Source organism: Peromyscus californicus, unplaced genomic scaffold (assembly GCF_007827085.1).
Source record: "Peromyscus californicus insignis strain IS unplaced genomic scaffold, ASM782708v3 Scaffold_4__1_contigs__length_199733344, whole genome shotgun sequence".
NCBI lineage: Eukaryota > Metazoa > Chordata > Mammalia > Rodentia > Cricetidae > Peromyscus > Peromyscus californicus.
The window spans coordinates 1,081,854-1,153,942 of record NW_026294562.1 but is presented as its reverse complement, the minus strand read 5'-3'; the positions used below and the strand labels follow the sequence as shown (position 1 = coordinate 1,153,942).

At 41.9% G+C, this 72,089-nt stretch overlaps 1 long non-coding RNA gene across 1 annotated transcript; it reads right to left on the bottom strand.

Moving 5' to 3' along the window:
• Positions 1-29,021: 29,021 nt before the first annotated feature.
• On the bottom strand, positions 29,022-62,405 carry LOC128095179 (uncharacterized). The gene is made up of 3 exons (XR_008213177.1): positions 62,024-62,405; positions 37,140-37,192; positions 29,022-29,825 (listed from the first exon to the last, which is right to left on the bottom strand). It is a non-coding gene; the product is annotated as an uncharacterized LOC128095179 (long non-coding RNA).
• Positions 62,406-72,089: the final 9,684 nt, after the last annotated feature.

Below are 72,089 nucleotides of genomic sequence, written 5' to 3'. Positions count from 1 at the left end.
AAAAAAAGCTCATGTTGAGAAAATGGGCTTGGAATGGGGAAAGTGGGCTCAGCATGGGAAAAAATGGGTTCAGCATGGGGAAAATGGGTGTAGTATAGAAAGAACAGAATCACATGGGGGAAATAAGCTCAGCACAGGGAATATGGGCTGTCATGGGAAAAGAGCTCTGTTTATATCTTACATAGAAGTTCTTTGTATAGTCTGCTGCAGTTTTAAGTTCAGAGCAAAACAGAAAATGTAGAGTTCCCATCACTACTGCCCACGTGTATGACCTGCTCTGTGGACAGCCCCACTACACAAGCCTACGTTCTCCTATCATTGCCACCCAAGGCCCCATGTGTACATTGAGTTTCATTCTTAGTGTTGACCTTGTATATGCTTGGGAAAACACATAATAACATATATTTACCAGTGTAGCATCACACAGAACAGCTCATTGCCCTAAAATACCCCTGTGCTTTGCCCATCCATGGCTCCCAAACTATTAGCAACCATTGATGTGTTTTGCTTCACCTTGTCTACAATATCATATAGATAGAATTACACAGTGTACAGTATCTGAAGAATGGCTTTTTTGTTTGGTTGGTTTTGTCTTTTTTTGAGACAGGGTTTCTCTGTGTAGCCCTGACTATACCATAACTCACTCTGTAGACCAGACTGGCCTCAAACTCAGAGCTCTGCCTGCCACTGCCTCCTGAGTACTAGGATTAAAGGTATACACCAACACACCCAGATTGAGAATGGCTTCTTTTATGTGGTGATATACACTTATTGTTCCTACTGGTCTTTCATGGCTTTCTTTGTATTGATGATGATTATCATGTTATCTAGATGTGCCATGGCTTATTTATTCACCTGAGGTGTCCAAATAATAAGTATATAGCTATTATTTGAAATAATATAGATTCATATGAAGGAGTCTCATTTCAAACACTACACATATCAGATTATCCTGTGGCCATGTCTATTAGGGGTTGTCTTGATTAATGGTTGATGTGGGAGGAGCTAACCCATTGTGGATAGCATCATCCCTATGTAGGTGATCATGGGATAATAAGAAAGCTAAACATAAGCCTTCAAATAAGTCAGTAAGCAGCACTTCTCCACAGTGTCTTCCTTGATTCCCTGACCTGACTTCCCTCAGTCTGTGTTTTGGAAATGTCAGTTGATAAACCCCCAAGTTGCTTTTGGCCGGCGTGTTTTATCACACAACAGAATGGAACTGGAACACCAGGCCATGAGAGTTGTTTCCATACTTTGGCAGCCATGAATTCAGTTGCAGCTCATGTGGATAAATATCAAGGAGCAGTGTTGCCATATTACAGGGTGAGGGGACACCTGCTGAGATGAAGCCATATATACACAGCCAAGAAGAATGGACAGCTGAATTAAAAAACCATCAACAATTTCCAGAATTTAAAATCCTGAATCATGACATGACACTAGTGGAATTCAGGTGTTTCTGGTACATGGACTATTCTCACTCAATGTGAGGTTGAACTGTTGACCTTGTGTACATCCTACTTCACAAATGAGTCTGTCAGATATGCTAAGCCTATAGGCTGAAGATGATGCCCCAGCACTTCGGAGAAACCTCAGGTGACTGTCCAGACAGCTGTCTGTTTCTGTCAACTCACAAATTTTTTGGAAGTTGCTTGCATGCACTTCCTGTTTTTATTTTTGTTAGCTAATATTATTTCCTTCTTGGGTCTCTGAGGGAGTTGAAGATTAGTTAGTTATAGTTGAAGGTTAGTTAGTTATAGTTGAAGATTAATTAGGATACATTTTGGACTTACCAAAATAGGATAGATAATGAAGTTATTTTCTCTGAATTTGTCAAATACAAATGGACTAGACATTGTTTAGGTATTTATTACTTGTATATATTGTATATAGTTATTGTACTTTTGTATATAGTTTTTCTTATATTAGTTATAAGCTTTTTCTTTTTTTTCCTTTTTATTAAAATAGAAAAGGGGAAATATGGTGATATTTTATTTGTATTAAAATGTTATTTGTATGTTAATAAATAAAGTTGCCCGGGGGTCAGAGCTATTAGCAAGCCATAGGAAAGCAGGGCAGTGGTAGCGTACGCTTGTAATTCCAGCACTTGTTAGGCAGAGCTGGGTAAGTCTCTGTGTGTTCAGGGATACAGCCATTATTGGATACACATGCCTTTAATCTTAATACCAATCATGGAAAACCTGGAGGCCTATACAGACAGGCCGTGAGGAGGCGGTCATGTGGTTGGGTTTACAACCAATGAGAAGGCAGGACAGGAACTCTATATAAAGACTTTAACACAGGGGTAGCTCTGATTCGGAGAGGTAGGACCACCGCAGGAGGAAGGGTAAGGTTTTAGCTCTTAGCTCTGACCTCTTGGCTTTCTTCTTTGCATTGGTTCTGTGTTTCTTATTTAATAAGAAGGTTGGATACATCTACAGACACCAAACTCCCTTTCCCACCAGGACCATCCTCATCAACTATGACTGACTGTAGCTAGAGTTTTCCTGCCTGGCCCACAGTCAGAACAAATCTCTCTCACCTGCCAGTCCCACAGCTGCTCAAACCCGACCAAGTAAACACAGAGACTTATATTGCTTACAAACTGTATGGCCGTGGCAGGCTTCTTGCTAACTGTTCTTACAGCTTAAATTAATCCATTTCCATTAATCTATACCTTGCCACATGGCTCATGGCTTACCGACATCTTCACATGCTGTTTGTCATGGCGGCGGCTGGCAGTGACTCCTTCTGCCTTCCTGTTCTTTCTTTTCTCCTCTCTGTTAGTCCTGCCTATACTTCCTGCCTAGCCAATGGCCAATCAGTGTTTTATTTATTGACCAATCAGCAACACATTTGCCATACAGAACATCCCACAGCAACTGACAGTTTTTGTGGCTCCATACTCTTGCCAGCGCACATGATATTGTCAGCATCTTGGTGACAATGCCTCACAGTGACATCTCTAGGCATGCATATTTTTACAGTAACCTTTCAAGTTGCAGTTTACCATCCCCATTGCATGAGTAGCAAAACATCAGGCCTTATATACACATTTTCCCATTGCACACAACAGAAAATTTTAATATAGGCTCATATAAATAGGAATATTCTAGCTCATGAGGCTTTATAGACAAATGATCAAATACTACACAGAGGGACTGGAGAGATGACAGTGAGTAAAAGCATTTTTTGTAGAAAAGTGAGGACCTGAGTTTAAATACTTTGCACCCATGTGAAAAACTGGTCATAACTGTATGCAAGCCTATAACCATAGTACTGTGAGGGGAAGACAAGGATCATTGGGGCTGGCTGGCTGTCAGCCTAGCTCCATGTTCAATGGAAGACTCTGTCTAAAGGGAATAAATGAGCATGATAAAAACAGGACATCATCATCATCATCATCACCATCATATCACACACACACACACACACACACACACACACACACACATACATATGCTACATAGAATAAGTGACATTTGGGGCATGAATAATATATCCACAACACAATTGTTTTCCTTTGGCTTCTCAATGTTGGCTTTGCTATGGGGCTCTGCAGGGTGCCAAGATACCTGTATCAGCTCCAGGTTCCTTGTATAGTCAATTTATTATCTTCTACTGGAAAGGCCTCCTCCCCATTGCTCAAACTAAAGACTGAAGGTATGGTCTGACCAGGGGAAATGATGTAGCTTGAGTCACTGTTGCATTAGGATGCTCAGTGTCCCTGATGGGTGCTGCAAAGCAGGTTTGATCTCTGTCATCATAGAAAAGAAGTCTAAGGAACAAAGAATCATCCAGATAGACTGACTAGTAACACATTATTATAAAAATTACTAAATGAAAAGACAGAATGCTCCAAGGCATAAGACTGGCAAAATATGGTTCACAGATTCAGTATGGTCCAGTATCTTTTACCCATAAATCACATTCCATGCTCTTCAATTACATATTCTATGGTTGCCTTCTGCTGCAGCTGTGGGGTTGCTACAAAGATCTCATAGCCAGGAAAGTCAATAGCACTCTTTTTCTGACCCTTTATAGAAAAATGTTACTATTTGAATGCTGAGAACATCTAACCAAAGGAATCTCATCTCAGGGGTTAAGGGTGGGACTGAGGATTAAATTGGGGTCTCCCAGGTAAGTCTGTGGAAGGCTGAGGCAAACGGACTGTCTATGTGGTCCTGGAATGAAGTATGTGTTCTGCTTAGTGGGATCTCAGCACATTTGAGAGGCAAGAAGAAATAAAAAGAGCAATTGGAGGCTTTGCACAGTGCAGGTGGAAGATGACAGAGCCCAGACTAAGGAGTGAGGAAGAAACAGACCAGATTAAATGAGGTCTGGGGTTTGACTAGGTGCAAGTTGAATTAGAGGTGGATGTAATGGGGTGAAGTCAAGGCATGAGCTGGGAACACTAGAAGATGAACAGATTCTAGAATGACAAAGAGCAAAGCATGGGGGGGGGGCATCACCTGTAATCCTCAAACTCAGAAGGAGGATTGAGTTTGGGACTAGCCTGAGATAATGAAACAATATTTCAAAAAATAAAATGAAACAAAAGAGTGACAGAGATTAAGTACAGGAGACAGGGTGGGGCAGTCCCTCTATCACCCAACCTGACTTTATAATTGGGCCAGTAAGTAAGGTGAGTGCTCTCTCAAGACTGCTTTATACTTTAGACCAGTGTAAGGTGGAGGATCACAAGCCCACGCTAAGCCTGAGCTTCTGTAGGGAGTTGGGCTCCACAGTCAAGTGTCTGAGTATCTTCATGTTGTCTCACGTTCTTCCCCACAGGACAGAAAGAGTGCATGAGTATGCTGCTCTTCGCCACACAGGCTTTCTTTGGCCCTAAACACAGACAGAAAACTAGTCCCACACTGAGATGCCCTTGAAAGGAAATGAGGTTTGCAATTTTTCATAAAGGCATCTGCCCATGAAAATAGTGTCTGACACATATAAGAATTTTTAGGTTTCCTTCCAAATATGGTATTCTGTGACAGACAAGGCACAGTGCAGAAGAGGAGAGGAGACCTAGTGAGGTGTTCAAAAGTCCTAGTGGCTTTCTAAGCTGTTCCTAAAGAAGTCAAACATTCTACTCCATGTTAGTAAAGTCATGACAACGCACTTCAGGAACTGGTATGAATAGAAAGATTATCAATAGCCTGAAAGTCCTTAAATCAGATGCTATGACTCCCTTCATTGGAACATGGTACACTTGGAAGATGCCACATGTATTAGGACATCCTGTAAGAATAGAGTTCAGAAGATGATGCACCTTTTGACCAATCAGTCTGCCACAGTAGCATTCAGACGGCAAACAGCAGAGGCCCTGTCTTAGTCTGCTCTGCTGAGACCCTTCTCTTCACCAGCTGCATAACACTGTTACCCTGAAGCACTCCTGTGTTCACACTGTCTCACCCTGCTCAGGTGGCAGATAGGGGTGGTGGGATCTGGGAGGCTCTGGGTCTTTTGCTGTTCTCTGGTGTGGAGTGCATTTAAAGACCACTCTGGGTTTGGCCACCACTAAAGAATGCATTTACTCAAGTAACTTTACATCAGAGGCCAAAAGCAAGGTATACCCTACTCAGCTTAAGGATCTCCCCTGCTACTATCATGCTTTAAACTACTTAGAAAGTTAAAGTAGTGAATGGGGAGATGGCTCAGCTGATAAATGCTGACTACACAATCATGAGAACCTAGGTTCAGATCCCCATAGTCTACATGAAAAGCCAGAGACAGTGGCACATACCTGGAGCCCAGCACTGGAGAGGCAAAGACAGGCATATCCCTTGAGTTTGCTGAATTGTTGGACTGTGAATTCACTGGGAGATCATGTCAAAAAAAGGTGAAGAGCAATAGAGGAGAACATATGATACTGGCCTCTAACTTCCACATATGCATACACACATGTACACATACATGCATACACACACACACGCATACATGCATAGGTGCATACACAAAGCATAGCCAGCTGTGGTGGTACACACCCATAACTGCAGAACTTAGGAACCTGAGGCAGGAAGACAATGAGTTTAGATCACCCTGGGCTTATAGAGTGAGTTCAAGGTCAGTCTGGGTTCTATATCAAACTCCTACCTCAGAGAAATAGTTCAAGCAGATGAATGTACTGCCACTTGGGTACATTGAAAGCTCTCTAAATCTTTCAACCTCCAGAAAATATTCTACTGTCTTCCCAGTAAAGAAGAGATGACAAAACGATCACACATGCATGGTTAGCCAAGAGGCAGAGGGCATAGTCTACACTAAGTGCTTGGCTACCTTATCAGTTCCTCCCTGGTGGGCCTCCCTGAAAACCTGCCATTTGGAAGACTGTACAGAGTTTACTGGGGCCCCAAGATTTCTAAAGATCTTGTTGCTACTCCCAAAGACTCAGACTCAGAGTCAGCACAGGCTGAGAGTGAACCCCAAGCACTGACCAGTTCACAGTGTAAGGGAGGACAGATCACAGGCCATGGGAAAGAAGAGGCAAGAACAAGGGTTGCGTTGGGACCAGAGTGGGAAGGTGAGGATTCTGGAGATTTTGGGGAGGGAAGAGGGTTTGCACAGGGTCTTAAATGTAAGTGGGATATGGCAGGGAGTTGTGGTGAAACAGGCCCAGACTGTAAACTGCTTGTTTGCTACATAAGCTTGAGGACCTGAATCTGGTCCCAGAACCCACACCAAAAAAGTCACAAGTGATGGCACACATTTATAATCCCAGAAGAGACAAGTGAACCCCTTGGGCTCATTGGCCAACCAGCCTAGATTAGTCCATGCTACTACCAGATCCTGTCTCAAAAACAAGGTATATGGCTCCTGAGGAATTACATGAGGTTGACAAACATGTGCATATACACACACATTCGTGATCCCAAATACAAACTAGCATGCACACACACACACAACCACACACAAAAGCAGAACAGTGGTGTCATAGAACAGTCTTTGGCAGTTAACCAGGACAATGGCTCATACTATGTAACAACCACTAAAGGGAACTTACTGGGAGGCTGCTGGGGGGAGGGAAGCCCTGTGACTTAGAGTCTGGATGACAGGCTGCCTCCCAGTACTATGGTCAGACTCAGGCGGTTGTGAGGACAGGGTTAAAACAAGCTCCAGCTGTATGTCTCTCTTCTAAAAGTTCAAATACCTAGGAACAAAGCTTAGAAGAAGCTAGTAGTCTATGTCTCAGGGAGAGCAGAGCTCTCCATGACCACTCCAATATCAGGCCTCATGAGAGGGGACAATATGGGGACACAGTATTTCTACTCCCATCTTATAAATCACTGGGTGATACCCTGGCCAGCTCTGCCCTCTGAATGGAAAAGTCACTCTTGGCTAATAGAAAATCTCCTGTGAGATGGCTCCATCCTGGATAGCGATGGGCCCACATGCCCTCTGTCATCATCCTCTAACGTGCCTATTCCCATTCCAGAACCCTGGGAGCTATGCCAGTTAGAGCTAAAGTCTCCAGAACCCATACACAGTAAAGCCTAGGCCATTAGCCCAGGGCAAGTCTCTATTGTATTGTTTGCTTTCTGAACTATACAAACCCCTTCAACAGCTTCAGAGCAAAACAGCAGAGCTGAAAGCATTTCTGTAGTGCCTTCACCATAATCCTATCTTTCCTGACTTAGAAAATAGACTAGCTTTTCCTGAAGAGGTGACAAGCTCAAGTGTGACATGTTAGCTGTTATCAAGAGCCTGGGGGACCCTCCAACTGGAGCAAGTCCCTTTTAAAACTACCCACAAAATCCCTCATCTAGAGGCCACAGCCTGGATGGCCACCCACACAGCCTCTCCTTCAGATTCACCTTTCAGTAGACACTGCCAACTGTGACACCCTATGACAGAGCTCACTTGAAAATCCACGAACACCATTTCAATCCATTTCTGCAGGTGAAAATGTGAATAAGTTGGCATTTCCCTCCTCGATGGAAACACACGTATCCACATGATCACCTCCCTCAAACCTAGTAGATATTAGATCATGAAAACCAACAGATAATTCCCAGCAAGATACTATTGAGACATCCTACGTCTCCACAGAAACTGTCATCACAAGTTGCTACTTGCCTACATGTGTCGAATAATTTTCTTTTTTATTGCACAAAGAGCCATTGGCACACAATCATATTTTACTAAGAGAGCTTCCAAATAAATGTGCCTTTCCAGGCTTCCTCAGAATGTATATTGTTGGTTTAAAGCTGAAGACACCTAACACACTTTTCCTGGGATAGTCTAGAGCAGTCCACTTCCTCTAGAGCTGTGGTTCTCAACCTTTCTAATGCTGCAAACCTTCAATATTGTAGTGACCCATAACCATAAGTTATTTTGTCACTACTCCATAACTGTAATTTTGCTGCTGTTATGAATCATGATGTAAATATCTGTGTTTTCCAATGATCTTAAGTAAAAGTGTCATTTGACCCCCAGGGGGTCATGACCCACAGTTTGAGAACTGCTGCTCTAGAGTCATCAATATTAAAAGGCCAGGATGGAGGAGCTAGGTGGATTCACAGACTTCATAAGCATGTGGCCTGAGAATAGCATTTACCTAGCAATGGTGCCCCGATGAAGGCAGATCTTGGGACCTCTTTGGGCCTGTCTATAAATTCTCCAGCCTTCAGAGTGAAAAAACTGGGTTATGGACACAGTGGAAGCATCTGCCACCACCTGTGGAAACCAGTCCTTCCTCTGTTCTTGGGGGTCTTCCCCCTCACCTAGGCCCACGTATCATTCTAGTGTCTAGGGAAACAGACATATCACTGGACTTTAAGAAATGTTAGACTTTACTTTAATATTACTTTTAATTTTTTCTTCTATACTTATTTGACCTTTGGTTTGGAAATTGATGAGGCCCTGGGTCACTTTTATTATTCAAAGTTCTGAGGATAGACCCCAGGTCCTGGGGCATGCCAGGCAATCAGGGTAATCTATTTTTATTTTAACATTACATTATCTTCTTCTCCCAGTTATACAAAATTTGAAAGCTTTGAAAACTGAATTTATATGACTATATATAATTTTTCCAGAAATTAATTATAGAATTCCTAATGATTTGGTTTTAGATTGTTCCTTACAGATTCATATTATAAATGTTATCATGGTGGCTATCTGTAAGTGAGGTAGGTTTGTATTTCTAGAATGTTCTTCCTCAGGATGTACCAGACCTGCAGGATCAAGGGACAAGGGATTGAGCTCAATAGCAGAGCACTTGCCTAGCATATGCAAAGCCTGGGTTCCATTCCTAAAGCAAAAAACAAAGCAGAAGATAACTAGAACAACAGAAAGTTGTTCTCAACTAATTTTTCTGGCCTGGGTTGTATATCTATAATCCATTCTAAATGTCATTCAAAGAATAGTATAAATTTACAAGGAATTGTAAGCAAAGTATACAAGAGGCCATCATCTTATTATATACCATCATCCTATACCTTGATAAGCATTGTTTCTTTTGTCCTTTAAAAACAAATTCTAAATTGTAAGAGAAAATGTGATACCTCTGGCTCAATGAGGTGGCACCAGCTACTCAAAAGGCTGAGACAAGAGGATCACTTGAGCCTAGAAGTTCAAGATCATCCTAGACAGCCCAAGTAACATGTGGGAGCCAGTCACCTGCCACAAAAATCAATAACTTTATTTTCATTTTCATTTCTTTACTTTTTTTGGTGAAATGGAACATTTTTCTCGTTTTAAAAAAATTGGTTCTTTGAGAATGTCTTACAATGTATTTTGATCATATTCACCTCCTCCAATTCCTCTCAGATCTACCCATTTTCTCATTTAAAATTTTGTCTAATTTTCTTATTTGAAATTTTCTTGTCTGTGACTGGAGCTATTTATCTATTAAACTATTAATGTTTTTCATATCAATTTAAATGGATGTCACATGATTACCATATAGTTATAATGTACAATGTTACAGATCATGTTATTATATTTGTCTTAATTAGGGTTTTTATTACTGTGAAGAGTCACCATGACCACAGCAACTCTTATAAAGGAAACATTTAATTGAGGTTCAGTCCATTACCATCATGATGGGGAACATGGCAGTATGGAAACAGATATGGTGCTGGAGCTGAGAGTGCTACATCTTGCAGGCAACAGGAAGTCAACTGAGATACTGGGCAGCATCCTGAGCATAGGAAACCTCAAAGCTGACCCCCCACAGAGACACACTTCCCAACAAGACCATACCCACTCCAACAAAGCCACACTTCCTACTAATGCCACTTGCTATGAGATTGCACGGGGGCAGCAATTACATTCAAACCACCATAGTATTTATTTTAAATTCCTCAGCTTTGGCTTCATTTTTCGAAAAAATATCCTGCATAGGCTCTATAGGTTCCCAGGTGGCAGCACTATTTGAGAAGGTTACGACTCTTTCAGGATGTGGTGCCCTGCCAGAGGAAGTTCATCCTTGAGGGTGGCCTTTCAGAGTTTATACCATTGCTCCACTTCTTCTTGGCTCTCTCCTTCCTGTGTGTGATTGAGGTGTGATCTCTCAGTTTCTAGCCCAGCCACCTGCTGCCATACCTTACCCCATTATCATGGACTCTCTTGCTGGAATCATAAGCCAAAATAAACTCTTTGATTTGTAAGTGGCTTTTGGCCAAGCTGTTTTATCAGAACAATAGGAAGGCAGATAGTATGTGGCATACAATACATTGTACTCATTCCAAGCTCACAAATAGATATATTTGATCTATAGGGTCAACACAATCAAAATAACACAATGATTCACCTCCCCAAAGTATCTCTCCAAGTTGTTCATATCTCATCTTCAAGGGGCCCAAGGATTGACACTCTAGGATACCACTTTGGAGAGTTTACTTTAGTGGAATCACAGTTCAGTACTTGGTTTTATTGTCTTTGTTGTAAGATGACACCCTCCATGCCAAAACTTCCACTATCTTCACTGGGTCATCAGTAACAGCTAGGTTATTTGACTGTTGACATTCCCTCCTAGCAGAGGGCAGAGTCGGTCCCTGGGTCCCTACCTGCAGTTCCAGCCACTATTCCCAGAAATTTGGATGCAATTCTGCCTCAGCATCTCAGGGAGGAACCAGATCATACAGGCTGGGGAGAGCAGGGGAAGGGGCTCCATCTATGGAGCTCTGAGGAAGCTATCATCCATGCTGGGTATAAACTTTCCATTGTGGCTCCTTGGGCACCCATACTCACCCTGCTCGGCAAGCAAGCCCAATAAACTCCTTGGTTCCCCAGGATTAACTCAGTGGAATTATTTTGGTTGGGACCTTAGGAGGAAGGGGTTAAATGCTATTTCCATCTCCCCAGGGGAAGGAATTTTACTGAACCCCAGCTTCTTCAATCTCCCAAGATTCTCAGCTCTATCCTGTCAATCTAGGGTCTTAAAGACTACATCAAAATACCTCCTCCACAAGAACAGAGGAGACTCTATCCTTTTAGCTGAAACCACTATGGGACTTACCTCTTCCCTCAGTTGAATTAACAAGAAAGCAAAGACCACTCTCTCCTGTCCTCTACATTACCTTCTTCAGAGTGACAAGCCCACAGATAGCATTTCAAAGATTTGTTGAATGAGTGAATGCTGTGGAATATTACTTTAAAATGTGATACATTTGTTTATGCTGTGGAACATTTGTTTAATGATGCAAAGATGTGTTGCATTCTCTTATGTTGCATTTGTTTGACTTTGTGAAGCTGTGTTACTTTGCCTGTCTAGAACACCTGACAGTCTAATAAAGAGCTGAACAGCTAATAGTGAGGCAGAAGAAAGAATAGGCAGAGCTGGCAGGCTGAGAGAATAAATAGGAGAAATCCAGGAAGAGGAAAGAACGAGCAAGAGAACAAGGAGAAGAGGATGCTAGAGGACAGCCACCCAGCCAGCCATGGAGTAAGAGTGAAAGTGAGATACACAGGAGTAAGAAAAGGAAAAAGCCCAAAGGCAAAAGGTAGATGGGATAATTTAAGAAAAAAATGGCAAGAAACAAGCTAAGCTAAGGCTGGCTTAATGTATAATTAAGAATAAGCCTCCATGTGTGGTTTATTTGGGAGCTAGGTGGCGGGTCCCCCAAAAGAGCCAAAAGAGCCCAAAGGGTAAAAACAACCAACAACAAATGAATGAAGCTGTAAGTGTAGTTTACTCGTAAGAGGATGAAATGAGGTTTTCTGAATTGATCAATCACTCAGATGCTCTCAAAACTTTATCTTCTTTGACAAATTAAAGTAAGAAAAGGTTGTGACTCCCAGGTCACAGGAAGAACAGTTTATCCAGAGAGAAAAATTCTGTAAGTCTACCATACCTATGGAACAAGAGCATTTCTCTAGAAGAAGAGACAGTGTCTACATGAGTCAGAATTAAGGAGAAAGTTCGGAAATCAGCATTTCACTCCTTTCTTTGACAGACCAAGATGGAATAAGGACAAGACCTACTGAGGTCACTTGACCCTTGACCGGTGGTAAATCCTCCTTCTCCAGCCTATGTTCTTTCCATCCACCCCTCATCCTCCAACCAGTTGGAAACATAGCAAGTGTCTATACAAAAGAGTGCTTCCCAAGAAACCCATGCAACTGGGACTCAGATGCACCCCAAATAATGTTAAACACTTGTAGCTAGAGTTTTCCTGCCTGGCCCACAGTCAGGACAAATCTCTCTCACCTGCCAGTCACACAGCCATCAGACCCAACCAAGTAAACACAGAGACTTAGCCAGGCGGTGGTGGTGCACACCTTTAATCCCAGCACTCGGGAGGCAGAGCCAGGCGGATCTCTGTGAGTTCGAGGCCAGCCTGGTCTACAAAGTGAGTTCCAGGAAAGGCGCAAAGCTACACAGAGAAACCCCGTCTCAAAAAACCAAAAAAAAAAAAAAAAAACCACAGAGACATATTGCTTACAAACTGTGTGGCCGTGGCAGGCTTCTTGCTAACTGTTCTTATAGCTTAAATTAATCCATTTCCATAAATCTGTACCTTGCCATGTGGCTCGTGGCTTACTGGCTTCTTCACATGCTGCTTGTCATGGCGGCGGCTGGCAGTGACTCCTTCCGCCTTCCTGTTCTTTCTTTTCTCCTCTCTGTTAGTCCTGCCTATACTTCCTGCCTAGCCACTTGCCAATCAGTGTTTTAATTTATTGACCAATCAGAGCAATTTGACATACAGACCATCCCACAGCACTTCCCCTTTTCTTTCTTTCTTTTTTTTTTTTTTCAAAAAGGAAGGTTTTAACTTTTACACATCTCCAAAGCCAGCTTGGTATATTTGGGAATTTGGGCGTAGCTTCTCTTACTACTTCCTGCTGGAGAGGGGTGCTGTATCTTATGGGGACACAAAGAAAATTTTAGGATTATGGAGTAGTCTGTGAGAGTGTATTGTCTGAGCCAGTTGCCTTGAAACGGTTCTGGATGTTGGATCATCTGGGCCTTGGTGTCATCAGAGACCTTTCAGGGGGTCTTGGCTGGACAAACCTGATGTATCTTAATCTGGAACAAATCCATAGCCTCTGGCTTTCTGTGGAAACAAAAGCAGAGTCTCCTTTCCAAAGCAACATATCCTTGCATCCAAATTTTGAAGTCAAGGTACCTTTAAAGTATACATTTTGGCATAACTGAACAGCTTTTACAATCAAATGTTTTTCTTCACTTACGAATATCAAAGAGAACATAATCCAGATTCTCTGTGTGATAGCCATCTTTATGTGGCTTATTTTTTATATTACCTTGAACCTATTGCTTTAAACTGCAGCATTCTAAGACTGAAATGGCGCTGGCGCTGTGGCTGCTGGCTCTGCCCACTTCAGTTTCCCAACATGGCGGTGGTACAGTTTTCTGCCAGCTCTGGGAGCCATCAACATTCAGAAATAGTGGGTCTATGCTTCTATCAAAGCAGCGTGTAGCCCAGAAACCTCTTTTTGTTTTGTACTAGCAAAGGCTAAATCCACCACGCAGCTTAATGTGCCACTTGCAGAGGCCTCATTCCCGCCATACTGCATGTCCAGCGCACACACCAAGAACCCGCCATAGTAGATAGTAGCTCAAACACGCAGGCTGCCGCTACTTGAAAGAGACAACTAGGAACCGTTTTTAGCTCCATTTTAGAATCTTTTTGCTCAAGTTTTAGGTGGAAACTCTTGCCAACATGTTGGGTGCCATTTGTAGCTAGAGTTTTCCTGCCTGGCCCACAGTCAGGACAAATCTTTGTCACTCGCCAGTCCCACAGTCGCTCAGACCCAACCAAGTAAACACAGAGACTTACATTGCTTACAAACTGTATGGCCATGGCAGGCTTCTTGCTAACTGTTCTTACAGCTTAAATTAATCCATTTCCATAAATCTATACCTTGCCATGTGGCTCGTGGCTTACCACATGCTGCTTGTCATGGCGGCGGCTGGCAGTGACTCCTTCCGCCTTCCTGGTCTCTCCATTCTCCTCTCTGTTAGTCCCACCTATACTTGCTGCCTAGCCACTTGCCAATCAGTGTTTTATTCATTGACCAATCAGAGCAATTTGACATACAGACCATCCCCACGTTGGGCACCATTTGTAGCTGGAGAGTTTTCTCTCCGGATCCCACCAAACCCTGGCAGTCCGACAGCCCACTTATAAAATAAACACACAGACACTTATATTATTTAAACTGTTTGGCCTAATGGCTCAGGCTTCTATCTATCTAGTTCTTACATCTTAAATTTTCTATAAATCTATACCTTGCCACGTGGCTTGTGGCTTACCAGCACCTTCACATGCTGCTTGTCATGGTGGTGGCTGGCAGTGCCTCTCTGCTCCTTCCTGTTCTCTCAATTCTCCTCTCTGTTAGTCCTGCCTATACTTCCTGCCTAGCCACTTGCCAATCAGTGTTTTATTTATTGACCAATCAGAGCAATATGACATACAGATCATCCCACAGCAAACACCAGTAATAGTGATGATCCTGATCAAGTCTCTATATACAACCATGTGCAGACAAAAACAAACTACTTTAAAAATGACAGTAGTACACACACACTATACATACATACACACAGTATGTGATATCTATATATGTTATAAATGTTAAATATATGTATATATGGTTTTAACCTCAGTGTGTCACACCATTTCCCTGACTCTGAATTCGATTTTCTAGATTGATTTCAAATGAGTATCCAAACTATCACCAATATGTTAAAAAAAAAAAGTTAACCCAATATGGTGTCTACCAACATAATTTCCAGTGTTGAACTCATTCATCCTGGGATTATTTCTGCTAGCCAACAATTCTGGCCAAAATGCTATTGTAAACAACTATTCAATTTTAGATGTAAAATCCTAGTGCTTAACAAGCTGATTACAATCCACCTATTTCTTCTTTCTGTGACTCTGCTTTCTAGGTATTCCTACTCCTCTAGTTACCCATGTATTATTCAGAACACTAGTCCACTAAAGACAAGAACAACAAAAATTCTCTATGCTGTCAATCTCTGAGTACAATTTAGACCTTTCTTGTTGCCTCCCCAACAAGGTTGTGTGGTGCAGACCACACACTGACCTTGAAGGTCTTGTTCCCAAAAGAAAACAAAAAAACAAAACAAAAAAAAAAACTGTGGTGCCAGGAATGGTCGTCTCTCTGAGCAGATATGTGCCTATCCACCATTTCATCAGTAAGGCTCTGCTCCCAAAGATGACACATGGCTAGGAACTGACAAGCTAAGGATCTGACATTAGTCAAGGCTGATCAGTCTCTAGTCTTCCCATATAAGCTTTAGGTTGGTTAAACCTCTCTCAAAGTGGCTTTGCCCATTATATTAATGTATGGAAGAACGGTTTTCATTTCCAGCATGTTCAGATTGCAGAGTGAAGTGCAGAGAGAAGGAAGGCAAGCCCAGCCTTCTTCCCAGGTTCCAACAGAGTCAGCCTGCAGAATCGGTGAGATGACAGATGCTGGAGACAGATGCCCACATATCCAGCCCAGAGTCAGGCTTAATGAACTAACACAGGAAGAGCAATTAGAGAATTCATTAATTATACTCTAGGTTCACTTTCATTGTTAACTCTAATCCTTTATTTGGCTAATGACTCCAGCTTTTCTTATAATTTGTGCCTATCAGTGAATGATAACATCTCCAAATTTCCATAATTGTGTAAAATTCACACTATATGTGCAACTCTTTCTAGTTCTAAAAAGGAATGTAAGGATGCCCAAGATACTTCAAGAGAACAAAAGATGGGTGGGAATAAGAAAATAACAGGAAACAAGGAATGATGTGAATGTAAAATTATAAACTACAAAGTCTTACAAACACCCTTTGGATTATTTATTTCATAAGCTAGAGTAGTGTAGACAGCTCAACCAAGATTTTCACTCACTAACATTGCACAGATCTTTGTTAAATCTTGCAGGTAACATTTGTCGTAAACCCTTTTTACCATTTGTCTTTGTTTTCTTACATAATAAAATCTTATATCCTGTCCTATATTCCTTAATAGTTTATTATAGAAACCAAGACAAATATGCTCCAGTAAATGGTGCACAAAGAAAATAACACATTTTAGGTGAAATTCTCTACCTTTTGGGTCGGTTTCTAAGAGAAGGATAATGAGATTCTGCTCCGCTAACCTTTAAGGTGGTCGGCATCACTCTTGAAATAATACATGTGTGTCATTTACGTACTCGCCTTCCCTCACTCTCAGGCAAGCCACATTCTGACACCAGAGCCTCCTTGCTAGGCACGGAAACTGTTTCAAGATGTCTGGAGAAACAGCCACCTGCATGTATTCCCTTGAAAACCCTGAGTTCTCACACCGCCCAAGTCTTCCTGGGGAAAGTTCAAAAGGTGTTTGTCTGAATCATTCATGCTTTTGTTATCCTTGACCTCCAGCAATCTGGTGGATTTCAGGAGAGAGAGAAATTCAAGTTTTTATCTAAAGTATTTTTTTAGTTTATATGCTATAATGTTTCAAAAATGTATAGTGTTTGGGCTTTGTTTTGTTTTTTAAACAATATTCTGTACCCCCTGTGTTACATATATACTAAATTCTAACAAATACTATGTATGAAAAACTTACTGTTCATAGTGACATGATTTCACATAAAATATATTTTTATCCCTCATGTGATGTATTTCCTTTTGTTTATACAAGCTAAAGTCATAAATAATGCTGCTGAATTCACTCTAACTTGCTTAAATTGTCTATTTTAGAAAGCAATAATGGTAGTAGAACTTTACTTTTTACTATTAGCAAATAAATGGTAAACTATTGACTGAGTGGGTTTATGACAAATGTTACCTGCAAGATTTAACAAAGATCTGTGCAATGTTAGTGAGTGAAAATCTTGGTTGAGCCGTCTACACTACTCTAGCTTATGAAATAAATAGTCCGAAGGATGTTTGTAAGACTTTATAGTTTATAATTTTACATTCACATTTACATTAGGAAACTTTGCTAATAAATTTCAGGACTAGAAAATACATGACATATGAGAAGAAATAACCTACAACTGTATGGTAAGAAATATGCGAAAGAACTTTAAACCTGAACAGAAGGGGGAAGGTGTGTGGTGTGTGTGTGTGTGTGTGTGTGTGTGTGTGTGTGTGTGTGTGTGTGTAGAGAGAGAGAGGAGAGAGAGAGAGAGAGAGAGAGAGAGAGAGAGAGAGAGAGAGAGAGAGAGAGAGAGAGAGGCATAGTCACATAGTGTGGGGGTTATTTCACCTTTGCAAGCTGGGAACCATTAAGTAATGGCTCTCTCCACTCCCCCAACCGCCCTTGGTCAAACACATCCTAAATGTTAGGTCTATATTTCTGAGAAGAATGTGCTCCACTGCCCCTGGGAAACCCCGTTTCATTCAGTTGGTTTAGTTAGTTAATGATGGTGCATTTTGACTCCAACATCCCATTCCCTCTCATCAATCATGTCTTTCTAGACTGTCAGTTTTTAGAGCTGTGATTACAAAGTTTCCTCACATGAGGAGACTTAAAGATCAGACTGATCACAGATCTACTCCAGCATTCTTATGAACTCCTGTCTCAACACTTTCAAATGAACAGAATGAGTTCTGTGAAAAGAGAAATCCCACAGAAAGTGGATGGTGGTGACTGAGGTGTTAATGAGGGAAGTCTTATTACTCAGTGCTGGAATGGGGCATTACAAGAAGACGGACAGTTCTTCATATAAAGCAAACCCGAGGAATACAAAACACTGCAACCATGAAAAATAAGATTTAATTTAGAGTCACAACACACAGGGTTCCCCCCCCCCGCTTTAAATTCTTCTTATTCAATCATATTTGTTATAAATATTCAATAGAAGCGCACTTTTCCAGGACTGAAATGGTCTTTAATAAAGCAAGCCATGTGTGGCTCTGCAGTCAAGCATTTTCATGCTTGGTTAGCTGTCAGGATGTTCGTGTTTCTTTCCCCAAAATTATTATTTGTGATTCTGCTTAGGTCTCTGAAAAGCATTATATTCTCTGGAGACTCCAGGAATCATCTACACATCCCAGTTCCATCCACATCTAATGCACAAAGCATTTCGGATGTGCTTTAAGAGGATGGCAGAGCTTACATTTGAAGGGAGCCAACCATCCACATGTCGTTATAATTAATTCATCCTGGGGTGAATGCTTGCCTGGACGCTAGAAGGGCCAGTTTCACCAGCAGATCCATCGACTGCATTTGAATTTGATACCTATCTAACCTTGGGCAAATAAGTGGTTTTCCTACAAGAGGCCTAAGGTGTCTGATCCTTAAAATATGGAATGTGGATTTCACAAGGGATCACTAGAATACTGTTACATTTTTGTACACAAAGTTTTGTGGGAACACAATCACATCCACTATGGCTAAAAGTTCTAAATTCAGTAGTTGTGACAGAGATCATTAGTACACATCATCTAAAATATGTACTCTCTGCCTACAGATAGAATAAGAATGGGAAGATAGTAAATATTTCTTTACTTGACAATTCTTAAGTTCCTTTGGTCATAGAATTATTTTCTGTATAAATTAATCTATCCAGTCCACCTATCTTTAGCATGTTTCTTCTCCAAGACAAAGTTCAAGAGATACAGAGAATACATGGACAGAACCTCATGATAGTTTCTTTTCTTTTCTTGGTAGGATTTAAACAATATTAACAGCCCTTAGAAATAACCAAGGTAAAATGTGGGGCAAATGTTTTATGATTTGATTATCATTGATAAATGGAGAGAATCTCTTTTTTTTCCTACTAATAATGTTTAAGAAGTTTAAAAACAGCATGAGAGACTTATTGCATTAAGACATCATTTTAACAGATTGTTTAGTTTTTGGTAATATAATTTGACATCTAAACATAAGCTGAGCAGGATCTCCCTCAAAACCTTTGATAATCTAGCTCATTGTCAAATGTTTGTTTTGCCTATCTGGCACTCATTAATTAATTCTTTTTAATATAGCTTGGATTTACTGATTTGGAAAAAGAGAATTATTCTTATTGATGTTGCTAAAATATCCAGGTGGCTTGAATTTCACCAACTAGATAGTTTAATCTAGCACATTTGTGTAGCCCTAATCAAATCTTTACTAACAGATGTGAGAAGCTCCGCACTGGAGCTAATGTTTGTGTCTCAATGATAATTAAATTAACTCAATAAGAAAAATAAATGGACAAATAATGACCAAAATTTCCCCCTAAACTTTTTTCCTTAAGGAATCTCCGGGTAATTAAGAACTTTTTGTTTAAAGGTATATTTATTTTTCCCAGGAACTGGGTATGTATAGAACTGTTTAGAATCTTAAACTATCAGAATTTCATTTACCAACAGGATAAAATGTGTAACTAAGCCAAAATTCAGATTTAATAAGTTTCTCTCAACATGGGCATGATAAAGCTTGGTTTACATTTCTTTTGACTAATAGTACAGGAAGCTTTTAAACATGTCATCTCTGTAAAATCTTCTAATTTGTAGAAACTTTTTTTGTGTGTGTGTTGGATAAATATGTCCACACTCCTGCTTAGGGTGGTATTGGGATGATGCCCTGGCTCCACACACTGACCTTACTGGACTCATTAATCATCACTCTCAATGAGCCTTTGGTTCCAGGCAACATTCTTACCACAGGCCAAGTAACTTCTTTCATTTAAAGGCTATTTGTATAAAGAGGGGATTTAGAATTCCCAGTCTCTGGATTGAAGAGTTTTCACAAAGCCAAAATAAGACATCTTATAGTAGTCAGGTTCATGGGAGGGAGGTAGCTAATGGATGAGGGCAGATGGCTGCCTAAGGAGGCCCTGGTGCTACCACCATGGGAGGCCAAGTCACAGCTGCAGATCAGAGTCCACTGGCCAGTGCCTCTGTGAGAACATGGAGACAATGCCCCCTCTGTTTCTGTTCCTGGTGCTCTGACCTTGCTTGAGGCAAAACGGTGTCACTACACTTGAAGGATGGTCAGTGTTGTGGGACGGGGCCAGCCAGCATGCATGGAGCCCTCTCACCCAAGCAAGTGCTTGCAGGCGTGGCCACCTGTATTTGTGTATTCTGCTGTATTTATTTATTTGTCTGGCTAATCAACTGAGGGTTGAATTCCCAAGCTAGCTATGTCTCTTCGTGAAAGAGAGGAGGGAAGGAAGGAGGGAGGAAAAGAGAGAAGAGAGGGTGTGTATGAGAGAGAGAGTAGGAAGAAAGAAAGGAAAGAGGAAGCAGATGTCTCCTGTGTTTAATCTTGCCAATACACTTTCGTATTATAAGAGCGGGTAGAAAAGGATTAGAAGTGTGACTTGATAATCAGAAAACATGTAGTTCTGTTGCACTATAAAGAAAATGTCTACTGCTGTATACAAATAAGATATGCCCCTGCTCCTGATCTATCTTCTTATTTAATATATCCTCTAGCTTCAAACATCCAAGATGATGTTGTGTTTATTTTTTTCTTTCCTAGAGGACATCTAGTATTTAGATTGATTAGAAAAGCAGTAGGAACCAGGTGGTGGCAGTGAGGTACTGGGGAGGCAGAAGCAGGTGGATGTCTGAGTTGGAGGCCAGCCTGGTCTACAGAATGAGTTCCGGGACAGCCAGGGCTACTCAGAGAAACCCCATCTTGAAAAAGGGGAGGGAGCAGTAGGAAAAGTTGAGCTAAGTTGAACTGAAACTAGGTTTTATCCAAATATTTCCCTAGTCATGATTCCAATAAAACCCATGATGTCCAAGGTGATCTGGCCATTTCCCTAAATATTGTAGTTTTCAGGAATTCACATAATGAGAACATGGGAAGTTCTTGCCCTTGTGACCAGAGGAGGAAACCTAGGCTGCCATTAAATGTGTATTGCAGGGAAGATCTCTGCTGGACATTTGGAGTCTGGGGATGGAGGCTAACTCTCCAATCTTGGAGAACAAGTAGTCAGTTCAGAACAGACACAAGGACATGGGACTCACATTAAGTCACTGGACAGCATTCTGACAGATCTAACTCAAAGATGAGTATTTTGTCAATACTCACTATGGCTAAATTATTTAAAATACCTAAGCTAACTGTATGGCAGCGATTACTCAACCTGTGTGTCACAACCCCTTTGGGAGTTAACCAACCCTTTCATATCAGATATCCTGTATATCAGATATTTACATTACAGTTCATAACAATAACAAAATTACACTTATGAAGTAGCAAGGAAAATAATTTTATGGTTGGGGGTCACACATGAGGAACTGTATCACAGTGTTAGGTAAGAGCCTGCTATGGGAACAGGAGACTCTAGTTCATAGAAGAGCTGATATACCATCAGGGTAAGGCATCAAAAGCTAACTTAAAGTATCAAAGGTACTGAAAAGTAAATTTGTGCAACAACTGGGAGAAAGTGAGAATGTCTCTGGTAGACGACAGCACTTTACAGATGATAATTCCTGACTACGGTGACTGTGTTATGGTCACGGGAGAAATAAACATTAACATATGCAGGGGTAAAAAAAATAATATATTATGCCATTTATTCTCCAATGGTTTGAGAAAAATCTATGTATCTATCTATCATCTATCTATGAGGGAGACTGAAAAAGCAGTTGTAAATGTACACATTCTGACAATTGAGATGGGATCTAGATGGAGACTCTGTTGTATTTCTGTACCTATTTCATATGCCTGAAATTATTGCAAAATTGAAAATATGTCCAGGCATGATGGTTCATATCTGTAATCTTAGCACTCAGGAGGCTTGGACAAGAGTATCATGAGTTGGAGGCCAGCCTGGGCTGCGGCAAGAATCTATCTGAAAAATCCAAAATCAAAAATTGTGTTTTGCAGGGCTGTAATTCAGTTGGTAGAGTACTTGCCTAAAACCCTGGCTTCTATACATAAGTAATTCATAAACCGGGCATGGTGGCACACACTGTAATCCCAGCACCTTGAAGGTGGAGGCAGGAGGATCAGAATTTCAAGATCCTCAGCTATATAGAAAGTTCAAGATCATCTTGGATTATACAAGAGCCTGTCTCAAAAATAAGATGAGGATTCACAAAAAGAACTTTAAAATTCTGGAATGGACTTTGGATGCTGTGAGACTTAGTGTTGAGATGTTCTGAGAGTGGTCCTGACTAGGATATTTCTCTCTGCATTTCTGCAGCCTGGTTTCTAAAAACCAAAGTGACCTCAGATTCCTGCAATTTAAAATACAATTCCTTCCCCAGTGGTATAACTACCAACTGAAAAATAGATGCTTCTGAAACAGTGGCAATGAACACTTTAAGAAGAAGCCTGCTTGCTGTGGGATGGTCTGTATGTCAAATGCTCTGATTGGTCAATAAATAAAACACTGATTGGCCAGTGGCCTGGCAGGAAGTATAGGCGGGACTAACAGAGAGGAGAACTGAGAGAACAGGAAGGTGAGAGAGACACTGCCAGCTGCCACCAAGACAAGCAGCATGTGAAGATGCCGGTAAGCCACAAGCCATGTGGCAAGGTATAGATTTATAGAAATGGATTAGTTTAAGATATAAGAACAGTTAGCAAGAAGCCTGCCACGGCCATACAGTTTGTAAGCAATATAAGTCTCTATGTTTACTTGGTTGGGTCTGAGCGGCTGTGGGACTGGCAGGTGAGAGAGATTTGTCCTGACTGTGGGCCAGGCAGGAAAACTCTAGCTACACCTGCTTTTGGGTTAAATATACAAAGGTAACATGTCAAGAATGATATTATTTTCCTTGTAAGCACATGTTTTGTGGGCTGGGTTTATAGTTATAAATGCAAAATATTAAAATATTCCAAAAAATATAGAATTTATCCCCATGAGGATTCATGAAAGTGATTTTATATCCAAGGAAAGAGTGTGAGCATGGGAAATCATCTCAGAAATAAACTCTATGTAGAATCACAGAATTTAAGAGTGAGAACGGGAGGCAGGGAGCAGGGGACATTTGGCCTCAGTCCTTGTTGTCCTGAGAACTTAATGCTTTCTGTGGTTAACACCCGTATTTTATTCAAGATTCCAACTAGCACCAATACATTTAAAAACTTGGATAGAGGTGAGTTAAATATGAAAAGCCCTACATGACTTAGGAGGGACATGAAGTACTTTCATTTAGGGACTAGGAAATATCCTGAACTTGAACAGTGGGGTCAAAAACAGTTCCAGTCCTGGGTCTGTGATATATGCAGGTACTAATTGACTGGTCCTGTCTATCCATCACTAAGATGTGGACATTAGCATATATAACACCTATGGTGTCCTGTGGCCATCTGAGCTTCTAAAGTACTATCCAGGCACTGTCTTAGTGGATTAACCTTCACTGACAGAGAACATCATTCCAGAGGGATCATTCTGGAAATGAGTGAGCTGTATTTCTTGTTGTTTCAAAACTCAAAGTCCTTCCAGCTAGAACTCAGAGATCTGGATTGGGGCATAGCGTTGCTTCAATGAAAATCTTCTTTATTATTTAGGTTTAATGTTGGAATTAACTAACTAAAAGCAATTCATTTACCTACAATTTACTCTGTTAGACACCTACTTATAAAATATCTATATTAAGGCTCAGGGGTATAACTCAGTTGGTAGAGTTCTAGCACACACAAGCCCTGGGTTTGATCCTCAGTAGCACATACACAGAGGGTGGTGGTGCATCCTAGTACTTGGGAGGTGGAGGCAGGAGGATCAGAATTTCAAGGTCTCCCTCAGCAACATACCAAGTTCTAAGCCAGCTTGGATATGTGAAGACCAGGATCAAAATGCATACCTACAAATAGATTGATGATAAATAGATAGATGGTAGATGATAGATAGATAGATAGATAGATAGATAGATAGATAGATAGATAGATAGGATATGTGATAGATAATGACAGATGATAGATGATGACAGATGAAAAATTATAAATGATAGATGTAGATAGATAGATAGAGATTCTACATTAAAGAATATTTTCATGAATATAAAATATCAGTGGAGAATTTCATGTCTCCATTTCTTCTCCCCTTCTTCCCAAGAAGAACTTAAATCTGGAAAGATTCCCCCCAAATGTCAGGCTTTTTCACTTTACTTCTATCTTTTTTCATCCATACCATGACTTACTTGACATATTTCTTCAAATTAACTCACTTTTTCGAACTATAAACACCTATAAAGCTTCAGGTACAATGTGGGGCGCAGAGCCCACAGCACAATCCGCCTTTTGGGCTAATAGTGACAATGAGTATTTATAATTGTTAGGTGCTTATCTACAGACACTTATGCATATACACTCATTTAATCCTTACAATAAACCTTTAATTTTGCAGGTGAGAAACATAGAGACTTAAAATGATTTAATAATTTTATGCAATTATAATGCAATGAGTGATTAGCTAGAATTCAAGTTCTTCTAACTTTTCCATCCCTGGTGATCCTTGCTATACCAAACACATTATAGATTCCAGTGTCTGTTTGTCTTCCTATCCTGCAAGTATTTCTTACCCACTGGGTTCTATATCCATAGTGCTGGGGAAGTGGAGAATATACTAATTTACAATAAAAATATTCAGGGTGTACTGTGTGTTCATCATATATTAAGCCACAATGTATACTTTATACTCTTATGCTAAGTAGTGTGCTTCATATATTTAACCATATAATATCTGTTTGATATTTTTGGGAGTGTTAAGAATGAATCTAGAGCTTCGCACATCAAGTTAAGTGCTCCACCACTGAATCAACAACCCTGTGTGTGATTTTTTTTTTAAAGATGTAAAATTCTGACATCTTGGTTTGATTTTTGCCTCAATCACTAATGAGCAGAACTACTCTTTAACTCTTATAAATTGATCTTATTTCCTTGTGAATTCAGGCAAACACAAAATCCCCCTATTTTATTTAAAGAAATCAGATACGTCTGATTAGACTAAGAGATTGTGATTCTCATTTATTTATTTTTGGTGTTAATCGCCTCAGCTTGCAAGTGCATCTTAGTGGAAGAGGAGTTAAAAATACAGTCAGAGGGATTTTCTTTTCTCCTTTCTTCCTGTGGCTCGTGACCTTTGCTTTTTTCAACTTCCTCAATTTAGATTCAGTAAATTGTCATAGAGTGCCACAGCACCTGCTTTGGTACTTGAGAAATTGACTTTTCCTGCAAATTACCCTGATCAGTGACCTTGTCTTGACTACCAAAGGGTCTGGAGCATGAGGGAGGCTGTATGTGTGGCCAAGCCCCAGCCCACAGTTGGTACTCTAGCACTTTGAAGTTCACAGTTATCTGTTTCACATGCAGACATCCTACAACAAATACATTATAACCATCAACCAGAAAACTCAACCAACATTTGCTCTTGCAAGGAATGGACTGGGGCATAATTTAAGGCCTTCCAATATAAGCTTTCCTAAATACCAACATTTAGTAGACAAGAATTTAGGTTGTCTCTGTTCAATCTCAGTGTGAACAACTACACAAAAGTAATGATATTGGGGGTGGGTACTACCAGCACTTCATTGTCTGTGTCCTCTAAAGATGCTTCTTTGTGAAGAATATTGCAGATCTGGGCCTGCTGTCCCAAGGGCACTGGGAAAGATCAAAGGCCACTTCTGGAAGCTCAAGAGGTAAAATTATATTTTTTATCCTTTTAGCTTTGATTACTGGCAGCTTACCACATTTTTTTAAGAAATTAATTGCTCTGTCCAGCCAACAGGTGTTAGCCCTCAAGTGCAGGCCAAGGACCGGCTGCTGGGCAGGCAGCTTAAGGGCTCCATAACTCACTACAACCTTGAGCTCCCTCATATGGGCCCAGGAGAAAGTTCTGAAAGTACTGAAGCCAGATGACATGGGAACCTGTGTCCCTGTCAAATATCAAAGAAAAACAGTTAGACTGTAAAAATGTAAACTTATAAAGCATGCACTTAATTTTGACAAGCTTTTAGTATCAAGTTACAGGCTTTAGCAATAAGGCGGCTTAAGCTAAAACTGGCTGTAGGAAGCAGGCTGAAAGCTCATTTAGAGTCAAACAGGGACACACGGCTTATGTTTTTTTCCACATCTTTTCACTTTAATTCAAAGGAAGAGTTTGATGCACAGTTTAGCGAGGCAAAATTACTATTTTAACTTGTTCTTAGAACTCCCAAGAACCAAAAACAACGTTTTGTTTTGTTTTTTTTTTTCTCTCATTTTTAAGTTTCATAGGGGTTTGATGGTAACGGACCAAAACACTTGTTTCAAATACTGTTTCAAACACTGTCATGCTATAAATGAAAACACAAGTTCTTTTTCTTTTCTTAAGCAACTAAAAGAGCAGGGCTTAATAAAATATTTGACCTCATACTGAGTCAGCTCTGAATGTCTCTAAGAAGTCCTGTTTCCTCGGCACATCTGTACTGTGTACTTGGGCCCGGAGATCACAAAAGCTATAACACAAAGAATGCCCACCTGTCATTTTATGACGAGTAAGTGGGCAATGAAGAATGACTGAAGCTCAGTCTCTCTGGGTGTGTGGATATAGGGAGGTGCGGTTTAATGGATGAACACTGAGTACCAATTTAGGTTTAGGATGGGTTGTTTGCCTTACAGTCACCTTTATTCACTCCACCAACTCACTCTTATTTTAACATCTATTTATTTGAGGGTGGAGAATATGAACATGCCATGTAGTAGTAAGAGGACAACTTGAGGAAGTTGGTTCTTATCTTCCATCATGTGGGTTCTGGGGACTAAACACAGGTTGTCAGATTTGACAGCAATCACCCTTATCTTTCCAGCCTATCCACCAACACTTTTTACCTATCACAGGTGAACAAGTGTGTCCACAGGAAACATGTAATACTGTAACCTTTCTACCAAGTACATACCTCAGACTCACATCTCCCTGGTCATGGGGAAGGATAGAGACCCTTTGTACAAAAGTGACAACCTGAACTAAGAAAGATTGACAGAACATACACTGATCAGTTAATGACCCCAAGATGGCTTGGCATAAACTTGCTTAAAAAAAAAAAAAAAAAAAAAACACTTCTTGGGTAGCTTTGGGAAGATCATACCTCAGATCAAAAGAATGCTAACTGCCTGAAGTCCCCATTTCTCAGCTCCAGGTTGGCTATTCAACCTGGGAAATGACCAACCATTTTCCAGGCTTATCCCAAGGCCAACACAGCCAAGGCAAGCTTGGTGGATAGCTATGCAAAATATTTAACACCCCAAAGATTTCTAGGCTAGAGGATAAACATTGCTCAGTGGATGCTCAAGAAGGGGCACATGAAGAGCCTTTCTGAGCTCCTGTGTCAATCAGAGGTCCGAATTGCCACATATGAGGAGCGGTTCAAGCTAAGACATTATATAATTCCTTTTGATTGTGTGACCACAGGCAACTTGAATGACATCTTCCCAGAAACCAAACTAGACAGGAAGAGGTAAGTATCCCTATTAGCCTCAAGAGCTAATCGAGAGCTTGTAAATAGGGAATCCAGAAGAATGTGCTGATCCTTACATTACAAGCTCTGGGTATTAAAACAAATAACTGCATAATTAAAAATATTCTGATTGCAGGGTCGGTTCTATTTCCTCTGTTACACCATCACTGTCCCAAAATGTTGGCTGGGTTGGCAAGCTGCTGAAATTTCAGTATGCTCTCTCACATGGAAAGAAAGCAAAACTTAGCATGTGAATTGTACCCCCCCCCCCACAACATATGGTGGAGCCCACAGACAGTGGAAAGGGAAGTGATTTGTGACTGCTCACCCGACGTGTGTTCTATTGTGTTGCCAAAAATGATAGACTTAAATAAATTGTTCTTTTTGGAATTTATACTCGTGCCTTATTCTCATTTTTAAAGAAAAAAATGAAGAAAGAAAAGCCTCATGTCTACATGGAAATTCCCATTTATTTATGTGGTTCGCAGCCTGCCCCTGCCTCCCCTGACTTCCTTACCCCAGCAGAGCCCAGAGCATTTTGGATATGAAAACTGCATGTTCTGGGAGAAAGGAAAGGGGGCGAGGTAAAGGGGGAGGAAACGTAATTAGTGTGGAATCCTCAGCGCCAGATTCTCCTCAGAAAATTTTATGGCTTTTCTGAGGCAGCCAAGGAGTGGCTGGATTTACTTAGAGAAACTATTAAGCCTGGTGCAAATTAATTTTTTGTTGGTCTACATTTTCTGTTTTAATTTTGTCAATTGCAGTGCCTATTGTTGAGAAAAAATTAGTACCTTAATGCTGTCTAAACATAAATCTCATCTTCAATCTGTTAACATTCAGCTGTGGTAAAAATAATTAGATGAAGTGTTTTTTAAGTATTATTTACAAATACATTTGCAAAAATGAATGATTTAAACAGGCATTTTAGTCAATGGATTTAAAGTCATTCGAATGAAATTAATCAAGAGAATCTTGCCGTTCTTAATTTTATGGTTTGTAGCTGAGGAGGGGAGAGCAGCCTGCTACATCCCTGATACAGAGCAGTACTGGAGGAGCCCACTGGGATGCCCTGCTGAGAAGAAAGACACAAATTAGGACTGGACAAGATTTAGAATGCCTGTGGACCCCAGACACAGGCTGGAAATGATCCAGGGGTCAGAGTGGACCAGACACAGAGTCACATATATAACCCTGCTTATAGATAAAGAGGTGCGGGGGCAGAGACATGTATGATACAAGGTTGTAAAACTCGGCATTTGGCAAGCAACATCTGAGGTAAGTGTTCAGCCTGGCAGTGGGCAGTCGTGCTTCTACCAAATGGAACGAGGAAGTGGTTGAGACACATCAAAGCAAACTAGGATTTACAATGGGGTTGAAAGCCAACAGGCATAAGAAAAGGCAAGCACAGAGCACTGTCCAGGCTGGCTTAACCTCCTATAGAGACCAAGAAATGCCTCTCCCTTGGGGGACCTGAGCTCCTAGGGCCCCCACATGAGCTGGTACTTTGAGCACAAGTGACCATTCTTCACCCCAATGTCTACTGCTTGGCCCAAGTATCTTCCAATCATCCCACACACTTCTTATCCTGTTTTCTAGCTCCATATAAACTCTACTGATCCTGTTTGCTCAAAGCCAGACCTACAGGATAAACCGTAGCCTGCAGATCCCAGCATGTGCTCACTGTTCAAATGGTCCCTGAAGCTTTCCCTAGGCTCCAAGCAGAACTTTCCATGCCTTTGGAAGTTCTTTACACAACTTTGTAGCAACCTTTACCATCTGCATCCCTGACGCCACCCAGTCAGCAATGCACAGCTCGTTCTCACTAGAAGACAACCTGAACCAAGTGTTCTTGTGCATTAGTTCTTTTCATCCCTGACAGCTGCCATTACATCTTTCAGAGGAAAAACAAAAAGGGAGCCCCAGAGAGTAAGGTTAAGGAACTCACTCACTCCTCACAGTGATGATGTTATCCAGGAGTCAAACCATGCTGGAGCCTCAAGTTCCGAATCTGACAGTGTTCCTAGGTAAGGGATAGGAATTACAGATGGACACACTAATTATTTGTTTATTGTAGCACGAATCTTAAAAGGTCTTATTAATAAAATCAAACCCAGAGCCAGGTATTGGGGTGAATGCTGGAAGATCAGAGAAGCAAAACAAGCCACAGCCACCTCACCTTGCCAATTCCTCAGCTGATTCTGTTTCCTCAGACTGGAAGCCTCTGAGTCCTCATTCAAATGGATCTCAGCTGAACTGCTGCTCAAAGCCTAAAAGCTTAACTTAACCAAGCTCTAGTTCCTGGTCCTCATGCCTTATATACCTTTCTGCTTTCTGCCATCACTTCCTGGGATTAAAGGCATGTGTCTCCAATGCCTGGCTGTTTCCAGTGTGGCTTTGAACTTACAGAGATCCGGATGGATCTCTGCCTCCAGAATACTAGGATTAAAGGCATGTGTGCCACCATTTTCTGGTCTCTATGTCTGTCTAGTGGCTGTTCTGTTCTCTGACCCCAGATCAGTTTATTAAGGTGCACAATATATTGGGGAACACAATATCACCACAGTTTATAAACCATGGGGATTTCATGGCTGTGGAAGGTGGGAAACCTGAGATCAAGGCACAAGATTCGGTATCTGGTAAAGACCAGAGAACATAAAACACTAATTATATAATCCTATTTGCAAGGCAAGAAGCTTCATGACACAATCATGGACCAAATGTCCCACCTGATACTATCACCTTGATGAGTAAACTTCAACAAGTGAGTTTTAGGGGGACCTAATCTCACTCTGTTGACCAGGCTGGCCTCGAACTCACAGAGATCTGCCTGCCTCTGCCTCCTGAGTGCTGGGATTAAAGGTGTGTGCCACCGCTGCCCAGTTGTTTTCTCATTGTAGTAAGATGAATGGTGTTTCTCTAAGATTCTTATGTACCCAGAACCTAGAATGTATCTTATTTAGAAAAAGGGTCTTTGGCTGGGGTTGTTGCTTAATGGTAGAGCACTTGTCTTTAATGTATAAGGCCATGGATTAAATCCCTGTCATTGCAGGAAAAAGGAGTCTAAAAATAGGGTTTTTCAGATAAAATGACAAGGTCACACTAGATTAGGCTATGCCTAAATCCAATTATTTTTTCCTCATAAGAAAAGAAAGGGTTAAGTGGTGGTAGTGGCATGTGCCTTTAATCCCAGAAGCAGAGGCAGGTGGATCTCTGAGTCCCAGGCCACCTTGGTCTACAAAGTGAGTACCTGGACAGCCAGGGCTACACAGAGAAACCCTGTCTTTAAAAAAAAGAAAGGAAGGAAGGAAGAAAAGAGAGAGAGAGAGAGAGAGAGAGAGAGAGAGAGAGAGAGAGAGAGAGAGGAAGGAAGGAAGGAAGGAAGGAAAAGGAAGGAAGGAAGGAAGGAAGAAAGAAAGAAAGAAAGAAAGGAAGAAAGAAAGAAAGAAAGAAAGAAAGAGAAACGAGAGAGGAAAAAAAGAAAAGAAGAAAGGGCCTAAGGAGATAACTCGATTGGTAAAATACTTGACATGTCGACATGAGGACCTAAGTTTGATCCCCAGCATTCATGTGGAAAGGTTAGAATGTAGGACACACCTATAATTCGAGGTTAGAGAGGCAGAGTCAGGAGGATCCCAAGGGCTTATTGCCCAGCCAACCAAGTTGAATCAGCAAACTCCAAGTTTCCTGAGAGACTCTGTCTCAAAACATAAGATGGAGAGTAACTGACCACTGTCCATCACACTCACCTATCCCTATGCATGCTGTTCTAGTTACATTTTGTTATTGTAATAGAACACTGACCAAAACTGAGTTGGGGAGGAAAGGGTTTATTTGGATTACAGGTTATAGTCTATTGTCAAGGAAGGCCAAGGCAAGAACTTGAAGTAGAAACCCCAGGAGAACACTGCTTACTTTTCTCCATCTAGCTCCCTCACAGGCTCATGCTCAGCTGGCTTTCTTTCAGAGCCCTGGCTCACCTGCCCAGAGATGGCACTACCCACAGTGGTTGGTCCATCCTACATCAATTAATAATAAGAAAATGCCTCATAGACAGGCCCACATGTCAGTACCATCCAGGAAATTCTTCACTGAAGATTTCCTCTTCCCAAGTGTGTCAAGTTGACAACAAAACTAATCAGGACACACACACTCACTCACAAGAAAAGAGGAGGAAGGGGAAAGGGATGAGGAGACAGATCTCGGAAAGGGGAAAGAGCCATACCATAATGGAGGCTGATATCAAAGTATGCAGTCACCTGCCAAGGAATAAAAGAGTGCCAGGAAGGAATTCAAGAAGCTAGAAAGGGACAAGCAAGAGACATCTGATTCCACCCTGAGGAAAAACAGAGAGAAATTCCTGTGCTAAGCTACCAGCTCCTGGCATTTTGCTGAGGGAGTCCTAAGAAACTAATACACTCACTCTTTTATTGGTTTTTCAAGACAGAGTTTCTCCGTGTAGTTTTGGTGCCTGTCCTGGATCTTGCTCTGTAGACCAGGCTGGCCTCAAACTCACAGAGATCCACCTGGCTCTGCCTCCCAAGTGCTGGGATTAAAGGTGTGTGCCACCACCACCTGGCCCTAATACACTCAATTTTTAACTTTATTTCATCAGATCATTGTGAGGCATCTTAATCCTTGCCTTTACTTTTGCCAAAGAAATGGATAACAACTGGAATAAGTTAAAATATACTAAGGCACCCAAAGAAACTGACCTTATTTCCTCAGTGCAGGAAGGTTGAACTGGAAGTAGGAAGGATGGACTGCCTGAGGTAGATGTGACCAGAGGACGGATGAACAACCACCCTTATTTTTTTCTTTTTATTATTAATTAATTTTCCCAGCCAGATCACAGTTTTCCTTCCCTGTCTGCTGTCCTCCCAGTCCCTGCCTCCAACCCTCTGCCTTTCCTGCCCCCACCCACTCCTCCTCCTTTCTCTTCAGAAAAGGGTAGTCCTCCCATGTATTTCAGCCAGCCATGACATATCAAGTTGCCGTAAGACTAGGCACCTCCTCTCCTATTAAGGCTGAATGACACAAGGGTTCCAAAAGCAGGTGACAGAATCAGAGACAGACTCTGCTCTCACTGTTAGGAGTCCCACAAGAAGAACAAGCTACACAACTGTAATATATATGCATGTATGCAGAGGGCCTAGATCAGTCCCATGCAGGCTCCTTGGTTGTCAGTTCAGTCTCTGTGAGCCCCTATGAGCCCAGAATAGTTGATTCTGTGGGGTTTCTTGTGGTGTCTTTGGCCTCTATGGCTTCCGTAATCCTTCTTCCCCCTCTTCCACAGGACTCTCCAGGGTCTGCCTAATGTTTGGCTGTGCCAATCCTATTCTTTAGAATGGCTAGAAGTTGGTACTATGGCAGCCAGTGTGGTTGCTGAAGAAGGGAAGCATTGCATGTATTTTCAAGACAAAGAGATAGCAGGTTCAAAATAGCCACAACCCAGAAGTTGCCATCATAGCAGGCCCCTGACCCAGGCTCATTCCTCTGTGAGCTGCCTTCCTAAGAACACCTTTACACAGTGCTCAGAGGTGCTTCAGCCTGGCTTAGCAGTTAGCCCATGCCAGACTCTCACATGGTGTGTTAGTAACTGGCCTTGTCTCCTCTTCCTTTGGGTCTGTGAGCATTTCCTGTACAGTGGGTCTTTCTCTCACCTCTTCAGCACTTAGTATGGTTTTTCCCTACAGAGAGACTTCCCAGAAAACTCGGCTTAATCACATATTTGGGCAAAGGAGGAGATACATTGAAATGAGAGAGATTTAGAACGGTTGTTATGTACTACCTTCTGTGCTACCACCTCTCCAGGGTTCCCAGTGTTCCTACCCAAAACTGTAGAACTGGTAAAGAAGATCTCGGTCCATGTTTAGAAGAAACAAGTATGGGCCAGAAAACTTGAACTGACGTGGGATAGATATTGGGAATAGAGTCATCAAAGAATCGTACTCTGGAGGGACCTTAGAGAATGTGCACCCCACCTGGACTCGGGATTTGATGTTCAAACTTACCATCTAACAGAAAGGGCAGAGCAAGGAGTGACATGAGCATACATCTCTGGAAGGGTCACTTGAAGGTGGAGTTGTGGAGTAGATCACATACAACCCTGTCTGACTACCAAATCAGCAAGCTCTGAGACCCTCTGTCTTCTATAGCCTGCCCTATATTGTAAGATGCAGTCTTCAGGGCACCCATGGTTGTGAATGCTGCAGCAAACCCAATCAAGCACCTTCTAACATTATTTAAACTTCTCAGTTGTCCCTCTGTGGAATTCTCTCATCTTCCCTACAGGGTTAGCAGGTAAGACACCAAAGGGTTTTTATAATGTTTACAAAAACATGACACAAAATTGAAAAATGTTGAGCAAAGTAGCATTTCAACATTGTGAACTATTTTCTTCTCTGCAAGTAAAGGGGGCAGAATATTTTCAGGTCTGCACATGGTTTAGGCCACATCTGAGTATAATCCAGTGGAGGGACTCAGAAGATGCTTGGAGGATGTTGACTAATGACTTCAGGATTACATTAGGGAAATCCCAAGGGTTGACAGACTTTGGACTTGGCTAAATTTGGATGTTAGACATTTATTTATCCATATTAATTGTAAACAGCTCAAGAGGATTCAAACTAATTATTCCCCCTTGGAGGCTTGTTGTTGAAACACGAAGGGCACATTTCTTTCAAAATAAACGACCTGTCACCACTTGAAGCAGGTCTCTTCTTTGCAATCCATCTTTGGCTCCAGTGCTGGCTTCATGTTCCAAAGCCCTTCCTCCCTCATGTGACTCCTCTCCCCTCTGACCACTGCAAGCCAAGTCCTCTCAGTCTCACACACCCTTCCTCCTGGGCTTCCTTTCCCACACTCTGGAAACATTTCCTTGACAATGGTCACCTTTATGCTCTGCCCCTCGGCATAAGGTGGAGACCAACCTTGTGCCAGTACTTCTTGCTTTCCCCTTATAAATCTCAGGGCCAGCCTCGTCCAAAATTCACAGAAACAGAGGCTTGTGTGTACAACCTGCTTGGTAGTTCTCGCCTTCTCATTACTGGTTGTGGCATCCTCAGCTGGACCAGGAGTTCTTTGAGGGTGAAGATGGGTGTCCTTGCCCTGAGAAGTATCCTTAGACAAAGTTGATGAGCATCAGATGAGTAAACAGGGAGTCTGGGTTTGCTTAGTTGGGGAAATGAATTTTCTACACCATTCCCGGGTCAATTGCTGGGCCATTGCCGAGTCCCTCAACTCAGGGTTGTGCTCTGCCAGCCTGCAGTTCCTTACTCGCAAATACATCCTTCTCTAGCATGACTTTAGCTTGTTAAGGTATGGTTTCGAGAAAGAAACCTTGGGCCATGTACATGTTAGGTAACCATTCTGTCACTGAGTAATTTCTTACTTTAGTTAATACACAGTCTCCCTAAATTGCTGAGCTTAGCTCAGACTCAATCTGTAACCCAAGCTGGCATCGAATTGCAATCCTCTAGCCTCAGCCTCTTGAGTAACTAAGATTACAGGCACGTACCAAATGTCTTATACTTTAATGTAATATATTATTTTTCCTATAACCTCCTTTGTAGTAGATTCTATATTTGAGTCCCTTAAATTTTCACACAGCAACAAACTAAACAGGAGTTCTCCATTCTGTGTCTTCAAAAGAAAGCCCATTCCTAGTTCCTCTCTCTATGTCTTTTGCAGGATGATGTAGGCAAATGAGAGAGACTCAGACCCCAGGAGTTTTCCCATCCTGTGAGATCATTTTGTACCCAAGAAAGACTCTACTACAGTGCACTCCTGTCTTTAATTCAGGGTCAGAATAATGCCATTGATGCTCTTGCATCATAACATACTCCTCAGAACGGCTCCTACGTCCTGGTGTGCCACATGTGCACAAGCAGGTGGAGAAAGACGCTGTGGGGCTTGGCCTCAGTTGCATGGAAAAAAAATCTGAAACTAAAAAGAGAGGCCATTTCTCCAGCTTGGGTCCAGATGAGGATTCAAAATATAACTCAGGACTTTCAAAGCATGATTCATGAGTTGGAGGAGTTATGGAGCCGTGTGTTTGAAAGGGGCAGAAAAACAGTAAATCCCAACCCTCTCATTGATTCCAAACAAGTGTTCTCATGGTTGCAACCTGGAAGCATTGGAGCAAGTAAAATATTCTGGTTTTAGATGATAGGGAAGACAGCTTCTGTTAACATTGGATTTTATGTTTTTCTACAAAAGAGAATTGCTCATTTCACAGTAAGAAAACAAATATTCCAATTTTTAAAGGTAAATATTTGATAGAACCTATGTTTTGTCCCAGTTTATGCAGTACTGTTCTCTTTTCTATAAAATTAGCATCACATTTGCCCTCCCTCCCTCCCTCACAGGGTTTCTAGAAGAATTCACCAGAATGAGGATGAGAATGTTCTTAAGGAATACAGCTGTCTATATGCAAAGAAGCATTGTTTCTGTTTAGTGGGGTTTGAAGTTCAAATGATGGAAAAGTTTTCCAAAACAACTTGATGAACCATTATTGCCAATGTTCACATCTAAGTTTCCTTCATTTTTGCTTTACTTCATTTTATTCTGTGCAGCCTGTACTTTCAAATTTATTTTTAAAGAAAAGTCTTTATATTTTGATAAGTAAAGATTAGTGAAGATGGACAATGAAACAAAATGACCTCTCCCCTGTCCTCCTTCTAAATAAAATTAAAACCCTTGGGATTGACAAGTCCTTGGTTTTCTTTTAGACTCCACACTCAAACCGGGTGCTGGAAGAAGCAGCAACCAGGCAAAGCCAACCAGTACAGCCAAACATGCCCAACAAAAGCTTGCTTTCTCAGGGAACCGCACCGGAAAAGGAGCAGCCGAGCAAGAAAGGAAATGCCTGGTGATCACCCTGATGCAGCTGTGCATCACAGAGAAGCAGCCAAGACCACGTGGGAGCCAAGACCAAGACCACATGGGAGCCAGGACAGAGACCACTTGGGAGCTGGGACTGCTACTCACAGGCCATAAAGAGGAAACTCACACCAACCACAACCTCTGATGGGGTGAAACATGTGATAACATGGTTATGGAGCTGGGCCTTGATCCCTTCCAGGAGGTAATGAGCTTCCCCCACCACCAAACCACCACCGTATGTGTGGTGTCAGTGGAGACCATCTAGGAAGCTTTCATCCGAAAGCAGCGAAGGACTCCACTCCACTGTAGCTGTGTCAGACGGCGACTGAAAAGTCAGGTTTGCAACCTGAGCTAAGTGACAAGCAAGAACTCTCATCCCCACTCAGCATTAGCAAGGGGTCCTTCCCTCAAAGTGATATCAATAGAGAGCAAGAGGCAACTGGATACTCACCCCTAGCTGTCCATGATGAGGTGATCACCCTGCCTCCTATCCTTCTGTCCAAGCTGTGCAAAAGAAAATTAACCAGGTAAGACATAAGATTCAGGGTGAGAAATAAGGGTCTAGTTTTGTTCTACTCATCGACATCCAGGTTTCCCAGCACCATTTGTTGAAGATACCTTTTCTCCAGTGTGTATTATTAGTATCTTAGTCAAAAATCAGGTGGTTCTCTATTCTGTTCTATTGATCTTTGTGTCTATTTTTTGTGCCAGTATCATGCTGTTTTGATTACAGTAGCTCTGTAGCATAACTTGAGAGCAGGTATGGTAATCCCTCCAGTATTATTCTTTTTGCTCAATATGGCTTTGGCTATCTGGGATCTTTTGTGCTACCATAAGAACTTCAGGACGTTTGTTTTTGTTGGTTTTTTCTTTTTCTATGAAGAAGGTCATAGGGATTCTTACAGGGATTGCATTGACTCTGTAAATTACATTTGGTAGGACAGTCATTTTCACAATATTAGTTCTACCAATGCATGAACATAAAAGGTCATGCTATCTTTTAGTGACTTCTTCAATCTCTTTATTTAGAGATTTTTAAACTTTTCATTGTAGACGTCCTTAACCTCTTTGGTCATATTTATTCCTAGATATTTTTTAGGCTATTGTGAGTAGAGTGTGTTTATGATCTTTTTCTCAGCATGTTGTTATTGGTACATAGAAAGTCTACTGATTTTCTTATGTTAATTTTGTACACTGCAACTTAGCTAGAAGTGTTAATCAGTTCTAAGAGTGTTCTTGCAGAGATTCAGAGTCTCATAACATTGTATTCAAAATGTTCAGATTCCAACTCAAATTACTCAGGATGCCAAGAATCAGGGTGACATCCAACTGAAGGAGAAAGACAGTTAACAGATGCCCATGCTGGGTGACAAAGACATTCAAATTATCTAAGATTTTTAAAGCAGCCATCAGAAAAATGTTTTGATGAGCAATAGTGAATGACTTGAAACAATTAAAAATGTCTCATCCAGGCAATAGAAAATATGAGGAAATTTTTATGACTGAAATATAGAATAAATTATTACTTTCTGTTAGATAAATTCACACCCTGCTCTTAGGTGTATCTTTCTGAACAATTATCTTTCTCTATTAACTCTCATGCTTAAGCCTATATTAAAATATTTCTAATTATAACAGGTGTGATGTCATACACCTTATATTCAAGCACTAGAGAAGCAGAGGTAGGGATCTTGGAGATACCTTTATTAAACCAACTATGCATATACATACTATATATATATATATATATATATATATATATATATATATGAATTCAATAGCCAAATGAATGGAAGATAGGAAAGAATCATTGGATATGAAGAATAGAATATTACCTGAATTGAATTTGAAGAACAGAAAGGACCTAAGTTAAACAACAGAGGAAAATGAACAAAATGAACACACACACACACACACACACACACACACAGAGGCCAGAGGGCAGTCCCAGATTTGTTCTTCAGGAGTCTCCTATCTTGTTTTCTGAGACAGGATCTCTCATTGAGGTTTCCTATTAGGCTAGGCAGGCTGTCCAGAAAGCCCCAGGAATCTGCCTTTCTCTGCCTCCCTACTAGAATTACAGAGGTATGCCAGCACATTCCCAGCTTTCTTATAAGGATTCTCGGATCTAACTTGGATCTTCAGGATGACTCTAAAGACTAACCATTTTCCCAGACCCCATAGTCAAACTTCTTAAAATTAATGACAAAGAAATCTGGCATGGTGATGCATGCCTGCAACCCCAGCGCTCAGTAAATTAAGGCAGGAAGGTTCTGTGTGTCTGAAGTGATCCTGTGCTATATGGAGAATTCCAGGCTAGCCAGTGCTAAATGGCACAAAAAAAAGAGGGAAAGAAAGATAAAAAGGAAGAAAGGAAGGAAGGAAGGAAGGAAGGAAGGAAGGAAGGAAGGAAGGAAGGAAGGAAGAATAAAATTTTTAAAACTTAAAAGGAAATCAGATTTTGTTGGGGTTTTTGTTTGTTTGGTTTGGTCTGGGTTTTTTTGTTGTTGTTGTTTTGGCTTGGTTTGGTTTTGTTTGTTCTGGTTTTTTACTGATTCTAAGAACTGAACTTAGGACACCATGTATTCTCCATAGGCATTCTTCCATTAAGCTATACTTCCCAAACCTCTTTTTAACTTTTGAAACTGAATCCTGCTAAGTTGTTCAAGCTGGCTTTGAACCCAGGCAGGCCTTGAACTTGAAATCCTCCTGCCTCAGTCTTCCAAGTCCCAGGAATGACAGGCCTATATCACCAGGCCCAGCTAGAAAAAATAATTTTGAAATCAACAAAGGACACCACTCCTATAAAAGGAGGAAGAACTCTGTGGACAGCAGAGGAGAAGCTGCTGTTGAGTCCATAGTCAGTGGCATGTCACTCTCATACTGAAAAAAAAAAATATCCAGGAAACATATTCTCTGAGTATAAGGAGAAATTGATAGATTTTCTAGTGAAGTAAAGCAAAGAACAAACCTATGGTAGAAGAATAGCTAGAAGAGAAGAATGACAGAAGAAACCTTCAAACACCAGAGAAAAAGAAAAAAAACAAAAAATATAGATAAATGCAATGCCTTCTCCTCTTGGGTTCTTTATGTTTAAAGCAAAATAAAGAAAAAGAAAAAGCAACAGCAACACTCTGACATGGCTCAGAATATATTAAAGGAAACATTTGACAAAGTTCCATTGCTTGAAGAAGGATAAATGGACAAAAGAGGAAATGATATTTCCAGATTTCATTGAAACTGGTTTGTGGGGGGTGGGGGAGCTGGTAATTATCCAAATACAACGCAATACCCAAGACAATCAGAGAAATGCTATAGGAAGAGAAAGCATCTAAAGCACTAAGATAAATAAAAATGCAAATGCAAAAAAATACTCAAGTGGAACACAGGATGTGAGTTTAAAGCAAATGAAAAAGTGAAAGCATACATCAAGCATAAAAGAATAAAATTAAATTAAAATTAACACCTAACATAGCAATAATCATTCAAATGCAAATGATCCAATACATCAACTAAAAGACAGAGATGGGCAGAGATCAGAAACCAAGACTTGAGTGTACTCTGTTCACAAGAATCTCCTCACAACTATAAGACATGGAATTGAAAGTGAAAGGGTGGGGAAAGCAGTCATAAGCAGATATAACGAAAGAAAACCAAGACTTCAGAGTAAAGAAAATTACCGGTGACAAGGAGGGACATTCTGTAATGATGAAAAAGTCAGTTCACCAAAAAGATGTAGCCACCCTAAATGTGTGTATACCAAACAGCAAGCTGACAAGAATTCGGCTGTAATAATGAGCAGCACTGAAAGGGAAAGTCAATCCACTGCTAAGTGGGGTGGAAATACTTCCGTCAGTGTTCTCTATAACAGCTAGGGAACCAGCAAGGTCACGGAAGAACTCAACAGTAATAACCACTAGGGCCCAGTCCCTATCAAACATCTCACCCAGCAACAGGCAGATGCTTGCTTTTGTCAAGAAACCATGAAACTTGTACCAACACAGCCCATATCTTGAGTCATTTTTTTTTAACTACAAATATAAAGGATTGAAATCAAACAAAATATGTTCTCTGAGCATATTTGGATTTGAACTAGAAAACAATAACAGATAGATTAAAAATAAATCTTGCCGGGCGGTGGTGGCGCACGCCTTTAATCCCAGCACTTGGGAGGCAGAGCCAGGTGGATCTCTGTGAGTTCGAGGCCAGCCTGGGCTACCAAGTGAGTCCCAGGAAAGGCGCAAAGCTACACAGAGAAACCCTGTCTCAAAAAACCAAAAAAAAAAAAAAAAATAAATAAATAAATAAATCTTATTGCAAACATTTGGAAAATAAACAACACATTTCTAAATAATCCATGAGTCAAAGAGGATACCTTGGGAAAATCTAACAAACACACAAACTGAGAGGAAATGAAAATTATATCAAGTTTGGGAGACATGGAGAAAGTAGTGTTGGCATGAAAATCAGTAGTACTCAATGCCTACATTAAGAAAGACAAAAATGTAATCCATAATCTGAGGTTCCATATGAAAAACTCAGAAAAAGAACTTAATAAAGCAAATTTAAATGTGAGGGAAAAAATTAGTTAAATTGAAACCGTAAAATACAGAAGTACATGGAAACAAAAAACTTGTGCGTACACATACACACATAAATAAATTTAATTTTTAGAGATAAAGGTAAGTAACCCTGGCAAACATATAGCAAAACATAAAGAAATACATAGAGAACATAAAATTATGAAAAATGGAGTATGAAATATAACATAGACTCTTAAAATATCAAAAAGTATAAATTATTGTGCATAAATTTGACAGCTGGGATACATGGACCAATTACTTGAAAAAACTGTCGTAACTCAGTGTGAAATAGATACTTTGACTACTAAGGAAGTTGAATCCATAGCTTGAAAATTCATAAAAAAAAGAAATTTGTAGACCCAGAAGACAACTGAGGTTTCTACTCAGTATCTTAAGAATCAACAGGGTCTACACCAGTTTATTCCAGCTCACAACTGTTTGAGAACAGCTAGCATTACAATGTGGCAAACACTGACAAAAACTCTACAAAAAAAGAGAAATATTCATAAATGTATGTTCTTTATGAGTAGGGATGCAAAAAAATCTCTTGACAAAATACCAGCAAATATAATTGAGCAAAATATAAAATGAATTCTATACCATGATGAAGGTTTGGTTCAGTACTTTAAAATCAACCAACGCAATACACCATGGTCACAGAAAAAATCACATGATCACATAATCACAATTTGACACTTTGACAAAATTTGGCACTCATTCATGATCCATAAAAAGAAAAAAACTTAGAGAAATAGGAATCAAAGAACTGTCTCAACTTGATAAAGAGAAACGATCAAAAATTAACAGCTAAACGTATATTTAACAGTGAAAGGCTGAGGTTTGGATTATCCATTCTCACTGCTCATATCAACAGAGTACTAGAATTTCTACTTACTGTAATACTGGAAAAAGGAATTGAAGTACTGTGGTGATCTATTGTGTACCCTAATAAACTTGCCTGAGGATCAGAGGAGAGAGCCAGCCACTAGATTAGACATAGAGGTCAGGCAGTGGTGGCACACATCTTTAATCCTATCACTCGGGAGGCAGAGATCAGCCTGAATCTCTGTGAGTGCAAGGCCACACTGGAAACAGAGCCAGGCAGTGGTGGCACACACCTTTAATCCCAGTACTAGGAAGCACACATGCCTATAATCCCAGGAAGTGATGTCTGGGCAGAGAAAGGTATATAAGGGGCGAGGAAACAGGAACTCACTCTCTTTAGACTGAGGATTTTGTAGAGGTAAGAACTAGTGGCTGGCTGTTCTGCTTCTCTGATCTTTCAGCTTTCACACTGATACCTGGCTCTGGGTTTTTTATTAATAAGACCTTTTAACATTTGTACAAAGTACAGATTGGAAAAGAATACATAAAGTCACCCCTATTTGTGGAGGACTGAAGCGTCTACAATTTAAAATAAAATCTTCTACAACTAGTAATTTACCAAGGCTTCAGGATATAGGATGAATGAGCAAACAAAATATTATATTAACAGCAAATATACCAACAAACCTAAAATTAAAATTTATCTATTGATTTGTTGATGTAAACCTCAAAACAAATAAAAACATGTGATCATAGACCTAACAAAGCACACATGGGACTGCTATGTTGAACACAACATATTAAACAATAAAAAATAAAAAGAGAAGCAGGCATGTTCTACACACGAACATTTTCTATTGTGGAAGACTCACAATAGAAAAATGATAGCTCTAGCCAAACTGACAACAGGTTTGACATAATTTATATAAAAAGACCTGAGTAGTTTGGTGATAGAATTCCTGCTAGCATGTGGGGGGTTCTGGATTCCAGAGTCAGCATGAAAAATAATTAACAACAATAAAAATATTTCACAGAAAAATACCAATGGGATTTTCTACAAAAAGTCAAGATTATTTCAAACTTTTATATGAAAAATCAAATGAACCATCACAGCTAAAACAAACTTAGAAGTAAAAAGTAAGTTGGGCTGGTCTACTTAATTCCAAGATAGACTAAATAGCTGCGTTAATTGAGACTATGTAGTATGCACAAGAGATAAATTCATTAGTCAATGAAATAGAGTAGAAAAGCCAGGAATCATCTTTCATGAACACATCCAACTGATCCTTGACAAAGGCAAGAAATAAACTCATCCCATAAGCAACTGATAACTTTTGTATCAGATGATGCTGGAACAACTAAGTACCCATGGAGAGAGGTAACTCATACCTTTCCCAAAAGTTAACTCAAATTAGCTCACTAATGTAAAAGGCAAAGCTTCTAGGGAAAAAATAGAGACTTTTCAAAATTTAGGGCTAGGCAGATTCATACCAAATTCACAGGCCATAAAAGAAAACAGACAAATGTACTTTATCAAAATTTAAAACTCTTATGATCACAGATCATGAAGCTAAGATTGCCCACAATGAATTTCTGACCAATAAAGAAGTAGCATTAGACAGTTTCTAACCCAGGCCTCAGGAAACTGCCAATTTCTGCTTCCTGTCTTTTGTGACACTCACTCTGAAGGAAGCTTACACACTCCTGTGAAGCCACTGCTCACGGGAGCCCAAGCAAGCCGCATGGAAGACCCGTATGCAGAAAAGGACACCTGGACAGCCCCTGATCTTCCATCATCTCACATGACTGACACGGAGAAGAACCAAGGAACCAGAGTCCAACCATGAGCCAGAACCAAGATCCTGGTGTATGATTCCCCAATGTGTCATACAGGTCATCTGTAGCTATGTGAGCTACAAAATTTTTGATCTACAAATTCATAGACATTAAAAAAACATGGGTGCTGTTTTACCTCACTAATGCTGGAAGAGTTTGCTATGCAGCAGTGGACAAACACAACTGATACTTTTAAGTGGTACCAATAGTGGAGACAGTGGTGTCTCCTGAGATGATTAAAATGCTAAACTTTTAATCCAGGACCAGCTGACCAGAGTCTAGACAAGCCTCTGCCTTATACTAGGTGTATACTCCTAAGCAAGTTAAACTCCCCAAAACTGTGTCCCATCCGCTACAGAAGAACATGAATGGTAGTCATATCTAAAATCTGATATTTTCTTTCTAACTTTTATGACTAGTTTTCTTTCTTAGATTCTGCAACAAATTGGACTTGAGATTTGAATTTTACAAACTAACTCATACAATTTCATAAATATTAAATAATGAATATAATTGTCCAAGACATAGCTCCTGGCATATATCATATTAATTCAGCCTACAGTAAGTGCTCAATAAACACTCATAAAGTAGACACTCTTACTGCATATTAATGGGAATATTCTTCATTCATGACAGACAGTGAGTTCTAGTTCAATGTTTCCCCAGGCCATCAGGGTAGCTTTGAGGCCTTTCCTTTGGCAAAAGACATAACCTGTCGGCTACATGATAACCTGGGTTGTACTTCAGAAGATAAAAAGGTTATTTGTGGGGAGAAAAAAATCATGAAATGCAAACATCTAGGGTTCAGTTAATAGTAACACATCCATATTGGTTTCTAAATTTGAACAACTACACCATAGTAATGTAGGAAACTATGATTTTTGTCCTTTATCACAAGTTTCACTGCCAAGACTACAACACGCCTCACTGTTCTACATTTTAAAACTAATAAATTAAACACTTCTTTACCTACCTTTTTCCCATCTAAAAATATTTTTTCTTTATTTTGTTTTAGGTAGACTCTGTGATGCCTAATGTCAATTCAGTTGTCAACTTGAAGAGATCACTTGGGAGAGGGGCTTCTTGGCATTTCTGTGGGACAGTATCTTGATTAGTTTAAGATGGGATCTTGGACTATATAAGAGAAAGTGAGCTACGCACATGTATCTATCATGCTCTGCTTCTTCACTAGATGCACTGAGGCCAGCAGCCTCAAGTTCCCACAGCTATGACTTCTCCATGATGGACTGTACTCTGAAAACTGTGAACCAAAATAAACACTTTCTCCCTTAGGCATAGTGACAGGAGGACTAGCTCAGCCAGGGTATTTCCATGTAACCTAAACTGCCTGAAAACTGTGACCCTCCTGCCTCAGTTTCCTAAGTGTTGGAATTACAGTCATGAGCCACCACTAACTCCCATCTTGAAAATATATTTCTAACCAAGAGAAGATGGCTGAGAGGAGTATCTTTTTATTTTAAATAAAAAGATGAAACCTCTATCTTATTTTTCCTTTCAGATGTAGCTATTTGTCTACTGTTCTTTATCCTCAGTGGTGTCCTGCAACATCAGCTAACACTCTTAATTCATACACAAAGAAACTTTAAGAGCAGTAGACCTCCATTTGAGCACATTCATTTGTAGGACAAAATGCTCAACGGTCTTATTAATAATAATAATAATAAAGGAGCCAGATAGTGGGGTGAAAACCGAAAAATCAGAGGAATAAGACAAGCCACAGCCAATCTCACCTTACCAACCCTCAGCCTCCAGAGAGCTACTTCCTGTATACTCACACCTATATCCTTTCTGTGCCCTGCCATCTTACTTCCTCTCTCCACCCAGATATATCATTTCCTCTTTCTGCCCAGCTCTATCACTTCCTATCTGTCTGTACAGACCTCCAGACCTCTAGGGTTAACTAGCACTGGGATTTAAGGCATGTGCCACCACACCTAGCTCTGTTCCCAGTGTGGCCTTGAACTCACAGAGATCCGGATGAATCTCTGCCTCCCAAATGCTAGGATTAAAGGCATGTGCTACCACTGGCGGACTTCTATGTTTAATATAGTGGCTGGCTTTTTCCTCTTATCTCCATGCAAGTGCTGTGGGATGTTCTGTATGGCAAATGTGTTGCTAATTAGTCAATAAATAAAACACTGATTGGCCATTGGCTAGGCAGCAAGTGTAGGCGAGACAAGGAGGAGAATAAAGCTGGGAAGTGGAAGGCTGAGTCAGAGAGACACTGCCAGCCTCCACGATGAGAAACAGCATATGAAGATGCCGGTAAGCCACAAGCCACGTGGCAAGGTATAGATTAATGGAAATGGATTAATTTAAGCTGTAAGAACAGTTAGCAAGAAGCCTGCCACGGCCATACAGTTTGTAAGCAATATAAGTCTCTGTGTTTACTTGGTTGGGTCTGAGGGGCTGTGGGACTGGCAGGTGATAGAGATTTGTCCTGACTGTGGGCCAGGCAGGAAAACTCTAGCTACATGCAAGCTTTATTTATTAGAGCACAAATAAAATATCACCACATTCATTCATTCCACAAGTGTTCACCTATGATGAGCAAGATCCAGGCCCCAAGACTCCAAGAGTGCAGCAAGGCAGTACAATCCCTGACCACCCAAACATGCAGTGTGGATGCCAGCAGCAACAAATGGAGCCCATGATAAAATGCTAACCCTCACCTGTGGAAGGTTCCCATGGAGAGATAGTTTGTACTCTGCTAAGGACCCCTTACCACATCTCAGAAATCACCACTGCATGGCACCCTGATGACTTAAACTACCATTGAAATCATTTAGTGCCATTTAGTCTTTAAAAAAAATTTACTTCTAATTTTTGTACTTAAATCATGTTTTTTCTGTGGTAAGTTTTTCCTGTAGCCCTCCAAAGCCCCACTAAACCTATTTTTACTGACTGTGCACCATTCTTTGGAAGGTGTTTAATGGTGGAGCATTTTGGTGATTTCTGATTTCTTGCTCCCTAAGAAATGCCATTATGTATAATAGCTTTCCCAAACTCCGAAGTTGTCCCTACCTATCCCAGCACCCCCTGCCCCCTCCCAAGACTAAAATATAATTGTGAAACCAATGGATAAAGCCTGAGAAAAAGTGTGTGGCAATCCTTGGCTCAACCCTGGCTGAGTGTACCTGGTTATCTGACGCTGTTAGGTGGAGGGGAACAGCATCCCAGTGCAGAATGGAGCTGGTTAGAGGGGCATAGTTCTACCTGTCCCAGCTGTTAACACCTTAGCCCTGCCCTACTACTATTGTCTCAGTATTATGGCAGTGAGGGGCACTTGGTGGACATGAGCCTTCCCCACAATTCAATGGACTTGAGTTTGTGTCTTCAGCATGGGGAGGGGTCTAAGGAACACAGCTGTGCTGCAGCCTTTGGTTTTCCCACTTTGAAGCCACATACATCAAGTTCTCCACTCAGGCATCTGTTTTTCCAATGGGAAGATCCCTGAAACAGGAATGGTGGTGAATTCCCCCTCCATAGAATGCCCCAGGACTCTTCAATAACCAGAGGATGCTGTGCTCTGAGGGGTCTCAGTTCATTTTCTGTCACTAATAACAAAGTACCACATACAGGATAAATTATAAACAAATTATCCCCACTCCAAGAGGTTTATTTTGACTCACAGCTTAGAAGAAAGGTCACTAGCCACACCTGATAATAGCCTTCTTGTTGGCAGAGTAGCATGTGATATCACATGATAGAAGACTAGACAGATAGTACCTGTCTCTTCTGGTCTTGGTTCTGCTTATAAAGCACCAGAGGTCAAGTCTGGAGCTCCACCCTGATTACTCCATCCCTGTCACCTCCAAAAGAAACCCACTTCTCAACACTATAGTTGGATTGTCTCCACCCTTGCAATACCTCTTAGTGAGGATTAAACTCCAATGAGAGTTCTGGGAGGGGACAAATCATATTCACACAGAAAGGGGGATGTGGGCCAACAACCAGGAATGATGGTTGACTCCTTCGTGTGAAGCCACTTACTCCTTCAAGCTGTCTTCAAGCTTTTCAGAAGCCTGTACCAAGAGGCCCCAGGCCTGATTATTTATGGTAATTACAATACAGGGTATATAAGCTGGGGCTTATATATATAATGTATATTATTAAATTATGGTAGAAAATTACTTACTGACTAAAGATATGAAATAGTCGAGTAATTTTTCTAAACTGAAACTCCTTTGTGTGTGGGTGTACACATGCACACACAGAAAGAAATCAGTGTCTAATGGCCCTCTTCAGGCTCTAGTCCCCCCCCTTCTCTCTCTCTCTTTGTTTGTTTTTTGTTTTGTTTTGCTTTGTTTTTTGAGTTCTCACCAGCCTGGAACTCTCTAATGAAGCTAGGCCAGCTGGCCAGTGAAGCCCAGGAATGCCCCTTTTGCTGCCTCCAGGTCACTGGGACTATAAGCATGCACCACCACAACTGGCTTTCTGACATGAGTTCTAGGGGCTCAAACTCGGGCAGCCATGCTTGCAAAACAACCACCAAGCCATCTCCTTAGCTCTGAAACTCTTTGGAAGATAATCCCTGAGCCTGTAAGATGAAGGTGTCATTAGGGAGTCCATTTTGAAGAATTTTGAAAATAGAAAATATTCATATCAAGCCACCATGATGAGAAAACACATTTTTAAGCGCGAACAGCACAGAAGCCTACTCCATATCCACGGTCCTTGGACGAAAACTCCACCCACCAGCCAGGTAGGCAACATACAGGACTTTCTAACAGAGGAAAATGTGAAGGGTATCTCTGCTGCTTCTTTTTCTCCCAGGAGCCACAGAACTGTTCAGCTGACCCCTGGGACCTTTTCTAAGTTGGCCCAAAGCAAATGGGAATTCCATTTGTCTGGGAAGGACTGAGCTCTGAGGATCTTCCAGGATGCAGTTTCTGAGGGGAACCACCCCATTGGAGATTTTGCTGAACACCATGACTTGAAAGTGATCCAGTCAATGACAAAGCACTGTTGGCAACAGACTGTTTATAAATCGGTTGAAAATGGACTCCTCTTCCTCTGAGACACCCCCTGGCCACCTGGGTCAATAATTAGGGAATTGTTTGGACTGGAATGCTCTTTGCCTGGGTCAGCAAGTCCATTCCCAGGCACAGAGGTGGGATCAGGTTCATTACTCTAAACAACTCATGATGAAGAGGGCCCTGCACTCTCAGGATGGCTCCGGGGCTGGAAATTCCATGTTCTTTGGCGGTCCACCCTCTCATTCTGCCTGTCCTGCACAGCCCCTGTTTCAATTTTATTTTTTTAAACCCCAAGCTCTGAGCAGCATGTTTTCTCTTCTGTAACTTAAGCCATCCACAGCATTCCCTTCCATATAGTCTCCTTACCTATTGTAAAACTGCTGGGGGTGGGGTGCTCTCTTGTCTTCCTGAGACAGGACAAGGCTCTGCCTCTGAAAGGCTCTGTCCTCCACATCTTAAGTGACTGATTTTATTAGTTTGGAGATTTCTCCATCCCTTCATCAAACTCCCTACACTCACTTCACCTTGAAAGGATAAAAAACCCTCACAAAAGCATCTGCCAGGGAAGTGACACAAAGGGATAACCAGTTCCCTCTCCTGGCTCTCCTCTGATGGGGTGTTTGGGCGGCTGTGAGGAGGGGAGGCACAGAGAGGAGATCAGATGAACTGACCGCCTAAGAACACAATTTTTGTGGGGAGACCCTTAGGATTATTAGGACAGCCTGACCATCACATGCCGATGAAAACACGAAGGCGGAGTCAAGGAAACAGCTCAGTAAGTAAATGTTTGTCTTGCCAACACAAAAACCTGATGACATCTGCTTGCAAACCAGGTCCTGAGATCCCTGTGGTTCACGGGTCAGCCAGTCAAGCTGAACTGGGGAGTTCCAAGCCAGTGAGAAACCCTGTCTCAAAAAAATAAAGAACCCATGTTGATGTCTGGCGCGCGCGCACGCGCGCGCGCACACACACACACACACACACACACACACACACACACACACACCACAAATCTAAGGCTTCATCTCCACTTATAAACAAAGCCCAAGCCCATCTGTTCGTTTCCCAAAATCTCCCAACAGCTCTTTCTCTACTGCCCAACTCTTTCCTCAGTTCCTCTCAGCTCCCCCACCTACCCACAGATCCACAGCTGCTCTTGAGTAAACCCAAGGCTTCTTTTGAAGCTGTTCCCATCCAGGCAACTGGACTCGAAGCTGTGAGTCACTCCTAAGCCTGCCCCTGATTGGCAGGATCCTAGCTGCTTCCTGGAGACCTCAGAGCTGACCAGAGCCTCCTGGCATCTTCCCAGGCATCAGCTCCAGAAGCAGGATGCTTGGCCTGAGTTGATCTCTGCCTCTCCTCAAAAGTACCCGGACCTGAAGAACAGTGCTTTGTTTCTGGAAAATGTCAGGGCCCTGGTTGAGACATATTCTTTGTGATGTCATATATATATATATATATATATATATATATATATATATATATGACTTACTTAATGCTCCCCACCGGGAACATCCCTAAGCCACACTAGTCTACTCTGAACTCTGCTTCCTTTTGGCCTTTGTTTTTCTCTAGTGGTCCATGGGCTCCTAGCATCAGGAATGCCTGATAAGCTTAGTGATAAAGCCAATTCTCTGGCCTTGCCCAGTGAGGCAGAGTCTCTCTAGCGATGGAGTCCAGAACCTGTAACTTTTACCCCTCCTGAATAAGCTACTCAGAGAAGCATGCTTGGAGCTCAGAGTAGGGAAGCATGTCTTAGGTCCATGCCATGTGCTGCCCTTCTGTGCCTTTGCCATTGGGTCCTCTGTTCACCCTTGAGCCAGGTGCAACCGTCCAATGAGTATTAGCAAATCTTCACAGGTCTAATGTTACATGTTAGGTGTGGAGGGCCAGTAAAACCCACAGCACTAATGTTTCCCCCACCAAAGACAAGGAATAGCTGGTGGTTCTTGTTCTGTTCAAGAAGGATGTGAAACCTTTAGAAGATGGAGTCTCACTGAAGGAAGTTGATCACTAGGGGCACAACTTGAAGTTTTATACTCCCGCCCTACTTCCTATTCATTCTGTTTCCTGAGGGCTGATACAAGGTGACCTGCCAGCTTCCTGTTCCTCCTGCCAGGCATTCCCAACTATCAAGGATTATATTCCTCTGAACCTATAAGTCAAAATAAACCCTTTATCCTTTAATTTGTTTTTCTCAGGGTATTTTATCACAACTGACAAACAAGACAATGACTGAGAAATTCAACTGAGATACGAGGTCTGCACAAAGGCATGCAAAGCCAGACACTCAGAGTGGCTCCTCCCACTCTGGCTACAGGGCCACCAGTCTCCCTTTGAGCCTATGAAAACTAGAATGGCCCAGGAAGAGGTATGAGCCTCATCCATGCAGGTTGAGGTAAGTGGCCATACATGCCTCTAGCTCTTTCCCAGGCCTAACCACAGTGGGTTGCACCTGCCCCATACTGGTCAGATCTGACTCATTTTCTCACCACACCATGATAAGCTTTGATTTGATTAGCTGCCAACAAGCCCCATCCCCAAACCCCATGCCAGCCTCGGGATTCTCTCTTCTACTCTAACCTATAACTGAAGGCATTAACCACCTCTCTCATCTCTCACAGAGCAACGTCAATATTCTCAAATCACCAAGGATTCTTCTCTAGAGCAGCAACTCAATAGACACCATTCTTATATTTCGAACATGAATGTTATATAATCTATGCCCTGTCTCTTTTCTAAGGACTGAAAGAGGTCTGCTGTAGGATACATCCAGCGGTTTTAAAATTTAATGAGAAAAGAGTGGGAGCTGGCTCAGTTAGGAAAGTCCTTGCTATGCAGACATGAAGACCTGAGTTCGATCCCTAGAATCCATGTAACAACAGCCAGGCACGGGCCAGGAGGGCGGCTCCACGGGCAAAGGCACCTGCTGCCAAGCCTGGCGGCCTGAGTTCAATCCCTGGAACACAAGGGGTGGAAGAAGAGAACCAACTCCCACACATTGCATTCTGACCTTTACACCTATGCCATGCATAACACATGCTCCCCGACCCACCCAAATAAATGAATACGTGCCTGTAGTCCTAGCACTGAGAGGCAGAAACAGGAAGAGCTCTGGAGCTCGCCAGCCAGCCTAGACACTGATCTCAGAAAACAAGGTGAACCATGGCTAACGAATGATACCCAAGCTTTCCTTTTGGCCTCCATGCAAATACACACACATACACAAACACAACAAAAAAATTAACAAAGCAAAATTAAAATTTCATGGTGGTCTTAGGAGAGAGTCTGAGGAGCAAGCCCTATCCTCTGCTTAGCCTAAGCCTCCCACTGAGCCTGACTTCCCTGGGAGGTACAGTATGGGGAAGCAGGACACAGGTCCTAAACACTCATTTAAGGTCTTCTCAGGTTTGGGGCTGGACATTCTGATTGGGCAACGAGTGGTATGATATCAGTTCCTTGCACCATCCCTTGGTGGCTGACGCTGAGAAGGAGGATTCTGCAGTCATTGGTGGGCTTCCAGAGAAATGCTTCCCACAATGAGGCCAGATATAGATATGTAAAAATTAGACAAATTAGTAGACAGCATATGGGGCTGGTAGATGATGGGGAAGGGCCTTACCTGCAAGAGATAGTCCAGAAGCCCTTCCCAGCAAGTAAGTGTGTGTGTGTGTGTGTGTGTGTGTGTGTGTGTGTGTGTGTATGTGTGCTCTGCATGCCTGCTGTGGATATCGCTCTGTATAAATAAAACAGATTGGCCAGTGGCCAGGCAGGAAGTATAGGCAGGACAAGGAGAGAGGAGAATGCTGGGAAGTGGAAGGCTGAGAGGGACAGACCTGCCAGCCACCGCCATGACAAGCAAGATGTAAGGTACCGGTAAGCCACGAGCCACGTGGCAACTTATAGACTAATAGAAATGGGTTAATTCAAGATAGAAGAAGTAGATAACAAGAAGTCTGCTGTGGCCATACAGTTTATAAGTAATATAAGCGTCTGAGTGATTGTTTTATACGTGGGTTGTGGAACTGCAGGGCTTGGTGGGACCTGGAGAGAAGCTCTCCAGCTGTGTGTATGTGTATGTAACAACTTGTAGCCAAGTATTTTTTCTGCTATTAAAGCAAGCACCTATTTCAGCTCTGGAGGTCACCCTTGCTCTCATGAAGAGCCTAGCTGGCCCTGGGTAAAAGCTACAGTCATGATAACTATGCTGTTCTCTCCCTTGCAGACATCCAAGACAAAGAGGGCACACAGCAGAGGAAGGTGAGAAGCCTTTTTAAAATTAGACAACATCTTAGAGAGCACATTTTCTTTATCTCCAGACCAACATCCATTAACCTACACTTAGTGAGAGTCAGTGCTACTGTTCAGGAAGACAGCTCGAATGGGTGGAAATTGCTGTTGTATATCCAGGGGAGAAGAGGTATGACACATATTAAAATTTTTAAAAAAGGTTGGTTTCTAAGGAAGCAGTGACCTGATAGAAATTTGAGATTAAACTCTGATGGGCTATGTCAAACTACAGAGTACCACTAGCTGATCCTCCACACAGTCTGAAAACCACTCCATGTCTGTTCATAAAGTTTCTTTTTCAGTTGCTGTAAACTCCATCCCACCAAGCCCCAACCTTTCAAGCAGATACAGCAGCAATGTTATGTGGTAAATCTCAGGATAGAAGGTATTTCATAAGTAACTGAAGCCAGGCAACAGCAAGGGAAACGGCTTCTTTCTTCCCAAGATGAAGATCAGAATCCCAGACAATGACTTTTTGTGGCTCCTGCCCGATTCCCTCACCTGCACCTGACCTCTTACCACTACTGTCCGCCCCCAAAGCAGCTCCTGGTTCCTTCACCAGGAGTCATTCTAAGTGTCCGTATCTTACAATAATGGCCATTCTTTTTTGGGGAGGTTGTTGCATTGCTCATCACTATCCCCCCTCACAAAGGAGAGGGAGGGAGAGAGAGAGAGAGAGAGAGAGAGAGAGAGAGAGAGAGAGAGAGAGAGGACATTTGTCTCCCAGAGGTAGTCTTCTTGCCCTTCTGTTGCTTAAGCAACTTTTTACTATATCCCTGAGGAAAACCCAAGCTGCCAGTTCCCCTGACTCGGGTCCCCAGCAAGCCCACCTCCCCCGACCCTCTTCTCTCCCATCTGCTTATAATTTAATGCTCTGTGTGTTTTAATCATTTCATTAGGCATGTCCTTATTTTGAAATGCAACTAATTCTTCAGTTCAAACAAACAGCTAGTAATCTAAAAACAAGGCTATTCTTTACTCTGGACTCCAGATTGGCTCAGAAGAAATATCACACCTATTTTGAGGAGGGTAAAGGAAACAACTGTTCCTGATTTTTTTAAGCTGCTGGCTCTCAGTGAACATACGTCAGAGATTTCTGAGTCTTCTTCAGAAGTTTAATATCAACTTGAAGACATTTTCTTGTGGAGTTTTCACCCTGAATATTTGTATAACATCTGTTATTATTAATGCTTATCAGAAGATAGGTTTAGGCTGGCAGTGGTGGCGCAGGCCTTTAATCCCAGCACTCGGGAGGCAGAGGTAGGCAGATCTCTGTAAGTTCAAGGACAGCCTGGTCTATAGAGAAAGTTCCAGGACAGTCAGAGCTGCACAGAGAAGCCCTGTCAGAAAAAGAAAGAAGAAAGAAGATAGGTTTAGAAATAGTGACATAGTTTTTATATTTGATGACAAAAAAACACAAAAGAGAAAACTGCTTCCACTATAACTTTGTCCCTTTCAGTATTTTTTTAATAGAAGTTTATGTTTATTAAGACAAAGAATGTTATCCTTGGCTCTAAGAGGGAAAAATTATAGGTTGTGTCCTGAGATATTTTTTTTTTGGTCCCTGGCATTCAGATTTGTTCTACATCAAGAAATAAGGCGCTGGCAAGATGGCTCAATGAATAAACACACTTGCCACCAAACCTCATGACATGATTTCAATCCCTGAGACTCCCATGGTGGAAAGAGAGAGCTGACTCCTTCAAGTTGCTGGCTGACCTCCACATGTACACAGTAGGACGTGCACTCACAGGCATTAAAAAAAAAAAAAAGATTTAAATGCAGCTATTGAGATTCTGGAGATGTTTGTAGAGTTAACATATCTGTGACATAACTGAACAGTGTGAAATCGATGGTGTCTTTCTTTTTTGGTACTTGCCTTCGTTTCGGGTAATAAACTGAACATTTCCACAAAGTAGAAGCTGCAGTACCAAGTAGGTAGATACACATTGCCCTTTTCTGTCTTAGTTACGTTTTCTGATTTAATTCAGATTTAAATGCCACGTTTACCAATGGCGACATTGCAATCTGATACATGATCTTCCGTGGAGGATTCCCCTACAGTCAACACGCAAATCAGGACCATTTAGGTTTCATGTAAACATTGGGGTGATGATAATAACCTATTAGAAAAGTTGTTTGGGAGGAATTGTTTTTCAGACTCTTTGGTACTCTGTGAACAGACCTGACCATTTGCGTGAGGGTCTGACACAATGGTTCTCATGCGCCATCTAGTGGCCACCGGCAAACTGTGCTGAGTCGTGGGAAAAGCTTTCTGAACAAGCCTTACTGCTGTGAATTCCAGTCCCGGTCCGGCAGCCACTGGACACTTGCCCATCTTTCAGCCTTTAAATTGAGAGGAGCCACTAAAGAAAGCATGCGTGGTGTTTCCCAAAACCCCTGTGTCGGAAACAAACTAGACGTAACTGGTCAGAGAAATGGTTTCTTCCTGGATCCGTGTGAAATCAGACTTTTCTGTGACTGGAGATACTCGTGCCTGCAGAGCTGAAGTTACCAGCGAGGTAAGTGGGTGACATTGTAACCCTTTTCCCCAGCACAGACCACTTCTGTCTGTAGAAACCATGGCCTGAGGGTGACTTCCATCACTCAGAGAACTTGCTCTGAGCTGCCCGACACGTGGAACGCAAGCCTCGCTTGATCCCGTGTCCTGTGCTGATTCCTGCCTGCGACATCTTAATTCTTACCCACGGGCAGGAGGATGGTGGTGCTCGGCTGTGGACCGTGATGAGGATTTCACAATAATCAATAATCAGACTTTTAACTTTCGAATTTGGGGCTATTCCAGTAAAATATTGATTTAGTCAGAAAGGAGTGATAGAAAATAAAGATCTGCAGGGTTATTCTTGGAAGCAGTACACACTTGGAGAGTTCTTCTTGTAGAAAGTGTCAGCAGTAAGGTAATACCCAGACAGCTCCGAGTGATACAAGACATTTAGCTCTGAATTTCACAAAAAACATTAAATGTGTGTGGGTGTAGTGTAGTGGTGGAATAATAGAAAATATCTAAAATTAAGATAAATTGCTTAATTTATCACAGATGGGGAAACCTTACTTCACCCCCGTTTTTCTATGCTAGTGTGCTTATTGCCTTTAGGAACAGGAAGAACTGCTTCCAAAGCTGTGTTAACTGCTCTTGAAGACTATCAGGTACAAAGTGATTTACTTTCTTATTTCCAAAGTTAAAAATCGTACAATAGCATGTCCCCTCCTGCTAATGTTAACCATTGTTAGCGATGCAGGCCTTCCATAGAAAACACTTGCCTGCAGAAACACGCCTCTGCCTTCTGAATTCTGATCTTGCTCCTACTTTGGAGCTGAGACTTGCCAACAACATCTAGAACATTATTTCTCATGCCTTATCAAAGGGTTATCTATTTCCATGGAAACACTGATCAACTTGATATGTCTCCAGTGCTCATATTTAGCAAAGTCTATGCAGAGTAACAACATGAAGAATCTGATTATTACACAAGTGAATCCTGTATCAAAAAATCCTGAGGAGCTTTGTCTCTTTTTGTATACTGTTTGAAACTTTTAAAATCCATTATCTGAAAATTAGAAGAATTTTTTTAAATACTGGTTCATAAAAATAAATAAAAACTGTGGGTTTGGGTTTCACTGTGGCATGCATGTTAAAATGTCACAGAGCAAAGTTCAGAGATTTCTGCTTTTCTCAATCTTAAATGTTGGAAGTGATTGTAACTTCCCAAATATTGATCAATGTTAAAATTGAAAGGGAAATTTTACTAGCTTTTTGGCAGACCCAATACTCATCAAAAATCTTGTTTGTACTGTAAGAGGAAAGAAAACAAAAACTCGCAAAATTCTAGTGTCTGGCCGATGCTATTTTCTAAGCTTTCTCATATGCTATACATCGAGTCCTATGTGTACATGCCACAGCTGAGTTCATGTAAACTCATTTTTCCATAAACCAACAAGACATCTTTAAATATAGATCTAACACTAAAAATAAATAACACTAAAACCCTGCTCCATCCTAGGCCAAGTAGGAACGGGATACTCTGCTAAAGCTGTCTTTGCTTGCCATGATGCTCACCCCAGGCCAGAGGAAATCACAGTCCTTTCAAATGCTTTAAGTCTCCTCTCTGCCCACATTTAGGGAGATGTTGCTGGGATAACACAAGACAATCTCAGGAAAGTTCTGTGCTCAGGAGGACATAAAGGGAATGCATTGTTTCTCACAGTCTGGCTGGAAGGGTGTAGCACATGGTAAAATTAAGACCTCCTCCTTCATTGTGCGGCACAGTTGGGCTGTTTGATCTCTAAGTCCTCGGGTAATTGGAGTCTACACAGCATGTGGAATCTGGGCCTGAGCATCTCCCCTTCATGCCCAAAGCCCTGCCTGGGGCACCATTCACCCCCTAGCCAAATTCTGATTGTGTTTAGGGTTCTTCTTTGACATAGGCATTGTTTGCAAGCTGAGAAAAAGAAGATATGGTAGAAACTAGAAATGGAAGATATACCAGTTGTTGTCAGGTGCACAGCCATAAATAGAAACCAAACTTAGGAAAGGCAGCCCTCCTGTGTGGGTGGAGTACCCTCTCATGATCCACAACCCCCCAAATGATGGCAGGCTTCTAATCCAACCCCACCACTACCACAGGTTCATTTTTTCACACAAGATTTTCATTGACTACATCTGTGCGCATTGGGTCATAATGACTTCTCCCACCCATGAGCTCTAAGGTGCCAGCACTCAGTTTATACTTCTTCATTCAGCAAATAACCCAGGCTGTGCTGGGCACTCTGTGAACTCCCCTGCAGTGAATTATAGGTCATGCTTCTGCCCAGGACTGAGGCAGGTGTTCTAGGGTATCATAATTTCCCATCTTAAAGAAGGACCGGCTTTCAGGAGAATCCCCACACCAGCACTCTGTACCATAGATTAGAAACTTCACCTTTGAGTCAGGCAAGGCTGCAACAGTTTGCTCAAGCCACTATTTCCTTTTCTATGTAACCCTGGGTGGATCCAGGTTCGAGGGGCCTGAAGTCTATGCTATCTAGAGACCTGTTTTAAGATCCAGAGGACAAAATTATCAGTAGTAAAAACAGGTCCACAGAGGAGGGCCTGCAAGGTAAGAGACTTCAACGGAAAGCTTTGTTAGCTCCTCGGACAAATCCTCTTTGGAGAAAATAACAGTAATTAGCAGTCAAAAGCCATTCATTTCCTTAACTCTCATGCCTCAGAAGCAAGTGGGGTCACACACACACACACACACACACACACACACACACACACACACACACACACACTTTACAGATGGGAAAGTTGAATTGCAAAGAGTTTAAGGTGTTTGTCTATTGTTGCCCCTAAAATGCTCTCCTTAGCTTCTCTGCACACCAGACAGTGACGATTGAGTCTGCCTACCCTAGAGATAAAATTAACAAAACACAACCAACTGGCTGGGGTTTCTACACACTCTGGTGGCTTAAAAGTTAAACTCCTAAGTGGCCTTTCTCTTAAGTTGAACTCTGTGGATTCAGATAGACTCCGGGTAGGAAAAATCTCAGAAGCACTGTGTGTGTGTGTGTGTGTGTGTGTGTGTGTGTGTGTGTGTGTGTGTGTATCTTTGTATGTATGTCTGTGTGTGTGTGTGTGTGTGTGCATGTCTGTGTGTGTATGTCTGTGTCAATGTGTCTGTATGTGTCTGCATGTGTGGATGTGTGTCTGTGTCTGTGTGTGTGCACATGTTGGGGAGAGGGTGTTTTAGCAAGTGATTCTCCAGTTTACTACATAGACTTTTTTGAGTAACAAGAGTTCTGACCTGCAGGTCTGTGTCTGTGAGGGCCATACCTATGTCTACATTTTCTCTGCCAGTGGAAAATGATGGCTTCTCCCAAGTCCTTGGCAAGTCTGTGAGAACTCATTTTCTTCCTAGGTTCTTAGCACAGTCTTTGATGTATCTGCATCAGATACACGATGAAGATCCCTTAGGCCACAGCTTTGTATGGAGCTCACTAGACAGGAACAGTAATAGGTTCAATGTGTGTGTGTGTGTGTGTGTGTGTGTGTGTGTGTGTGTGTGTGTGTATGTGTTTGGTACTAACTTGGGAACCCGGCTCTGTGGCCTTGGCTGGGTCACTTAACTTCTCTGTGCCTCCATTTCTACATCTGTGAAGTGGGTTGGTAGAAGAATCTCCTCTTGGCAATGTTGTGAAGAACATTATGTGTTAAAAAGCATTTCTCCTGTAATTGGGAACTTCTGTACAGAAATCCCAGATGGGGGTGGGTACCAGAAAGCAGGTGAGCATTCCGATGGTCACTTTCCTTCAGAACCAACAATGAGTTGTTTTCTAATCTCCATTCTCTCAACTGTCTCCCACTGGAATGGTCTTGTGCTTTGGGTCTGTCTGCGAGACTCGGGTTTAGCAAGAAATGGCCCATTATATAGCACTTTCAGACTTCCCGGCAATTGCTAATTAAAGAGGCATTAACCCTAATGGACTGGTGAACAGGACTCTTGTTTTCCACCGTGGTTTCCAAAGGCTCAGCCCTGGCACCCACATCCTCATCCTGGGCCACTCAGATCACCCAGGCATGGACCCACTTTGGTGGACCAGAGAGGCTCTAGTGAGGAGAGAGAAGGGGGTCAGGGTGAGAAGTGCCACAACTCCCGGACCTGCCGGTGTATGGTTCCTGGTAAACAATAGCAACCAGGCAGAAGTGCCCTGCCAGTCAGTCACAGGTGCTGATGATAGTTCACCTAATTACTTCATTATTTTTTGCCACTCCACAGAACAGTTTGTATTTACAATCCTGTATATGGTTCTATTACTACCACTTATTGTGACGATTCCAGCAATTCCGAGGAGTCTCCAAGGGCTTGGACAAGTAGAATCTTGTTTTTCTTGATTTCCCCTGAGGGAGGAAGGTGGCAGGAGGGGGAGAGAGGAGGAGCTGGGAGGTAAAAGCATCCAGCCAGCATGACCCACAATTGCTCAGATGAGTGATAAATGATGGGCGATTTCTGAAACACTAGAATTCTAAGACAAAACAAACAAATCCTAGCCTGTGAGTTCCAAGGCCAGCCGGCAAGATGGTGAGAAAGAAAAGAGGACATGATTGAACTGCCTGGAATCCACATCCACCTGTGCCAGAAAAACACTCAGACCCCAGCCCTGCAATTGGAAGCCAAGCTGGAGGCCATCCCTGGGGACTCGTCGCCCTAATCACTACCAGGCTGCAAATTAACAAAGTGAGTTTAGAAAAAAACATTGTGAGTTTCAGTTACTCAGATATTCGTAAATCTGCTAGAAGTCATGGCTGTTGTTTTACAGCTTGTTAAGATGTTGACTGTTTACAAATTATACTTTCCCTTTGAAAGAGCAGGTACCTCTCTGGCTTCCTGTCCCTCTTCAACGTCTGGGGCTGCTCCTGCCAGGATCAAGGCTCCCTAAGTGGTGCAGTTGACCTAAGTGGTGCAATGCTCCATTTGGGGTGTCCTATGCCATACTCTGCCACTTCTCCCCCTTCCTCCTGCATTTTAAATGGCCTTTGCCTCAGGCACCTCTAGAAGCAGTGTCCTCAAACAGACCCTGGATGCCCCAGGACCTTGTCTCCTCTCATTATCTGTAGGTACCCGGAGGAATAGATGGTGAGCATCTCCAGGCCTCCCTGTTTGGGGTCCTCCTTTCCTTCCCAGAGGCTTCCAGAACTCTGTTCATTCACAGGGTTATGAACCAAAAGCCAGCAAAGACAAAAGGGACTGTCACTGGGAAGCAAAACAACCAAAGCCAGACAGCAAGCCACATACCTGCAATTCTGCTCTCAGAAGACAGAAGCAGGAAAATCATGAGTTCAAAGCTAGCCTGGTTTGCCTCAAAAGCCAAATAGAACAGCAACAACGACAAAAAAGTGACCACATCTCAGAATATATCCTGAATTCCACCTCTGACCAAGACCTTGTCGGTGAGATGGCTGCTCCACAGCAGCTCTGGCAGGAAACATGGAGGAGAAAGGCCAAGATTGGCCTCCTGCGTGTGCACTGCCTCACAGCAGCTGCTCTTTGTTAAATCACATCTCTGTTTAAGTGCATCTATCCATCCAGCCTCCAGCAAGCTGGAGCGCCTTGTCTGTGACTGACAGATCCTGGAGCTCCAAAGATGCTGTCGGAGGCAGTAGCTCTCAGCACAGCCTTAGCCAAGCCACACAAGCCATTAGGCACTTTGCTCAGAAGTACTTGCTGGTGGTATCTCCAGCGCTCAAGCACCAAGCAATGGCCCCATGGTGACCTTCCATCCTACATTCCAACTCTCTCATGAAAGAAAACGCAGCTAACACACAAGCTCCCCAACCCTTGAAGAACCCAGAGCTGGGCTTCTACCCCCTCCAGCTTCTCCCAAGATTTTCATTTCCTTGTTGCAAATTAACATAATTAATGATTTGGGTCCATCCTGTTGATCTGCCTTTTAATGAGGTTCTTCAGGCTTTATTTTTTGATCTGGTATTTTCTGACCCAAGTACCTTATTTCATTCACATTTGAAATGTGCTGCTACCTCCTTATTGTTTTGAAGTCTAACCTAATTGGCTTCACAGGGAGAAAGTCTGGACCCCACACCACACATGCAGAGCCCCAGCTAGTCTTCGTCCTCGATCATGTGGATTGTCACCGAGACTCAAGTGAGAACAGGGACCTGACTTTCAGCAAGTCCCTCCACCTGAAAGGTTCTTTCTCCTCAGAACCTCCATGGGCATCTGTGTGAGTTCAGTGTTCCACTTGCTCACCACTGCAACACCAACATTGACTTTTCCACTCACCTGCTTTCTCTTTACATTCATGACAGATCAACCTGGTTCTTGATGTCCATTGTCCTTTGGCTTCTGCTTGGACACTGGGAAAATGGGTTGATATTCATCCTGGGGATGAAGGAATTTGGGAGTCAACATTGTTGAAGTTTGTAAATAAAAAAGGATTTTAATATGTCCCTTAAAAATATTAGCTCTTAGCCTGTCATGGTGGTACAGGCCTGTAATTCCAGCTACTTGAGACACTGATTTGTGAGTCACCTGTTCAAGTACAGCCTGCGCAACTTAGTAAGATGTTCCCTAATAAAATAAAAATGGGCTGGAGGTGTACATTCCTGGTAAAGTACTTGCCTGGAATACTCAACGTTTTCAATCACCTGGATATATGGATGGATGGATGGATGGATGGATGGATGGATGGATGGATGGATAGATGGATCCAATCAGCTGAGCAAATATCTTTAAGATAAAACAATTTCATAAGTATTTTTCTCATATTTGTCATAGCCTTTTCCCTCTGGTGGGGTGGCTTTCAGATTAACTTTTTTTTTAAAACCAGGTTGTCCTCTCTGTCTCAGCCTTTCTCTCTATACCCCTCCTCCATGCTCTCTGTCTGAGAGTCCACATATTCCATGGCAAATCCTTGAGGGACCCTGACACTTGCAAGATATGTATTCATATGATGAATTTCACAAAGTTTGTTGCTGTGTCTGTAAGGTAAGAACAACTGTGCTATCCGTTACTTTAGTGGCCTAAGGAGTTTCAATGCATCTCCTTAGCTGCAAATCACCCACTTAAAATAATGAAAGCTTAGCCTAAGTGTTTCCCCGCTGGGGGTGCCACCCTCTACTTCAGAAGGCCTGGGGTGCCCAGAGCACTGTGCTCTGCCTGCTGGGATGGGAGGAGTTAATTAAATTACCTTATATTTAGTGTTAATTTTGTCCTAGGCTTGTCGGGTAACAGACAGCAAGCCCAGGCTTGACTGGGAGTGCCAGCCTGGGCATGGGCCTCATCTCTGGGGCATTTCTATTGTCAGATTAATTAAATTGACATCTTGGTTGTGATTAGTTACAAATATGGTTCCAATATTTTTTCAACAGGTGTCAAACTGAGGGCTGTGGTCAGAATCACACAATGCAAAACTCTGTCTAACTAGAGGACAGGAATGGGAATTTAGGATGTTTCAGAAGATTGGAGGATTGAAGACATCATTTTGGGTTAAGATGCTGATTTGGCACTCACCATTGCTGGGTCCAGCTTGCAGCTGGGAAATCTTTTGTTGATAGAAGGGAATATGGGGGATTCTTGCTGCGTTTGGAGAGAGCACTTGATTGCTGATTAAAATCTGCATCACTAATGTAAACCTGAACCTTTCAGGAAGCAGGCTGTGAGAAGTCCTAATTAGTGTGAAATGATATTTCCCAGAGATGTTGCAGTCCCGATCCACACAGACCTACAGCACTGTAATTCCCTAGGTAGGGCAAGTGTTCCCATGGACCAGGCATTTGTGATTGCACAGACTAGAACTTAGGCTCAAATGTAATTTCCCCACCCTCACTCCCAACCCCTGAAAACCACTTTCATAATCATCAAATGAGAGATGTTCACAGTTTCCCCCATGTTGTAGAACAGGTGACTTCCTTGTAGGCCTGTGAATTCATCCACAGACCTTTGTGTGTAAACCAGGCAAGTGTTTTTAACAGATCAACAACTGTTGTCAGACTGTAGCCACTGGAGGAGGGGGGATCTAAGGCTACCAAAGAATTTCTGCTACTTAGGGGTCATTGAAAGAACCATACAACAGTGTCCAGAGAAAAGGCCAGGAGGTCTCCACCATTTGGGAACACCACACGAATTCATTCCCCTCACCTACTGTTCCTGTGTGAATGACACATGCCAATTGCCAGGTAGGAAACCTGAACAAAGATCCTTCTTCCTCTGGATCCTCAAAAGCTCATGCCAGGTCCCTAAGGAAGTGAAAATGAAAGCACCACAAGACCAAACAGAATTAACATAAAATACAAGAAGGTTTACAACTCTTCTTATCTCAAAGATCAAACAAACCACAGTGGCATTAGAGCCATGACCTTGGTGTAGAAGAATCTTGAATAACCTACAGAGACCCAGGAAACAGGCATATAACTGAGAACCTGAGAGTCACATGGGAAACCTCATGACCAAGTTGCTTTCACCATCAGCCTGAGAAGTCTTAACTCATGCAGCCTGCCTGCTGCATCCCTGTAGCTGGTGTCGTGGCTTAGGCCTTGAGTAAATTCTGGAAGCTCTGATTCCATGGCTACAGCCCACACTGAGCTGCCCTCCTGTCCTGGAGCACTCCCTCTGATAAAGTGACACAAGCCCAGAGCAGTTGGCATCTGGCCATAGCCAGGGGAGATCATGGTGAGAAATTACAGTCCCCCCCCGCCCACATCCTCACAGGGTTGTCTCAGCATCAGGATTGCCTATAAGCGAGCAATTATGCTGAAACACCTGGTTTTGCTGCAGCTTTCTTTACCTGCCACAGGTACTTTGGACACACACAATCATATGTTGGGTGGAGGATAGAAAACCACCTGAAAATGTTTCTATTTATCACAGGAAGACAAGGGAGGGAATCAGGACATGGCCACTAACATTTGGAAGAGCTGTACTGCGGCCCTAGTTTTCAGAAATGAAATGCCATTATACACAAAGACTGAGGGGTGACAGGTGGCCCCATTAGGAAAGAATTCACAAAGCTTCATTTCTGATAATTACTTGGAGGCTGAAATATAATGATCCCATTTATTCCATCAGCAAGAGTTGTCACGGTCTCCTTGCAGGAAGAATGAGCCTCCGCCCTTTGCAGACTCAACGTGAACTTATCATTTACACATACTGTTTGGTATAGTTTCCACATGTTAATTGTTCAATAAGTTACTTCCTGAACAAAGATCCTTCTCCCTTCTGAGCATTGGAGCTGGTGTCAGGTCTCTGAATACTGTATGTGCAAATCAAAGCTGTAGTCAGGTCCTTCAGGAGTACTGGGTAAAATAATAAAGATCAAATAAATCTCTGATGAAAACAGCCATTGCTGAATGCCTCTGTAGAGAAAAATCTTGAAACAATAATATATGATGCTTTCTGGCTAACAAATGGTATCCATGGTAATTCCTTTGGTATTAACATCCACTCATATGCAACACACAAAATTTTTATGTATATCATTCACATGCCCATATCACAAACATGATATGCACATAAATATGCAGATAAAATCTTAGTCTTCTTTTCTACTTTCTTTTCTCTTTTTTTTTTTTTAATTTTGACTATGTAGCCCACTCTAACCAGCCTGGAACTATGTGACCAGGCTGGTTTCAAACTCACAGAGATCTACCTGCCTCTGCCTACCGGATACTGGGATTAAGAACATGCACCACCACACTTGGCTAGCCTTCTATTCTTAAATATTCAGAAGTCAGATATTTATACCTGGTTTTTTACTTATTGTTTAAATAATAGATTTGTGTAGGAGCTGGAGAAATAGCTCAGTAGTTAAAATCAAATACTTCTCTTGCTAAGAAACTGAGTTTGGTTCCCAGCACCCATGTCAGGCAGCTAACAAACTCATGTAACTCCAGCTTCAGAGGATCTAATTCCTTCTTCTGGACCCTGAGAGCACCTGCATGCAGAGAGAGAGAGAGAGAGAGAGAGAGAGAGAGAGAGAGAGAGAGAGAGAGAGAGAGAGAGAGGCAGGCAGAGACAGACAGAGACAGAGACAGAGAGAAACACATATACATGTAACTAAAAATAAAATGAAAATAAAATATTTAGCTTTGTGTGGGTCAGATATTAACACCAGTAATGTAATGTTTCATTTTACATTGACTTCCCAGATGCTCTCGGTATTGGTAGGTAAGTGGGAGAATAAGCGAGTGATGCCAATGCCTGTGTGCTTCCCAGCACTGGTTTCTGTGCCCAGTTTTGAGGAGCCATTTATGGAGAATCATGCCCACTCCCTACCTAGACTTCCTTCTGTCTCCTTTCTCATCACATCTGTAGACATTGTCCAACAGCAGAATATGGCTCCAAGAAGCACTGTTTGAAAAGTATTTAATGATATTCCCTGAAGTTACTTGGCCAAATACGACTGAATCTTTATAACCCAGAGAGAAAACAAAATTATTTACTCATTCAGTATTTATTAGTTTGGAAATAGGACACAGTACCTAACACACAATTCTCCAGTGTTTGCTCTATCCTGGTACCTGCTTTGCAAGCTCCTTTCCAAGGCTTGAGGAGGAGACATACAGTCCCAAGCTGATGTTGACTCTTTGTAGCACAATTCTTTATGTTTTAAGGAGCAATTAATTCTGATAATTGCTGTTGGTACACCATGGATTTTTAAATGATTTATGAAAGAGTTTTCAGCTCTGCACAGGCGTCTCTGTGAGTGTTTTCCCATTACTGCCATACTCTATGGAATATCAGAAACAAAGGACATCAGAAGGCAGGTAAAGGTGGGAAATTGATAGCCCAGGCTTGAGGACAGCACATTAAGACCCTGGGCCATGCCATCCTCACTCATAATCCAAGGTTGTAATGCAGATAGTGGACAAATTTGAGATGGAAATGAGTCACCAGGTGGAATGTGAGACCACAGAGCCTACAAGGAGCTGCTGGCTGGAATAGCCTATGGCCAGAAGTGCTAAGGTTGTCTACCCTGACCCAAATACCATCCCTAGTGGTCACCACTACATACTCCTTCATTTTAACTCTGAGTGGTTTAAATTTTTCTTTCAAAAGGCAAAGGCAAAAGTCATGGTGGTGCACACCTGTAATCCCAGCTCTTAGGAGGTGGAGACAGGAAGATCAGGAGTTCAAGGTCGTACTTGGCCATGTAGCAAGTTCAAAGGCAGCCTGAGATCCATGGAACTCTATCTCAAGCCAAACTAAAACATTAATGTAGCATGAATCTTAAAAGTTCTTATTAATAAAATCAAACCTGAGGCAGGTATTGGGGTGAACTGGAAGATCAGAGAACCAGAACAAGCCACAGCTACCTCACCTCGCTAGATCCTCAGCTGGTCTTGTTTCCTCAGACTGGAAGCTTCTGTGTCCTCCTCATCCCAATTGCTCTCAGTTGAACTGCTGCTCAAAAGCCTGAAGCTTAACCAGCTAAATGCTTAACCAGCCAAATGCTTCTAGTTTCTGGTCTTCACGCCTTATATACCTTTCTGCTTTCTACTACCACTCCCTGGGATTAAAGGCGTGAGTCACTATGCTTGGCTGTATCCTTGAACACATGGATCTCTGCCTCTGGAATGCTAGGATTAAAGGCGTGTGCTACCACTGCCTATCCTCATGTTTAATATTGTGGCTGTTCTGTCTTTGACCCCAGATAAGTTTATCAGGGTGCACAATATTTCGGGAAACACAATACCACACATTAACGTGAAAAAAGGCAGAGGTGGGGATTAACATCAAAGACTGAGAGCAGAAGTAAGCTTTGGGCTTCTATTCTATTTATTCCAGACCACATTAATTACTACAGATCATTAAAGAGTTGGGCCAGAGAAAGGCTCAGAGATAGAACAATTAAAAGGGACAGGCAATAGGAAAAAAACTAGATAGTATTGACAACTGCTACTTGGGCTCCATGCTCATGTCTTTAGGTCTGTGTTATTTCTAAATCCCAAAGCATTGAAAGAAGGTTATAGCTCTCTCTCTGTCTTTAGATGAGGAAACTGAGACCTAAAGTGTCTGAGCCATTTGCTGGTCATGTCCCCAGGGAGAGGCAGTGCCAAGGCAGCTCTCTCCACCTGGAACAGTGTGTGCTCCCTCTACTGTACCACACGGGAACAGCAAGCTGCCCCACAGTCCCACCCAAAGAATGTGTCCATCATCCACCTCTGGTTCCTCACCCACAGCTCCTAAGTGGCTTCATATTGAGTCCAACTTGAGGAAAACTACCCGAGTTTGCTGGGCAAGCACGATGTCAAAGCAAGCCCTCTGGGCCTTCTGACTGGACCACAGACTTTCTCAGACCCTCTCTCAGAGCATGTTGGAGCTTCCTTGAATTTACTCACGCAGATGCCAATGCCTCTCCAGGAAACATTCCCTGAGTGGGTGACAAACTCACTCTGCCTTTGGCTGCCTAGGGTGCAGTGGCTGCCCCATAGGAATCTCTCCATCAATACTAGTGGATGAATGGCTGACAGCAGAGCTCAGCTTTGCTCTGCTTGTAACAGAAAGACCCCGAATCATGGGGGTGGAAAGGGCACCCCGCTATTCTTCCTGTCCCCAGGTAGTGAAATATCATTGCAACCCTCACCTAGATCCCAGAAAAAGAAAGCCAAGAGAATTATTGTCAAAAGCACATGTGAAAACAGGGTTGTGTTTTCTTAGAGCTTGAAATGAGAGTGTTTTCTCCCCCTCCAACAAAGTTCTATGGAAAAGAACTTGGAGAAGCACAAAGGCCAAGGACCCAAGGGGGTGGTCCACAATTTATTACCTATCTAAGAGCTGTCTGGGGTAGATGAAGTCATTAACCAGACAGGCTTTGGTGGGAGGAACCTCCGAGGTGCCTGGTACTGCAAGCCCGAAAGAACATCGGCATGGGCCAATCCTAAATCTCTGAAATAAAATGACTAGGGCATGTTCCCTGCCACTCCCCCCTCCCACCTCCCAGGAGCAACATGTGCCCTTAAAAAAAAAATGACACTGGCTCCGATAAAAATCACATCCATTTACTGCAATGTCTTTTCCATGGCCACAAAAGAAAGGCCTTTATCGTGCCCCGAATTAGATCTGTGATTTTTTTGAATGACATGTATAATAATTAGACTGTGAAGATGTGCAGTTAATCCATTTAAAGGTGTAAAGAAGTCCATTTAATGAACATTATAGTCATGTTAGACTTGGAAACAGCCAACTCTTTTGTTGAATAAAAAGAAGTTCAATGAGATTAACTTCTCTGAGTTGGTTTTAAAGAATAATCAAACATGTCCTCCTCTGATAGTGTACTGCGTCTTCTTGCATGGCTCCTGCATACCAATGTCTTCCATCCTGAAAGACTAAGAATAAGGCCATGATGGACCTCACATTGGAGTGAAATAATTACAAATTAAAAAAGATCACTCCTACTTTCTAGACTCAATATAAAGTGATAAGAGGCTGAACTGCGTGAGCTTGTAATTATTCACAGAAAATGTTAATCTTCTGCTATGGGTTCTCGCTGGCTGCATTAAATGCATTAAATGTATTCTGACAATTATCAAGTTTACAGTTTGACACACAGATATTTCTGCTGGGAGACTTATTGATTGATCCTATTAGATTTGAGCCTCCTGATGAAGTCCCCCTGCCTACACCTAGGTGGCTGTTGAACTAGCCTCAACACAGGGGCCACTTGCTATGAGTTAGAGTAGGTCAGAATCCAAGGGTCTCAGCTAGCCCCTGGTACTATGTTTACACAAACAAACAACAACAATAGACCAGAATAGAACAGAAGTAGTAGATGAGGTTCAAATAGCTCCACATTGGATAAAGGAGGCTAAACCCAATTTACTAGGCCAGCTGTGCCCTTTCTGCTGAGACTTCGAATTTTATCCACACAGAGTTTTCCCACGATGATGCCCAAAAATGGGAGTGGTCAGATGCAGTCCTGTGGTGAAGCTGCTCTCCCTCAGATGTCTTTGTTGTAGCCCAGAAATTTAAATTTGACCTTCATTATACATACCTTTCCTCTCTTCTGTGCAGTCCCAAGGAATTTTAAAGCAAGCATGTTATACAACTCAATTGTGTGCTTGCTTTTATAAATAAAATAAAACAAACAACAGCAAAACAAAAGGCACCAAGGTATAGAAGGCTCAGATGAACAGATGTAAATGTGGTATGAGCCTACAAGGTGCCTGGCTTCACCTGACTAACCAGGCAGCAGAGCATTCTGTCATTTCCTGCCAATCAGTGACAGAGACGGTTGACTCTAGAAGTCATCTAAGCCAAACTACTGACCAGCACTGCTTCAGATCTTCTGCAGCACAGGAAGCAAAGCTGGTAAGATCAAGAGGCAACAGCATCCCAGCTAGTGCAACATGATCTGTCTTGTACAACATCATCAGCATTGTGCAGAAAGCTTTACCTTAAACCAGCCATGACATTTGTAGGCCTAGGGAGAGAAACCTCTAGCTCAGAGGGGGAAAAAATGTTTATAAATAAATAAAAACACGCCTTCCCAAGGGGAGAGCCAGCCATAACTGTGTCTACTCCTGGTCAGATGAGCCTAACTCAGGAATCGAGCCTGAAGACTCAACACTCAGCCACAGCCCCGATGTTTGCTTCTGTTTTGCTCTGACCCTTTTATAATATCCAGAGACAGTCCCAGAAACTAAAATAAGTTGTTCCAAATGCTCATAATTAGATTCTTGCCCACTGAAGCTACAGCTTTGGGAAAGGATGGGGGTAACAATGTCATGGCCCTTCAGATACCCTTGGAAAGGAGGTAGAAAGACTTGTTATTTATTGTTATGACATTTCTCTCTCCTGAAGTTCTTTTTGTTGTGTGTTTAGGATGTGGAAGCCTTGTAATAGGTGAGTAAAATGTGCAGTACACACACGAACTGGAGAGGTAAAAGAGAGGAAAGCTAAGATGCAACTGTAGGACCTACACACAAAAGTAAATAAATAAATAAAGTTCTTTTTTGATACCTGTCAGGAATTTTCATATAGAAATTGCCTTCAACACCTAGGTAGCCCTGGTGAGTTCATCACCAGTAAAGGTTGCTAGCAACTCATCAGGTTGAAACTACTCAATAATTGCTTTATACAACCTGAAATTTAAAATTACAATTCCACCAAGAATATCTACAAGATCTTAAAAAAAAAATAGGCACACATAGTAGAATGCATTCATATGCAGAAAATGCATCAAAGTGGTTTTTATCTTAGCTCCTAAGCGTCAAGTCCTTCTTCCCCCTTCACTGAAAGGATCATTTAAATGCGAATACATTTTTAGGTTAGGTTATTAGATTTTGTTCAGATTGCACAAATAATTATCATACTTGGTTCAGATGAGAAACTGCTCTAGAAGTTTCTCAATACGATGGAAAATCTGATGAAAAGGAAGCAAAGGCAAAGGAGAGGAAAATCATTTGTCAAGATGTTGACCCAGACTTGCCCAAAGATAATCAGCATTGCCTATAAATACATGTGCAAGGTTTGCTGGAATATTTTTTTTTGTAAGAAAGAGAAAAGTTATTATCTTGGAAAGAACTAAGGAGTAGCCAGAAATCACTATCATGGTCCAGAATGAACTAATCACTTTACCCTCTTCCCTGAGCGCATTTATCCACCTTCTAATTCCTCACCTAATTAGAGGGAAATGCAGAGCTGTCCTGGTCAAGGAGGTAGGGATTAGGGTTAAGAAAACACTTGTGTTTGGAACCCCCTACCTCCCCTGGTCAGTGTGAAAGATTCTCAAAGAGTCTCCCAGCTTCGCTAATCCGTGACCCTCAGCAGGGAGAAGTGTTAACAATTTAGTTTAAAACTCACACTCTCACACACATGCATCAAAAACGGCTTTTCTCCTTTGATTTGTAGGTATTAGTTGTTTTTCCAGGCCCCATTAAGGACTCTTCATCCTGTCCAGCAAGAGGCATTAAGCTTTCGCGAGTTAAAGTCGTTCCCAGCTCTGTGTTATTCAAAGGCAATTTACACTAATTATTCGAGTCCACAGCGTTACCCATATTAGCGGAATGAACCATCTCAGCAGGTAAAAGTACTTTTGAAATGTTAATTTATTACTAAGGTACAAAAATGTCCCTAAATTCAGGTTTTGGTTTTTTGTTTGTTTGTTTATTTGTTTTGCCGTTTTAAAGGATAGGACTGAGACATTCTGTACCCTTTTTTTAAAAAAAACTTATATGAACACTTTTATAATTATTTGTCTTTTAGACTCACAGTTGTCAACCTAATGCTAATGTGTCTTCCAGTCTTGTGGTTAGCATAAAACATGTCAATTAGCTGGGGTCTTTTTTTTTTTTTTTAAACCAAGGAAAGCCAAATGAATCCTCTAACCCGGGTACATGATGAAGTGGAC